The 72,089-nt window shown below is 40.7% G+C and overlaps 1 protein-coding gene and 3 long non-coding RNA genes across 6 annotated transcripts; 2 read left to right on the plus strand and 2 right to left on the minus strand.

Annotated features, from left to right (window-relative positions):
* Positions 1 to 16,177: 16,177 nt before the first annotated feature.
* On the plus strand, positions 16,178 to 25,949 carry LOC118493447. Its single transcript, XR_004895402.1, has 4 exons — positions 16,178 to 16,187; positions 20,483 to 20,499; positions 23,750 to 23,754; positions 25,877 to 25,949. It is a non-coding gene; the product is annotated as an uncharacterized LOC118493447 (long non-coding RNA).
* On the minus strand, positions 24,940 to 53,265 carry LOC116047767. 2 transcript variants are annotated; one of them, XR_004104469.2, is made up of 4 exons: positions 53,255 to 53,265; positions 46,493 to 46,503; positions 41,852 to 41,861; positions 24,940 to 25,032 (listed from the first exon to the last, which is right to left on the minus strand). It is a non-coding gene; the product is annotated as an uncharacterized LOC116047767 (long non-coding RNA). The 2 variants fall into 2 exon arrangements; XR_004104468.2 differs by lacking the exons at positions 46,493 to 46,503; positions 53,255 to 53,265 and adding an exon at positions 46,904 to 46,914.
* LOC116047766 lies at positions 25,065 to 26,672 on the minus strand. The gene is made up of 2 exons (XR_004104467.2): positions 26,553 to 26,672; positions 25,065 to 25,171 (listed from the first exon to the last, which is right to left on the minus strand). It is a non-coding gene; the product is annotated as an uncharacterized LOC116047766 (long non-coding RNA).
* Positions 26,933 to 33,380, plus strand: LOC116047765 (U6 snRNA-associated Sm-like protein LSm3). Of its 2 annotated transcripts, XM_035993227.1 has the most exons (5): positions 26,933 to 27,070; positions 29,711 to 29,821; positions 30,219 to 30,314; positions 31,090 to 31,202; positions 33,370 to 33,380. In XM_035993227.1, exons 1-4 carry the CDS (start codon positions 27,050 to 27,052, stop codon positions 31,168 to 31,170), a joined length of 309 nt encoding a protein of 102 aa, XP_035849120.1. In that variant the 5' UTR covers positions 26,933 to 27,049; the 3' UTR covers positions 31,171 to 31,202; positions 33,370 to 33,380. The 2 variants fall into 2 exon arrangements, with proteins under 2 accessions (XP_035849120.1, XP_031152603.1); XM_031296743.1 differs by lacking the exon at positions 33,370 to 33,380 and having other exon boundaries at positions 31,090 to 31,874.
* Positions 53,266 to 72,089: the final 18,824 nt, after the last annotated feature.

The raw sequence follows: 72,089 nt of genomic DNA on the forward strand, positions 1-72,089 counted from the left end.
TAAAAACCAAACTTGTCAGAATAATTAACACTTGAACCAACTTCAGCACATCCGCGTGATCAGAACTACCTAAGGTGACAGAAACTATCATTGGGAAAAATGTATTTGACGTGTACTCTGATTTTTTAGTTTGGTCCATGTCCCATCCGCTAACAGGGAGGGGACAGGATTTAGGACCTATAATGCAGCCAGCCACCAGGGGTCGATCCAGATGTTTTGGCGACACAATTACAGTCTATACATCAACCCCTGGCCAGCACACCTGCCCGACTTGTGCTACGCATGCGCAGAGCATGGTTATTGTAGTAAACTAAAATGAAAATAAGCAGTTCAAACATGTTTTAAGTAAACTGAAACTTAATAAAAACTAAAATCTAAAAAGAAAGACTAAAACTTAAGTGAAACTATATTGCCAGTTTGAGAAACTAATACAAATGAAACAAAAATGAACTTAAATCATTTCAGTTTTAGTTTTTTAGCTATAATATATATCACTGCTGAAAAAGGACAGCGTGAATTTCCGTCAACTCTCGTGACATTGAACCACTGAAACCGAACGGATTTGACATGAGCTGGCGTTGTGCTGTAATTGTGCGTCACATCAGACACTAAAGTAGCGCAAAGATAATTGCCCACACTTGGAGTCCTCTCCCACCATTCACCCTTTTATTGAGAATCTCATGCTCCCTCCAGATTCCGAGCAGCTGATATCAAATTTCTTTCCGACTCGGTTGTCCTCAGAACATATTAGGGCAGCATTAGTCTCGCATTGCCAGACCTTCCTCCGCAGCGCTGTGGAGGAGGGGTCCTGGATTTATTGTTTTTCTATTATACCATGGTCTCGATTAATACTTGATTCTGATTGGCTGCAGGGTGTCCATAATTAAGTTTTATAGGACACCTACTAAAGGAGTTCCAGTGGATACTGACTGTTTACTGTTCTAAATAAATGAGCTACATTAAATGGATGGCACTACCGCACAAGCTGCAAGAAGTAAGTTTTAGTGCCCCTCTGAACTGAACGTATAAATATCTTCACCACCGATGAGGATCATCACCAGGTGGGTGAAACAATGCACGTGGCTCTGGCTCCACGCCATAAATAGCTCACAGGCCGCCGTCATTTGTTGGTGTGACATTTTCATCGTAAAGGTTAGATGTTGTAGGATGCATTCCTCTCATAGCTGAGGCCTGTCACGCTCCGCTGTTCTGTGTCATCGCCTGCAGATACGCTTGTTATTTCAATGTGATTTGTGAGAACCTGATTCTTAAGATCAGACTTCTTGAAATCATGTCTCCCTATTTCGACTATTCTTGGCCTGGAAATAGAGCTCATGTCGCTGCTGTGACTATTTGTTGAAAATGGTGTCTGCATTACTTCATCCTGTTCTCGCTCTTCATCTTCATCTCTTTACATTGCTGGAAGTCCTCCAGACTATGCACAGTTTGGATTGGACCATTTTTGTTTTTACAGACCTAGGTAACGTCGGGGTGTGACTAGATGAGAAATATAGTCAGAAGAAAATGTGGGAATGCGTTTGGTTCTTATACTCAGTACCTAAACGTATAATTGTATTTGCCGCTGACTGTGTCTCTCAAAGCCTATATTCAAATGATCTCAAATAAAAGCTCACATATTAAAGTGACTATATATTAGTGTTTCTGAAGCTCTGTCATTTTCCATACAATGGTCTTAAATGACCTATAACAGCAAACAAAACTAACAGTGGAAAGAACGCTATTTTTGTATGGTTTTTTACAGAATGATTTGCGGCAGGTAGACGGCGCTACAGTAACACATTCTGATGGGTCACAGATTTCGTTGTAACACTGGAAAAGCCTGTGCTAGCGTATGCCAGCGGAGCCAGGTAAAAGGAAGCAGGAGATTTCTTTATATAGGCCTAATTGTCCATCCATCCATCCAAACTTCCCTTTCCCGAGCCACACTAACCAGCTCCGACTGGGGGATCCCGAGGCGTTCTCAGGCCAGGGTGGAGATATAATCCCTCCACCTAGTCCTGGGTCTTCCCCGAGGCCTCCTCTCAGCTGGACGTGCCTGGAACACCTCCCTAGGGAGGCGCCCAGGGGGCATCCTTACCAGATGCCCAAACCACCTCAACTGGCTCCTTTTCGATGCAAAGGAGCAGCGACTCTACTCTGGCTTCCAGCTTCTCACCCTATCTCTAAGGGAGACGCCAGCCACCCTCCTGAGGAAACCTATTTCGGCCGCTTGTACCCTGGATCTCGTTCTCTAATTGTATTTAATGTTATTTTAGAAGTTATCTGCTATAGTCATGGCTGATACTGGGGCAAGACCATCACAGAAAAGAAGGAAATTAAACGAAATACTACTAAAAGCTCAAAGGGAAAATGACAGACAGCGGGCAATAACGTGAGTCAACTTCGGTCGGGCTTTTAAGGGCGTTTTCACACATGAAAGTCCGAACCAAGGTCCGGACCAAGGTTCATGTTTTTGTATACTTTTGATCCAGTAAGTTTTGGTTTCACACTGCAGTTATGCAAGCGCACTAAAGAACTATACGTGACAAAACTACGTCCTGCCGTCATCACATACGTGAGCTGCGTCTCCAGATACTTATAACTGATTGGTTTGTAGACGGGCTTCCCCGTCCTCTCGTATCTTCTCTCTGTGTCGGAGTTTTTTCAGCTGACTGCTGCTCTCCCCTACTGCCGCGCCTCTTTTTGTTTTGTTGTGATGTTGAGAAGACACTGGAACTTTCTGGAGAATTTATTCAGAGACAAACGGAAACCTACACTGTACATTTACTACCACTTAACAAATAAACTGCTGATGTATTCTCTGCTCTGATAGCCGACAGCTGTCTGCTCTGAGCGCATTCACCGTCACTCTCACTCTCTCATGTAGCCTACACACTAAGCACCAAGCTATTCCTTAAAGGAGCTATTCCCCGGTCTTGTAACACAAGGAGAGCCTGCCAGAGCTTCTTCTATTTGGTCCGAAAGTCCGAACCATCCAAAAAATGCTTTCACACTATAAACGAACCGGACCATGGTTCAGTTTGGTCCTGACCGAGACCACCTCTTTTGGTGGGACCAAAATTTGGTCTTTTGATCTGGACCGTGGTCCGGGGGAGGTTTCACACCTCTAATTTTGGTTCGGATCAAACTGAAAAGTCCGAAAGTCCAGACCAAATGAGGTATGTGTGAAAACGCCCTAACAGATTGAGACAATTACAGGATGGTAAATGATTCAAAACCGACCCCGAATTGGCCCTCAGGTATGTAGTCATTCATAAAATAACTTTACAATGTGCGATGTGGTTGTACATCAGTAGCTGACATTAAATGACGTCCCCTTTCCATTTAGCGTGGAGGTTTTCATTTTACTCCGTGTTTGTGTTGCCTTACTATTTTCTGTTCCCTTGTCCCCCTGTACCTGTGTGAAGCGTCTGCGGGTTTCATGAAATGCGCTATATTAATCTAAGTTATTACTACGTTGGTTGCTACGACAATCTCTTAATGCTATGGCTCGTGACACAGTGACAGTGATAACGTTGCCCGGTTTAGCTCACGATACATCCAAAGTAGGCTAAGTTACCGTATGCAACACTTGAAATGCAACGATGCATCTGTAACGGATTCTCTTATTGTAAAATAATGATATATGACCTCCCAGTAACGCTAACTCAGTAACATACAGTGGGCAATACAGCACCGTAAAGAAAAGACATTTACGTCAGCAGGTCTGGTAAGTAAGTAAGTCCAAAGCGGCCTCTAGAATCAACACAAACTGAAAGTTACATATAGCCATTTTAAATTCAGCATATTTGTAGTTTTCCACAGCACTAATTCCAACAGTGCAACAACAAATGTTAACTCACCACTCTGTTACTCTGAGTTTCTCTTTGTTCAGATATAGTGTTCACATTAACTTATTGTTCAACTCTATTTGCTTCTACTTTGCCTTTGTTTTTTTATCGCTGTTAAGTTAATGCTGATTAAACTCTTTCTACAGATGACAAAAAAGCCTACCAGGAAAGGGAGAGATATGGAGATCACCAAACTCAGTATGATTCATCCTCTGGGGACTATGCATTTCTGTGCAAAATTAAATGTAAATCCATAAATATTTCAGTCTGGACCAAAGTGGTGCAGAAACAGATCAACCAACACACCAACAGAACCACGCCACTAGCACACAAAAATGTATTTTCTTTACAGGGGGATTGCATTACAATCCGTGTACACAGATTTCTGTCTTTCGGGCTTCAGTGTAAGTTGTCGTATTTGACTGGTAACATTCTCACTTTGCTGCCTCAAAAGCAACTTTTGCTTTTCTGCGAGGACTCATTTCACCTCCAACTTAACAAGTACGTGACTTGTGACTTGAGGTATGTGACTTCTCTGTGCGCCTGTTTGAATTACTGAAACGTACTACTTTCAACCTTGCACTAAAATCAAGAAAAGGCTGCCGTCTGGGGAAGTGCTGCTTTGATATTTTGATCATGAGGTATTTCTAATTTTGGACAAGCAGCTCTGTCCCATTAAAATCCTTTCAGCCTTAAGGCGGCTCCTCTCAGAGATGGACTACTAACTGTGGAAGCGCTGCAGTCTCTCAAAAATAAGGGAATCTCTGGGATTTGAGATTGAAGTTTTAACCTGGTTTTGCTTCTAATTATTATCTTAACTAGTTTGAGAAGTTAGAGAGGGCATGATGGTTTAAACAGGCACGGTATTACCTTGCTCATATCAATTGATTTATCTGCATGTAGACTACTAATAAAATCAATACTAAACATGTGAACAGGTTAGCTAATGGTTACATTTAGAGCCGTATATAACTTCAGGTTTGGTTAATTCAAGAAAATAAAGCTGTAGGTCATGCTGGGACCAGGCACGCACTAGACATAGCTATGATTGTGAAAGTTATAATTACAGACTATTGAATGCATCATGTCTTTGTGGGGCCTTTAGAAGTATAAAAGTAGTAAGTGTGTGTGTGTGTGTGTGTGTGTGTGTGTGTGTGTGTGTGTGTGTGTGTGCGTGCGTGCGTGCGTGCGTGCGTGTGTGCGTGTGTGTGCATGTGTCCCAGACTGCCAAACCTCAAGCACTTGGCTCCTCTGTCTGAAGTGCAGCAGCCAATTCCTTTAAGGACATTTCAGCCTAGTTTGGAGAGAAAGTGGAACGTGGCCTCAGACTGACAGTTTATATAGAAACTAGAGCTCAGACACACAATTATCACCTCTTCTCTCTCTGTCTCTTCATCCCATCTGGCCGATCAATTCTTCACCAACTCCTCCCTCTGTCCGCGTAGCTGTCTTGAGAAACAATTAGAACCATTTTTGACCTAGATTATATGTATTCTACATCAGTATCCTTCCTGTCGGCTGCAGCTTTTTAAACCAATTAACTGTACATGCTTAATAATGTTCACGATCAAATCCTGTACCCCTCAATGTGTAAGCAGAACTACTGTTTGCCTTAAATTGGAGCATAACTGCTACACCTAGCACCAATGCCTGGATTCAAAATACTGAACATTGTATGGGAAAGGAAAAAAAAATATTGAGAGCAACACTCAGTATTCAGGAGAAATCTGAAAACCACTTGGCTATTATATGATGAAATATTCTTAACTAGCTTTATCCATTCGTTGAAAAAGGCAGTGGGTTACAATTGAAACCTCTGGAAAAATCGATGTGAACCTAGACTTTAGAATATATGCATCACAGATGTGTCCCTACATGTTACTATTTCATCAATACATGGTGATATCAGGAACCTTTTCATGCATTCTTCTTAAAAAAAAAGTATGAGGACATTTGTCTTATCGGAGCTTCTTTGTTTCTTGTTTTAATACTTTCTAGAGACGTATTCTGTTTGCAACTGATGCATCAGTGTGTGTAGCATTTTACTGGTTGTAACTGGTTGAGAAAAAACTAATTTTAACTACCTGTTGGGTAGTTTGGTCTACTGGTTCCTAACGTATAAAGGTCTGCTACACAAATCTGCATTCATATTTTGAAAAATACATTATTTGACTTACCAAGACTGTTTTTTTTTTTTAACTTCACGGAGCAAACAGAGCTACGTTATGTTGTCATAATGTTTTTCCGCCACAAACGCAAACGTTGCCTCGTTGCATATATCGCCGCAGCTTGCTGGTCTGGTGTGCAGGATTTGGTTATCATTCGGGGCGTCCGGATCATGCCGTGGGCTGCCCACTGCATCACGGCTGTGCTCCTGTATCACGCAGTGTGGCACACAACTTTCATCTTACTTTGGATTCGTCACGGATCATGGAAAGTGAAACTTGAATCTTTCATGGGGCAGGTGGATTTATTCATGCGCTTTGAAAAGATTGATCAAAAGCTTCTTTCTTTGCACATTTTTATTTACAGCATTATATGTTGGTAAGTATATCATAACATGTTGCATATTAACTTATTGGGAGAAAACAGGTAGTTTTGTTATATTCTTCACTCTTTCATGTTACTAGCTATAACACAACAACCACGGAACATTAACCGTTTATTAGCCCAATAGCATGTCTTTACAACAGCATGGCTAACACCAACATCGGAAGCTAAAGTTACCCACAATCCATCAGGTGTATCTCAACTACGGATCTAATAGTAGCCCAAAATGCACAACAGGTAGGTATATGTAAAATCAGACATTGAGTCCCTCCATATAGCCAAAATGGCATGCTCCTCGTTTCATAACGAGGGATTGAGATTGCCCGTCGAATCGGGCTCCTTCGATCGAAGCATTGAGTATTCAACTATTCGGGGTCACCCCTACAATTAACGTCTGATTTTAACCCAAACCACAATCATTTCTAAACCAAGTAGTTTTGTGCCTAAACCTAACCAAACTGTGACCGTTTCAAAACGTGTTTAAAAATGTTACGTTCTCTGGTTTACATGAAAAGGATGAAAAATGCTCATGTGGGTCTTTGCTGCCAATGCTAGGGGCTGTCATTTCTGAAACGCTCCTGTGGGTCGTATTAGAGGGTAGGAATAAACAACCTATATCATCGTATGGTTTGGAGGACTTGTTGGTCCCACCTGTTATTCAGATTTGCATTCAGATTTAGAAGGGAATTCTGGTGTCCATTTTGGTGGAACTGCCAGCAACTCGTGTGAAACGACATGCAACAAGGGGCCAGAGACACCAAGTGTTAGTTAAAGGGTCACAAGCCAAGGGGGTTGGGAGCCACTGGTCTATCAAGTGTTGTATTTTATATCCTATATGTTTTTTTTTTTTTTAAGTAATTGAGTAACTATAGTTGTCATATAAATGCAGTGGAGTAAAAAGTAGAACATTTTCCTCTGAAATGGGATGGAGTAGAATTAAAACCCTGATTCATGGAGATGTTACCTGCATGTAGAAATGGGTCCTATTTAAAAACATTCAATCACTTACGTTGCAAAAATAAAGGTATCTGTTTTATTTATTTTTTGGCTTCTTTTTTTGCTTCCCCCCCCCCCACATTTAAATTTTCTACACTGTATTTAACAGGAGATACTAGTTAGAGAGACAATAAAAGAAATGGAAAGCTTATAACTGTGAAGATATGAGATGGAAAAAGTCATATATGTACGACAATAAAAAAAATACTCAATTTTTGATGTAATGTAATTTGTATCTATCGATCGCTCTGTTATTATTAATTAAGATATAGTATGCCTGTGACCAATCAACATCACCAAAGCACGCACACGCACACGCACACACACACACACACACACACACACACACACACACACACACTCGGTCTTTAGATGAATGTCCCACTCCACCATCTGCTCCTCCTCTCTAGGAGTTCATTGTGTTTTCTGCTGAGTCAACAGGACGTCAGCTCTGTATTCTGCCATCGCTCGTCCCTGCAGATTTCCCAGAAGGCCACTGACACCGTCCTGAGATTAAGAAGCTCTACCTAGGGAGATCCAGCTGTCTTGTGGGAGGCGTGCTGACACACACACACAGCCACAGTGATTATTGCTTTCTTTCTTCTTCACTCAGAGAAGCTGAGAGGAATTGTGCACTCTTAACAAGAATGATTTATCATGCTGGACCACAAATGAATCCTTTGAAATCGGGGGCTTTCTCGTTTCACTACTTTTATCTCATGTTATCTCTTCCAGTCTTTTGTGTCTCCACAGTATCATTTAATGAATGCAAAATGATTACTTTCATTCTTCTTAATCTATTGATTACTTTTTGCGTTGAGTTGTTTAGTCTATAAATTGTCAGGAAAAAAATGAAAATGTCCACCGTCATTCTCCCAAAGCCCAAGATCCTTTCTTGAAGCTTCTTTTTTTGTTTGACCAACAGTTCAAAACCAAAGGACGTTCAATTTACAATGGTTTCAAACAAAGACAGAGCAGCAAATCCATCTTTCCTCCAATACATTCATGTTCTGATGTCCACGAGGTGAAAGTTGACATATAAAAAGGTTTTTTTTTTCTTCTGCAATCCACAGTTACATGTGTGTGAGATCTTGGATACCCTGTCTGATAAAGATATGTGTCTGCAAGAACCCATCTGAGAAGATCTGTAAATCTTGTTGAGTGCCCCTTAAGTTAACACATCCTGTCTCATACTCAACATAACGTGATTCTTCTTCAACTGCTTTTTACAAAACAGGCTGTTCTCATAAACCATTCGTACATATACCTAGGAAAAGTAATGTATTCCACATATTTATTGCTGTTGCACCACATTGACTGCTGCTGTATAAGAGCGCTCTCGCACTCGTATTGAGGAGGTCGGGGTGGATGCTTATTCCCTGGAGTCCTTATGCTTTCTCGTCTCGCAGATTTACTTGGGTTGTGGTGGCACCTGAATCGTTTTTGGCAGCTGCTGCTGTGGTCCTGCTCTACGTCCTGCTATGCCCTGCACTGCTACTACTATTATGTCTAGTCATAGTTCTATTATCTTTATTGTTACTGTAACTACCACTGCGCATTAGGGGTGGGTATCACCAGAGGCCTCACGATACGATATCATTACGATACTTATGTCACAATACGATATTATTGCGATTTGAAACATATTGCAATATTCTGGGATATATTGCAATTGACTACCTTTTTTCCAACTTCAAATTTTTCCCAATTTCAAATTATGTCCCCAAAAGGAAACTTTGTCAACATCTGTTTGATCTAAAAAGATCTATTTCTCCGTTTGTTCATCTCACTGCAAAATAGGATTGTCAAGCAGACAAACTGACCAACACATATAATAATAGATCAGTACTTTGCATCTGTGTATTGATACAGCATTGCCACGGAAAATATCGCGATACTATGCTGTATATATTTTTTCCCCCACCCCTACTGTGCATCATGCCAACCGCTATAATTATTATGAATCATATTTCTGTATGTCTGTATCAGTGTCTCTGTGTCCCAACCAGCAGCGGCAGAAGGATGACCACTAAGAGCCTGGTTCTGTTTGAGGTTTCTGCCCGTTTAAAGGAAGTTTTTCCTCGCCACAGCCAAGTGGTTGCTCTTGGGGGAAATCGTTGGGTCTCTGTAAATTATAGATTGGTCTAGACCTACTCTATCTATCTAGTGTCCTGAGATAACTGTTATGATATGACACTATAAATAAAGTTGAATTGAACTGGATGAGTGTGTACTGAAACACAGGGCTTTCAAGCAGGGGAGCGGAGTTCGTGTCATGGAAGAGGTTAAGGGGGAAACAGGAACAGGTGTTCGTGTCCCGGGAGTAATACTTAAAGGTGCAGTAGGTAAGACTTATAAAACTAACTATATTACTAACATATTTGCTAAAACTGACGCTATGTTCCAGTAGAACTACATGAAGCAGGTCATTTAAAAAAAATCTGGCTCCTCTGGCACCACCTACAGCCTGTAGTGCGATTTGCAAAAAGCCACCGCTTCCTGTTCAGATGCACCAATCAGGGCCAGGGGGAGTGTCTAACTGAGTGTCAATCACTGCTCATGCACAGACATTCATTCTCCCTTGTGGGGGGAGGGGCTTAGGAGACCGTTCTGGGCTTTAGCAGAAAGGGGGGAGGGACTGAGAAGTTGTTGATGTTCAAATTTTTTGGAAGTCCTGGAACCTCTCAATCCTACCTACAGCACCTTTAAGGGGACTGGACTCACAGTAACATTTTCTCGGCTAAATTCAACTGTATATGCCGCTTAAAGTTAACTGTCATGTGAGGACCGGCCGGCGGTGGTTTTCCTAGAATGAGATACAAATTGTTGTGCATGCGTTTTCATACAATATCATACAAAGCCGTTCATGTACAAAAGCGTGTCTGAAACAAATTTAACATTTCCTACAAAGAACTGGAAGTGCTTTCCTATGAAGTAATATCTTTGTATTTGTATAGCCTGTTTAAAGATAAATGTTTGCGTGTCAATCACTGTGAATTTTGCCCACTAATATCAGTCTGTCTCATTACATCCATGTTATTTTGAGAAGAAACATGTTGCCAAGAGCACACACAAACACACATACTGCCACCACAACCACCCTCATGTGTAGTGTGTTCTTTATTATCCTGTCCTGTTTCTGTATCCAGCCAGTCCCAAAATAAACAGGAACCTGCTGCTTCTTTGACTCATCCACCAGGAAAAAAATGCAATGGTGACAGAATACTGTTCTTTATTTACATGTCACACGCATACATGTATTCAAGAAAACATACAACCTACCTACACATTCACACCACATGAATGCACTTAAACACAAACACACAGATTCCACTTACAGGAAGGTAAGCACAAACAGCAGGGTTGTGTGAGGACCAGTGTGAGAAGAAGTGAGGGTTTATCATGCACATAGATCTACAGTACAGTATGCGCACACTTCCACACCTTGAGTCATCAAAGAAGCATCCAAAACACAACAGGAAAAGCACTAATCCCCTGTTCTCTGTGCTCTATAAATAACTGTTCTGTTCTTCTTAATCTCAGGAAGCAAGCGGGAGCCATAAAAAGAAACCGTCTGCTCAAAGGACAGTTCCTGCCTCACTGGTCTCTCTGCTCATTTCCTGCATTCCTTAAATGTTTTACACCAGTGAGTGTGTTCACATGGTGTGTGCATCGGGAGCATGCTCAGGTTTTTGGAGCGTTAAGTTATGTTTGTTGCACATGTGAACATCATATCCTTGTTTGAAAAAATCTTTATCACAGTTTTGAGAAACCTCAACATGCTGGCTGGAGAACTCTGATAGAAATCAGAGTGCATGCGGTATATACAGTAAACACCTGATCAGGGTTTCTGACCACTGTTTACACTCAAGTTTTGTGCTATCCAATCCATTCCAATCCAACTTTGTTTATATAGCACATTTAAAGACAACAGAGTTGAGCCAAGGTGCTGCAAAGTCAAGAAGCAAAAAGGGTCACAATAACAGAGAGACAATATTATATAAGAATAATAAGTTAATAAAAACACAGGGAATGATAAATGCAAAGAGAAACACTAAAACCACGGATAAGGAAATCTCTCACGCTGGGATAAAAGTGTTGAGTCGATGCGCTCCCCGTGGCTTTGTCCGAGGGTAGACGGTGATGCTGTGTGGGTGCTGTCGCAGCGGGTTTTGGGTATGCACCTCTGGTAACCTCTACCAAAATCATATTCAAAACACATTATTTATGTGTGTCTGTGTCTGTGTTTTATAAAAATGTATTGACCCTCTGACCTTTGTCTGTACTGTGTACACCTCTGAGTGTTTGGCTTTGACATTACTGCAGCACATTACCATTACAGAGAGCCAGTTATTAACAGCGTGTCGTGCTGTTGCTGCTCCTCACAGATCAGCCGCTGACCCACTAACAAGTCCTTGATTCGCAAACACACTCACAGAATATTAACCTGCTGAACTTGTTGTAGGCCCCATTTTCAATATATGTAGAAGGGAAACAAAGTAACTTACCAACATTAATAAAAATGAAAACTACTAATCAAAATGTTTTATTCTTACTCACACAGTCCCTCTAAACATAACCTTACTGCCTGTTGCCATATTGGCATTAGGATTGTTACATGTCACTGTTCCAAAAATGATACACAAGCACAAAACCACTTTGTTAAACCTGCAATAACTAATTTTGTTTAGTCACGCAAGCAATCTTATTTCCACATCAGCAACAGAGCAACACATTCTCATGAACAGGTTCATATGATATGGTATGAAAATGTATGCACAACAATTCTTATTTCTGTCAGGCAGGAAACATCGGAATGGCCTACCTCCTCGATAAGAGGCAGGAAATGTCTATCAGAATGGCCTACCTCCATGATAAAAGTAGGAATGCACCAAATCCAGGATTCGGGTTCGGATCCGGCCAAATATTGGGCTTTTTGACGGGGTTCGGTTTCTGCCGAACCTTAGAATTTTTTTCCACCGAACTATACACTTGCACTGCGCGCGCTACGTTGGACGACGTAATGTAGGTGGACTGTTCAATGCAGTAGGATGTGAGAAAGTGAAAATGAGAAAAGAAACCCTTGGTTACACATTTAACTATTTTAGAGGCTGTGGACGTTGTTTACTTCATTAATGTGTTTACTGTGTTAATGGACTGAGGATGGGAGTAGGATTCGGTATTCTGTATTGGATTCGGCAGAATCTTAACCAGTGGATTCGTTATTCAGCCGAACCCCAAAAATCGGGATTCGGTGCATCCCTAGATAAAAGGCAGGAAATGTCTATCAGAATGGCCTACCTCCTTGATAACAGGCAGGAAATGTCTATCAGAATGGCCTACCTCCACGATAAGAGGCAGAAAATGTCTATCAGAATGGCCTACCTCCTCGATAACAGGCAGGAAACCTCTATCAAAAAGGCCTACCTCCTCAATTACAGGCAGGAAATGTCGATCAGAATGGCCTACCTCCTCAATTACAGGCAGGAAACGTCTATCAGAATGGCCTACCTCCATGATAACAGGCAGGAAACATCTATCAGACTGGCCTACCTCCTTCATAACAGGTAGGAAACGTCTATCAGAATGGCCTACCTCCATGATAACAGGCAGGAAACATCTATCAGAATGGCCTACCTCCTTCATAACAGGTAGGAAACGTCTATCAGAATGGCCTACCTCCATGATAACAGGCAGGAAACATCTATCAGACTGGCCTACCTCCTTCATAACAGGTAGGAAACGTCTATCAGAATGGCCTACCTCCATGATAACAGGCAGGAAACATCTATCAGAATGGCCTACCTCCATGATAACAGGCAGGAAACATCTATCAGACTGGCCTACCTCCTTCATAACAGGCAGGAAACGTCTATCAGAATGGCCTACCTCCATGGGGTTGAGATATCCACTTTTGAGCAAAACAGAAATTTTGAGCACATCAAACACTCCTTTTCCTGTATTCTGGTGAATTTTTCTGCAACAATTTGTGCCATTTCTGCATCAAGGCATGGTGCAAATGTCTTTATTTATGTAAAGGACACTATAATGGGGGCTTGCACTGACCAGTTTTGATTATTGGGGGGTTGTAACCCCCCCATCCCCCCTGTACATTATGCCTATGACAGAAATACTTAAATATAATATCTTAAATATCAGGGATCCCAAGGGATCTCTTGGAGAGCTTTTACTCGATAGAGTCAATTTCTTCCCAAAATGCAGGTAACAGCCCTCTGGCTCCAGGCCTTCAATATAAACTGCTCTCGTCTGCCCTGCTCAAATTTCTCCTCTCATCCTGCCTTTCCTTTTCCTGATATATGCTTCATTTTCATCAGCTGTCCTTTTCTGTTCCCCCTTCTTGTCATTTTTTATCTCTCTCTCTAACCTCTTCCCCCTCTTCCTTCATTTCCCTTTATTCCTCTCCTTTTCTCTCTCCGCAGTCGTATAGGAGATGTCTTACCTCATGACAGGTAGCTATCATTTCTCCCTGCTCTAATTCACATTGCTCTAAATAGCCAGCAGTGGGTCGCAGCCTAAATTGCTTTAGCTCCGTTCTCCATATTGGGTTTCTGTCACAGAAACCAAACAGACACAAGTTCAACCAAAGAAAACCAGAACTTATTCTGGTGCCGAAAACTTCAGTGGCACCACAATGCCTTAATTATTTATTATTATATATTTATATATTATATATATGTTTTAATCAATTGGGTAAAAACTGAACCAAGAGAAAAAACAAATATGTCCCTAATATTAATCATATACATAGTTTTGACTATATTTCCAACTGTTAATCCAGTGATCTCAATGAGATAGATATTTCATTTACACTTCATGCGTCTTGGTCAGATCAGATTCGATATCAAATGCAACCAAGGACCAAGTCTAACTATGGCAATGAGCGGCCTGTGGAAGTAGCTATATCTGTGAACCAGCTCAACGCATTCTCATCAACGGGGTTCGTATGATATGGTACAAAAATGCACGCACAACAATTTGTATGATATCCTACGAAATTAGGCGACCGCCAGCTGGTCACGTGACGTCAGTCGTATCAGTGTCACTAGATGGAACTGTTCCTGAAATGTATGTAAGCCTACCTAACCGATAAGACTGAGGGACATGCGTCGTTGTTTCCAAAGGTCTCCGTTTGTGCCCGTCCAGACTACAGCACAACCCCGGAGTTTTCAAACCAAAATGGAAGCAACAGCGTTTCCAAATGTCTCTTTGCTGCCAAAATGCACAAGTTGTTCTTCTTCGGCCATTTTTTGGAAGTTACCAAACGGGTTCAGTTGCATTGCCACCACCCTCTGGAGTGCAGTAGAGCTGACCCCAAATTGCGCATTGCCTGGAAAAACCAAGACGGATCAATCATTGATCTCGTCTTTACAGGGAAGCTGGGAAATAAATAAAATTACAAATTAATATTGATAAATACAATGAATTATAGAAATGTCAAACATGCCCAAGTACATTGGACTTTTCAATTCCCTGTTCACATGTTGTGTCTGTCTGCATGATTTGGTGCTGCTGATTGGATGCTCATCATCAAAGGGCAGATCTATTTATTGCTTTTTTCCATTTTGGAATGAATAATGAAGAGTAGATGTTAATGGATTTTCCCTGCGGTCCTCTGTAGGCCCTGTCGTCCTCGTCTCCTCCTCAGCATGGGTTTTAAATAGATCCTGTAGAAATAGCTACAGAGGAGACACGCTGCTCTGAACCAGCTGCAAGTGTCACTTTGTATTTTTGTGTTTTTTTGCAAGTGCATACATTAGTACATTTGTATGTGCATATGTGTAAATTCATCTGTATTTCAGTTTGCTCCATTGACTTTGGCTTCATCCATAATTAATTTGATATAAATCAGTCTGTCAGTCACTGCTGTAAAGTGAAGGGCAGAATGACTTTTTAACGACTGCAGGGCTATTCTAGGGTCACACAGGCCTAACAGGTACGCACTTTCATCACTCATGCTGAACAATTCATTATTTTTATATACCCCTCCCTCCATTTTTCAACTTTCGTGTCTTGGTTCTTCCTCCTCTTGTCAGAGTTTATTTTTAGATTGTCACACGGACTATGAGTCTCATCTTTTTAAAAAGGAGATGTGAAGTCAATGTACGGATAAACAGCAGTCAATAGTCATGTTTCCATCTAATTGTCAAGCGAATTTTAAGCAAACTTTTAAAGTAAAGAAAAAAATGGTTTAGAGCGAATAAACTAGACTACGCAAAGCGTAGTTTTTTCACAAGTTGACGTTACGCATGGTCGTAGATTGCAAACCGGCTTGCTAAATCAAAGAGTTTAGAAGCTAAGTTATTTGGCAAAATGAAGAGAGGCAGCATTGGCAGGGCCACTCGATTCAAGCTGTTGAACCAATTCATCAATTTACCCGACGTGGCTGAGGCACAGGCTATAGCACACCGCAACTCCACTATGCACCTTGTGCCACAAGTGTACGGAGCACCGGATGGGACCCATATCCCGATCCTTCCCCCATCCGTTGGATACCGGGACTATAGTCATGTGAGTTACATGTTCGCTGAGTCATAATTTATTAGGCAAGGCTGTTTCCATCTCCTATTTTGCGCATTAACTCATTTTTGAAACCGCCACCTCAAGCAAGCATGAAAACTTGTTTGCAAATTTGAGTTTTTTAGAATTTTGCCGTTTCCATCAACATTTTCTAATGTGATACTTCAAAATGTACATAAAAATACGTTGATGGAAACATGACTAGTCAAGGTGTAAAAAGTAGGGGTGGGGGAAAGAAATCGATACAGCATAGTATCGCAATATTTTCTGTGGCAACACTGTATAAATACACAAACACCAAGTATCGATCTATTATTATATATGTTGTGGTCAGTTTGTCTGCCTGACAATCCCATTTTGCAGCAATAAAATTGAAGTGAGATGAACAAACAGAGAAATTGATCTTTTTAGATAAAAACAGATGTTGACAAAGTTTCCTTTTGGGGACATTGTTTGAAAATGGGAAAAAATTGAAGTTGGAAAAAAGGTAATAAATTGCAATTTATCCCATAATATTGCAATATGTTTAAAATTGCAAGTATCATGATGATATTGTATCGTGAGGCTTCTGGTGATTCCCACCCCTAGTAAAAATGTCCTCAGCTGCTTTATTGTCTCATGTGTTTCGAATGTAAAACTCCCAAAAATCTAAAGATTGGGATGATCTGCGTGCTCATCCTCAAGGAGTGAATAAAACAAAAATACTGATTGGTACAAAGAGGCGAAGTCCCTCCCCTTTCCGGTGGACCACCATGGGACCTTACGGGGAGAGACTAATAATCTTTTAATCCCGTTTGAATTGAGCCATGAATTACACATATGATGTTCGTCAATTTAAAAGATAATTTTACAAGTGAAGAAAATCACAGTTGTCACTTTGGAGAGGAAGGCTTCTGCAATTACAATTTCTTTGTAAATGAAAACAGCGCAGTGGTTTTGGTGGCAGTTATCATATAAATTCAAAGACACATAGATAAGCATTTGAATTCAAAAGTAATACAAAGATAAAATAAAAAAATAACATTTTATTGTTCTGACTGAGCAGTTCTGGTGTCACAACACTCAGACTTCTGGCTCTTTTGTTTAAAATTTGGGATGGTGTGGTTGGAACGACATGTTGTTATGTCATTTGTCTGGAGTGAAATGTTCTGCCATCTGGCTCTGATACCTCGCACTGAATGAGTGTGAATACCAAAACTGTGAATGTAGTAAGTGTAGGTGAGATAAAACCATATCGGACTAAAATCGGATGGTACACTTAGTGTAGTGTTCATTTTTTCGGTACATTAAAAAAAAACGTAATAAGCCGTAGTTTGTATCAAATATATGAAATAATGTTGTTTTTCTTAAACAGAAAATGAACAGTTATTCCATAATTAAAGGCCTAACTAAATTATCCTGTCATTAGTGCGTTAATAAGATATAATAAGCCTTACTTTGTATCAAATTAGACCAAAACAAGAAATTATTTGGTCTTTACAGAAAACAAACCCAGTTAGACGCTAATAAGAAACCATACACCTAAATTATGCTGTAACTAGAAACGCACATATTGCCGTATTAAACTCAAAATATACTCTATCTAGACAGTATATTGTACCAAATTACACTCTTTATAGAGACCAAATACCCATGCTTATTAGAAGAAAAGTACTGGTAATGTCAAACCACGTCGTCACATCTGCCGCAACTTCAGTCACTCATGCCTGGAGGCGCTCCGGAGTCCCGTGGTGTTTGTAGGAGGTACATACTGTATATATGTATGCTATACTTACACATGCTTTATCGATGCTCTACTTCCACAGTTAAGACACATGAACATGTAATGTTACTATCCGACCGTAGGCTGTAGAAGCTGCAGGACATAAGCATCTTTATTTCCCAGTCACATCCTTATTAGTGGGTAATTAGTGACACATAAGAACAGAACTTTACCATAAAATAAAGTAGGATATCAGCCTTAGTTCCTCTTATTATGTCTCATTAGAAGGTAGTTTGTAAACATTGTCACTGTTAGATCATAATTAGAAGGTTATTTCTACACCTTCCAATGAAAATGGCGAAATGATGCACATATTGTTATATTAGTGTACAGGAACACACATGATATTTGAAAAATGCATTGATTGATTGATTTATTGATTGATTGTGTAGGCTTTGCAGTTCGCTTGTGTCTGATCTTTTAACGCTACAGCTGCTCGCTGCTTCGTCCCTCGTTTGCTCGTGAAGACAGAAGAGAGAATTGTTACTGGCAGATTGGACGTGTTACAAGCGGCACAGACGTGGCGAATATTGTTACGATTCTGAAATAAAACACAGAAACATGAATATCTGTGAGTTGTCACAGCACTCAGGACACAGATAAAAAAAAAACAGGACGGATTCTTCAGAAGAGGTGATTATCTTCACTCGAGACTGAAAATAGCCACACTGAGAAATACAAAAGAGAGTAGCTGATAAGCTTAATTAGCTTTGTATTAGTCTATATCCGCGACGGATTGGTCTGTTGCGGCCAGAAATTTGTCTAAAACAACTTTTGAACGTACACAAGTTCCTTCCCTAGGTTATTTTCCAGAGGCACCGCGGCTCCGTCTGGTGCTTAGCACCGCCCAAGACGATTGTGATTGGTTTAAAGAAATGCCAATAAACCATAGCACGTTTTTCTCCCATCCCAGAATGCTGTGTGGACTAGCCAGACCCTCCTCTGCATCGCTGTAGAGGAAGGTCTAGCAATGCGAGTCTAGCTTTTTATCAACTCATTTGGCAATGGCTTGATTGTAACGGACCTTCAATAACATAAATACCAAAAAGTTACGCACTAAAGAGCTAAATAAAAAAATTGAAAAGAATGTTCCATTGACTTTCATTTAGATGCTGTTAATTTGGCCAATCTTATTAAATTAAAATATGACTTTGGCAATGGAAATGCACTCACAGGAAGTGCTGAATCTCAACTGTCTCCCAAACAGCAGTAGTGAGCGCTTCATTCATTGGAAGCTGGACAACTTTTGTCTTTACAATGTTTTTCCCTCTTTAATCTCTTGTGTTCTTGGCACCAGACATCATGGACTAAATGCATTTCTAAACATGAGTGCGCTGTGTGCACTTTACTGACATCACATTAAATCATTCCCACCTTGGAGTTACCAGAATTAGAAGTTGCCTAGTGCAGCTGAAAGTGACCTGATGTCCTTTAAAAAGAAGTCATAATCTTTAATTATGTCCCATCAATCATTTTGTCAGACTAGGTGACGTTTTTTTTTTTAAAACGCATATCTCATTTCAGAAGAAAACCTTTCGTTCGACCTCTCAGCAGCACTATGAAAAGTGACACACTCACTTATATCAAATCGATTAACCAGGAACATCAAAATAAGCAAATATGTTGGCTGAGCAAGGGTAAATAATATTTTCGCTGTGTGTGTTGTCAACAGGAATAATATACAATATGCAGCATAGAGCCTATTCCATCTTTGACAAGGTAAGACGCTGTTTTCATGGCAGAGTTGTCTTAACTGGGTCAGTGTTAGAACATTACAGTCCATATAAATACAGCCACACAGAGAGATAAGTGGCAGATTTCTGTAGCTGCATCTGTTTTCTTCCAGATGGAGAAGATGTCATTCATGTAAATGCGTCAGTATGAGTAATCTCCAAAAAACAACGCAGATGAACAGGACTGGTGATGAGGTGTGAATCTACTGTATGTGTGTGTGTGTGTGTGTGTGTGTGTGTGTGTGTGTGTGTGTGTGTGTGTGACTCCTCTTTACATACACACACACATTATGGTCAAAAGTATGCCTGTCCACATCAGGGTTTTCCTGCCAGTAGAAGGTTTAGGTGCAGCACCCGAGTCATTTTGGGCAGCACCTAAGCCAAATGAATGTAACTAAAAGACTTTTCTCAGATCTAATGACTGTAGTTGGACTTCTTTAGCTTTAAGTTTTGTCTTTACGCTTTTTGAGAGTTATTTATTTATTATCTGCTCTAGCGTTTTCAATGTTTTTGACACAGATATGGTAATAATAATGCTACAAAATGAAGAGACACAAAAGTACCCCAAAGGGACACAAACCGAGTACAAAGAGACGCCAAATGACTACAGAGACCCAAATGACCCCAAAGAAAACACAAATGACGAGAGAGGCACAAAAACCCAGAAAGAGACGCAAAATGTACAGGGAAAATGTTTTTTTTTTTTTTTAAATTAACAAAATGTAAACACTTTCTTGAGGAAAGACGTCTAAACCCCCCGCCAAATACGCACACCTAAGTCTTCCACAAACGGAGGGAAAATACTGCACATACTTTTGTGTACTTTTGGTTTGGGGCTGTTTCATGGTTTGGCAACACGCTCACTAATGCTGTTGTGGCTGAATGGGAGCAAATCCCTGCAGCCGCAAGGTTCCGAAATGTTGTTGTGGAAAGTCTTCCCAAACGAGTTGAGGCTTGTGCAATGACTTGTTCAATAATTAAATATGGGTGTAATGCTCATGTCTCCACCCATACGAAAACAAATTGTCAACAAACAAACAAAATGTAACCAGTAGTGGGTCATTGAAATGTAATGCTGCTTTACCCTGGCTTGTTCATTCTTTGTGTAATTTAACAATCGGTTAAACATTTAAAGGTGCTGCATCTCACATTTCATCATCAACTAAATCATTAACAGGTTACTCATTGGTTGAATATGACCTATGACCAGGACCTGAAGTCAACTTTTTTGGCCACCAGCCACTGTGGCAGGTGGATTTCAAAATGCACTAGCCACACCCAGCGTGGTGGCCCCAATGGTTAGCGCTGTGGCCTCACAGCAAGAAGGTAGAGTTTGCATGTTCTCCCCGTGTCTGCGTGGGTTTTCTCCGGGTGCTCCGGATTCCCCCACCGCTGAAAACATGTTCCCCTCCCTCTCTGCCGAGCTGATGTGTGGTGAGCGTATGGCTTTTGTAAGGCTGCTGTGCATCACCCAGGTGGGTGCTACACATTGGTGGTGATAGAGAGTACTCCCCCTCCCCGAAGTGCTTGGAGTGTCTATGATAAAGCGATATATAAGTGTAATGGATTTTGCCATATTTGTTTTGTCTCATAAAGGTGAGATACAGGAAATGCGAGCATATATATATATATATATATATATATATATATATATATACATGTATAATATACGTTTTTAGTTTTAGATTACGAAAGGATTTAACCTTACACTTTCTCTGAGCCATAACTACGACAGTCACTGCAGTCCATTTGTTCTGTACTGTTGTCGTAAATCAGCCACTCACAAACCTTGCCGTTGTCTCCAACTGTCCACTTGGTATTGCTGTAAAACATCTTCTTTTACTTTTCTTTAAGAAATCCTCATCTTTTTGTTGGTGACTTGTTTCAGCCGGCCTCTACATCCCAGTAATGTGCCACCACATTTTTGAGCTCAAATCCAAGGAAAGGGCAGACTTGGTTGAAATCTGAAAGAGCAACAGTGACTAATGAATCATTCATTTCTCATTGGCTACCCGTCAGTGTGGCAGGTAGGTTGACAGTTTCACCCGCCGAAGACAAAATGAACCCACATTTGGCGCGTGGTCGGGTGTTAAATTCCAAGGCCTGCCTATGACCTTTGTCAGACGCTGTCTCGCTCTCTCCTAATCTCACCTGTCTCTCTGTGATCTGTTAAATTAATACGAAAATAATTCAATATTTAAAAAGAACTTTTGGATTATTTGATTTGAAAATTTACTTCAGTGGAATTATTTTTCATTTTAGGTTTAATTTTTAAGGGTACAGCAGTGTGCCACTTTAAAAACCGTGATGATGAATGACATGTTCTTGACAGATTATTATTCTTTTTTTTCTCCACTTAAACTTCCCAGCATAGTTCAAATCTGTTGGCAGCCGAAACGCTGAGTGGCCATGAAGAGAAAATCTGTTTGTGGTCCAACACTGACCTGCTGTGGACGCTGCTGTGATAGCATCTGCCTGCTTCGACAGTAAATAGGCCTCACAAATACAGTTTTCACATTTCAAAATATATGCTTGTTTTTTTTTTCAACTTTGTGATTTTAATGGTGCACTGTGTTTTAATATGTATAATCTTGTATGTTTTATTTAATTATATTAAGAATTTTTTTTTATCTGTGAAAAGCGCTCTATAAATGAATTGTACTCACTTACTCATGGTTCAGTTGTAAATTCTTAATGGTTAGATTGCTGGAAAATAAGTAGGCTACCTTTCTTAGATTTATTGGCAGCTACAAACAACATGAAGATGGCTTCAAGCCTTTTTATTTTTTTTTTCCTGGCTGCCTTTTGAAATACATTTGTCTGTGAGGTTTTATTTTTTTCCTTCATTTGGTTTTCTGGATCCAGCTTAAGATCCACTGTTGGAGAGTAACGACATTTTATGTCTTGAAATGACACCGCAACTATCAAGCCATAAAAGAAAGCACTGATGTTTTAAAGCATGTTTAGTTATATTTTACGGTGTTTGGTGTTTTAAGTCCCCAACGTCGTCTTCCAGGCAGCGGTGCCTGGAAGGCACTAGGATTAGGCAATGGTTAGGGTTAGGGGTTAGGTGCCTGGTTAGGCAATGGTTAGGGTTAGGTGCCTTGAAGTCGACGGTCGCAGCGCTGCCTTGAAGTCGACGTTGGGGGCTTAAAACACATCATCACATCATTTAGTAATTCTGTGGTGGTCACTACTTTGTTGAGTCCATATCAGTTCATAAAAGCCACCTGTTTCCACCCCATACTAACAAGCAAAAACACCTTCTGACCAGTGTTTCTATAGTAACAGTGACACCTGCTGACATGTGCCACGCCACCATATGCATGATGTTACCATTTCCAGGATTGGTCTGGTGCAGAGTTCCGCCGGATGTCACTCTTTATGGCCGGACGTCCGTCACCTTCCTCTTTCTTTGTGTTGGAATTTTAAACTCTGGTTGATTTATGAGGACTATGGTTAACTGCTCCTCAGATCTCTGCAGGGTAAATCCAGACAGCTAGCTAGACTATCTGTCCAATCTCAGTTTTCTGTTGCACGACTAAAACAACCTTTGAACGTACACATGTAAACCAGAGCACGTTTTTCTCTCATCCCGGAATGCTGTGTGGACTAGCCAGACCCTCCTCCGCAGCGCTGTGGAGGAAGGTCTAGCAATGCGAGACTAGGTGCCACCAAGTGACAACAAAAAGAAAATAAATGTGTTTTTCTAACGTTGTGGAGCGAGAACCACAAGGAGAAATAGTTAGAGGCTGCAATGACCTGTTGGAAAATATAGAGCAGCGAGAAGAGTTGTTTGACACGCCATGTTTATTTTGTTTTGAAAAAGATCTCAATTTACCCAGAATAAACTGCACTTCAGTGGCTGGGTTGGCTCAGTGGGTAGAGCAGGCGCACATATACTGAGAGGTTTATGTCTCGAAGCAGAGGTCAAGGGTTCGACTCCGACCTGTGATGATTTCCTACATGTCTTCCCTCTCTCATCTAGCTGTCTTATCAAAATAAAGGCAGAAAAGCCAAAAAAAAAGAATCTTTAAAAAAAACCCTGCAATTTAGTCCTAATTAAGACAGTCAAGAATCTTTATGCAACAGATGAATGCATCTTAAGTCTATTAGTTAGTTCTAAGCCATTGTCAAAGTCTAACATTGTAATACTGGCCTGATACACATGTACTTCTTGCCAATCTTAAGTAGTTCAAATGTGCAGTTAATAGTGTTATTGCGGGGGTTACTCATTGCACGCTCAATAATATTGTAAACCATATATTATGAAACACATTTTCTACTATTCAGCAGCTGTCACTGATTGTTACCATGAGAACAGGTCTTTAAGTTCTAAATAACTTTTTTATGCTTAAAATAAGTTGGGCTTATACTGTAGAATGGCAGCAACATGTGTGGCCTTGGCTACATCAAACCCTGTTTCCCGGAACTACATTTTTAATTTAGAAATTAAGCTTACGTAACAGGTCATTTCACAATGGTTAATCCTCAGTGGTTGTCAGTAGCCATATTTCCTTCCTTTCTAAAAGCTTTCCTTAGAAAAAATGCTGTTGCCCTCTGCACTTTGTTTTACATTCTAATTTCAGGTATTTTTACTCCTAAACACAAGTGACATCATCATCATTCACCGACAATGAAAGATTTAACAAACAACCTGTCAAAGTGACAAAATGTGACTTTATTATATTAATGTACACTACCGGTCAAAAGTTTGGGGTCACTTAGAAATTTCCTTTCCACTCCATTCCAGACAGAATACCAGCTGAGATCAGTTGCATTGTTTTTTTAATGAGGGCAGCAGTTTTCAGATGACATTATGTGCTTACATAACTGCAAAAGGGTTCTCGACTGTTGTAGAAAGAAGTGGCTGATCTTTAATGCAATATCTACATTGGCCATCATCAGCAACCATTCATCCAATGTTCCAAAGGCACATTCTGTTTACTAATCTGATATCATTTTAAAAGGCTAACTGAGAAAACATTGGAGAACCCTTTTGCAATATCTAAGCACATAATGTAATCTGAAAACTGCTGCCCTGGTTAAAAAAAACTATGTAACTGATCTCAGCTGGTATTCTGTCTATAATGGAGTGGAATAGAAATTTCTAAGTGACCCCAAACTTTTGACCGGTAGTGTATACAGTAGGCATCAAATTCAGACATTATTTAAGAGAAATGACAAATGAGGCGACATTCTGCCAGAAAAAAGACTTACATTTTTAAAATGTTCTTAACTGAGAACTCAAAGCTGCAGAGACAGTTTTGTCAAAAGTTTGTAAAATATTTAAAAAAAGAAGTGTTTTAGAGTAAATTGATACCCAGTGATCTGTCTTTAACAACACAATTATACAAAGTTCAAACACACAGTTCTCCTTTCTTGTTAATGTCAGTGTTGCTCAGTGTAACTTAATAAGAAAGACAACACAAACAATGCAATAAAAAGTAATCGTAAAATTGTATGTTATGCTGTATGACATCTAACAACTCCTGTAATATTACCAGACTTCCCAGGAGAACTACTTTTAATTTCCTCACTTTCTTTGCTAAGAACACACTTCTATCCTAACAACCACGCTCTACTGCTACACTAGCGATAGCTTTGGGTTTTTTGTTTTTACATATACGTAAACAATAACCAATAGATACAGTTTATTACAGCAGTTTAAAACAGACGGATTCTCTCAGTTGGACTGCTGTTGGGCGTCACCGTGCTGCTGGTCTGTCCCACGTTGGATTCTGCAGGATGTGATAAAATGGAGCAGAGCTAAAGAGAGAAGAGTGAACAGAGGACAACAATGTTATCACAGTCTGTTACAGTATAAGGATTATTGCACCATCTACCTTTCCTAGGACACCGCCCCCTTCTGTGTGAGTTAATGATTACTGATAAATCTATTTTTCCCTCTCCCTCTGTACACTCTGTATCTGTTTCTTAAAGCAGAACAAGCACGCACAGAGGTGCAAACACACACATATCTAGTGCTTTCAACATGTGAGTCATCTGTCAAACGCTAGCGTAGTTTAGTGTCACAAGTCATCTGTTGTGTTTAGTTTGTAGCAGGGATCTCTTCCACCACAGAGCTATGCTGCAGCCGAGGGTGGAATGGGTATCGCCACTGCTCTGCTCTGCCTCCTCAGCCTGCACCAACACCCAGTATGGAGCACTGGGCTGAACTGGGACAGGAGGCACACACACACACACACACACACACACACACACACACACACACACACACACACACACACTTTATATGAACAGAAAGGAACGTAAACACAACAAAGTGAAAGTAAATCCCAAGTAATGGTTCCAGCTCCATTCTAAATAATGATGTACAGTAGCCTACTCTTGGTACAGCCAAGGTATTATGAACACACATATACATATATATATGCCGCATATATATATATATATATATATATATATATATATATATATATAAGTAAAATGCAGTTCAAACAGATGTTGGTTTGAATAACTCATTACATTTCTGCATGAAGAAACAGACGACACGCAGATATGATATATTGTGTTAAATTATTTTTAGTTCATGTTTCTTGTAACTAAAAACGCATATTAATTAGCCTAGTTACACCCTTAGACATTTTATTCAACTTTCCAACCTAGTGAAGGAGACACGCATATAGCCTACGTGGCATAACGTTAAACACATTGGGAATACAGTCACATGATACAGCCTAGCTAAGCCTGGACATAGACAAGAGATAGCTTCATACATGGATGTTTCACTAAAATAAACGCCTAAATGATGTGTGCATATTTATTTACGTGGATAAATCTCGCAGTGTTCTTCTCACATTTACAAGCTGATTATAACGTGCAGTCAGTTGACGATATTATATTATTGTTTTTGGTTTTTTTACCCTCTTTTCTATCTTAATTCAAGTGGCTAACACTTAGTTTAACCTGAGCTCACAACACTGACATGCAACGCGATAGTCTGTAAACGTCGCTGCAAACTGGACAGTTGTTGTTTTACAGCATAGTCGCTCGAAATAAGACAATAGCCTGCATAAATACATAGGCGTCTACCTGGTGAATGAAAATTAGTCTAAAGTCGCAACAAATACTTAAGTTTGGGGGTGAAAAATCCCTTACCATTGCGCAGTTTGCTGTATGCTAGCTAGATATGGAGGATGGAAAGGTCTGGAAAAAGAAAGAGGAGGAGAGTGGTGGTACTGCTTATCTATATCTAGCGGTTGCCAGGTTTGCAGTTTATCCTCCAGCACGTATGAGTAGTGCGTACTGTGGTGGGGGGGGGGATGTTTTCAGATCATAGACTGTAAAAAAAAGAATGGACAGAGCAAATATACAGTCATTGGTTCAGATCTAAATGATTACTATTTTTTTTTTTCACCACTGCATCACGTTATTTTGTTTGCACATTGCTTTCAGTACATGCAAACAGGTGTTAACACTATACTTAACCGAACAAACACTGTTCATTGCTATAATTATCCGTCAGGTTAATACAGGAGAAATTACTTGCAAACAAAAGTGCAGGCCCGTCCCATGCCCTGTTATGAAAATCGCGTGTTTTTACGGACCTGGCACCCCCCGTACCGGTCAAGCCACACGACGCAGACTCAAACCCAATGGCGGACGAAGTTGAGCAGGTTGGTGCAGCAGCGGCAAATTGTACAGTTATTCCTTAACACAGCGTGTGTATATTTACCCTAAAAGCAGGCCAGTAGATAGTTTTACTTGTGTGCATGTTTTAGTGGGATTAACGTGTCACTTTGTTTGTTTAGCTCTGGTAATAGCGGGGAGCGGCCTGTCAAACAAGCTAGCTAAATTAGCCCGGTTAGCATGTAATGCTACCGTCAAAATGATAAAAACGTGTTTGATTGGCGGTGCTGTTTTGTTGACCAGTCAGAGCTAAAACGGCTTAATATAAGACTACACAGTGTTTCAGTTAAGTTTTCTTTTTTCTTTGTTGTGTTGTTGGGATAAAACCTGGTTAATGGAAGACACTGCAGGTAAATAGGGAAACTATTTTAACAGATACAACCAAGAAACGTCCCAAGTTGATTAACGTTAACAGTTAACGTTGCTTACATTTAGACAACAATTTATTGTTTTACATGTTTTTTTGAACTAACGTTACTACGTTTAAATTGGCAAATGACGCATTTTCTCATCTCATTTGCATACATTTCCACTACAGAAATCTAAAAAAGAGATATCCAAAATTCCCTCTGTAATAAACCTTTCACTCCATATATATCAGAAAATACGGTCAACAGCCATACAAAATCTATTTTCGCCACGTTTTAGGTATACAATCTTACATAAATCAAGCTATGAATGATCAATGAACAAGCCCATCTGTAAAAACCTTCAGAATAGGCTATAGACCTATGGTTTTATTTCAGTTAGCCTAATAGCTGGTTTGATCTGCTTTGAGAGATGATCTTATGGAAAGTACCCCATGCCAATCTCTAGGTATGGTGAAGGGAATGTGATGATGGGGGGCTATTTTAATTCCAAAGGCCAAGGGAACTTTATCAGGATGCACAGTATCCTGGATCCATGAAATAACTGGCCTTTAAAAATAAAAATCTGCCTGCCTCTATGGGAATTTAACATAGGGGTGTACTTACTTATGCCCCCTGTATTTTAAGGAAGAACATTTATTTATTTACGATGCATTAATCATTCACAAAGAAAATTGGTGTCCTTAAATGTTGTCTTTTTCCTCATTTTTTTTTAATTAAGGCATTAAGATCAATTTCCAAAAGATGATTTTTTTTATTCCTTTTTTTAAGTCAACTTTAGCATGGGTGTATTCACTTATGCCAAGCACTGTATCTATGTTTGAATATGTACTAAGGCCCAAAACCAAAAGTTAGCAATAGATATTATTGATTTGTATTGCCTTCATTGTCTCCTCTTAAACAAGTTTAACTTTTTTTTTTTTAAACAAATGTGGCTGGATTTGATTTTTAACCGGCGACAGATGTGTGTATAGAAATGTAGAAAACCCAGTGGGTTCTATAGTGAAGAACACAATATTATCTCATCGACTTTTCAAAGTAGAATTAGCTATGTTTTTAATGGTACTACAATTCACTGAAAACGAAAAGAGTTGCAGGACTGTCCTCCAACAGGCCACGCGTTGCTCCCCAAACCCTTTTTCTGCCATTTAACTCAAGATGACCCAAAAGTTTTGGTTTGGGTTTGTAAAATGTTGATGGACAAGTCCAAACTTGTCTGCACCGTGTTTTGGTGTGCATGCTCAGTTAGAAGCTGTAAGACAAACACACACACACTTCTTCCTCTCCTCAGGTCTCTGTTGTTGCTCCTCTCATTACAGATCTTCTGCAGCTTCTCCACTGTCAGTTAGTTTATTTTGTTCTCCCATGGACGCAGTGGATTTTTGCTGCTGGCTGAATTTCCTCTTTGAATAAGGGAAATTGTGTTGCAGCTCTAAATTTTGCACCGAGCGTTTCACCAGAGTCACAGAGCTAAGCAAATGTTCTTCTAAAAGAAAGAATGAAAATAAATTCCTTGTGATGTGTGGGGCGGTGCGATACATCAACCAATGTGTCCCTGAGCAAGACACTTAACCCCTAGTTGCTCCAGAGCCGTGTTACCTCTGACATATGTAGCAATTGTAAGTCGCGTTGGATAAAAGCGTCAGCTAAATGACATGTAATGTAATGATATCAGGGTTCATACGTTTTGAAAAAACCTGGAAAAGTTATGGAATTTGAAAAATGCAAATTCCAGGCCTGGAAAGGTTTTGAAAACATAAAGACCCAGAAAGTTTTGGAAAAGTCATGGATTTTTTTTTTAACACAGCGAAATAATATGTGATTTAATAAATGTATTTCACGTCGTCTTAACCTCAACGTTCTATTCGGGGCGCAATATTACGAATCCCACTATGAACCACATAAATTGTCATTCATTTTATTGTTAAACCTCTAAGGGGAAAACTTTAACACAGATTTTTAGTCTTATTGTATAATGTCCACTGACATTTTCAGGAAAACATAGTCCTGGAAATTTGCCGAAAAGTATTGGTGAAAATGCGTATGAACCCTGTGATATTAAAAATGTTTAAAAAAAAAAAATATCAGGGGCCTTGTTTAACAACACTTATCTCTGTTTAGGCCATTCCAAAATCCCAAATGGGTTTACCAACCTCATGGGGTTGTGGAAGCAGCAGCAGCGCATTTCTTGTTGTCTCTGAAGTTGTTGAAATCTGTATGTGTCACAGGTCTAACTAATGTCCTTTATGTGTGCTGCAGCAACCGAGTACCAACACGGTCGAGGAGCCGCTCGATCTGATCAGACTCAGTCTAGATGAGAGGATCTACGTCAAGATGAGGAACGACCGGGAGCTCCGTGGCCGACTGCACGTAAGATTCACACCCGGCATCCGCTTACACTGTAAAAAAAAAAAAAAAAAAAAAAAAAAAAAACACTGAAACGCGGCCGGTGACCTCAGTCGGTAGAGCACACGTGCAGAGGTTTATTCCTCGACGCAGAAGGTCCAGGGTTCGAGTCCGACCTGTCCCGGTTTTCCTGCATGTCCCCCCCTCCCCCTCTCTCTCTCTCTGCCCTTTCATATCTCAGCTGTCCTATCTAATAAAGGCAGAAATGCCCCAAAAAAACAAACACTGAAACACCTAGACAGTGTGTTCAGTTGTGGTTATAGTGGGTTTCTACATTTTAGAGGAGCAGGCCAGGCCTTCTTATGCTCTTGTAAGCTTGTGTTTGCACTTCTCCCAGTTAATAATTGTGGTTTGTCCCCAGGCCTACGATCAGCACCTGAACATGATCCTGGGTGACGTGGAGGAGACGGTGACGACGGTGGAGATTGATGAGGAGACTTATGAAGAACTGTACAAGGTACAACGTTTCTCATTTCTTCTCACTGAACAACTACAGCTGTGGTAATCTTGGCTCCTACACTAGTCTGGGCATCCTGAGCTTTCCATGAGACAACAGAATAATGCTGCTTTACTACAGTATTCTGCTCCAGCAACATCCTTCTACTTCCAAAGTAGCGTTTTAAATGCATACTGTATGAGAATATGCATTCGATATACAACATGCTATATGTTTGTGGTCCCCTTATTGAAATGATAGACCCTTGACATGTGTAGAACGAGGATTTGGTTTTTCCAAGATCTTGAAGGACAGAATTTGCACCGAAATGTCTGAAAAAATTAAATCTGTATGAACATTTGACATTTCATTTTTTATGGTGGCAGTGCTCCCTGGTAGACAAACTATTACTTATCAGTACAGATTTACACTGACACGGGTATATCTGCAATAAGCTAATATTGGCTGATATACAGTATAGGGTTGGCCTTTTTATCAGCCTAGCTCTAGTACAGAGGTCCATAGTACTATGAGAGAGGATTTTCTGAAAAGTGAATTATGTTAAGCCCGCCCACCGAGATCTATACACGATGTGATTGGCCTGACTAGAGTTTGGTTTTTCCAGCTCGCAAGCCAACGGAGAGTTGCTAGACTGACCCTGGCTGCAAATTACATTTGCTGCCGCTAGGGTGCGTCTAGATTTCTAGGCTAAATTTTGGAGGTACTTTTGTAGAATCCTTTGAGAACGTGGCTCACCATTGTATAGTAATAGCATGCTTTTGTGGTGTCTTTTTAGTCGACCAAGAGGAACATCCCCATGCTGTTTGTCCGAGGAGATGGCGTTGTCCTCGTAGCTCCGCCCCTCAGGGTGGGCTAACCCTGACCACTTCCTGGTGCCGAGGAGCGTTTGTGACAGCTGGGACTTCCTTTTGTCGGGCTGCAAGGATATAAACCATGTCGTGACTCGAGGCAAGAAGGAGGACTATGTTTTGGACAAAGAGGGCCTATTTTTTTAAGTTTTCATTGAGGCAAATTATTATTAAATAGATTTTGCCATTGTGGGTGATTTCAGGCCACCTGGATATTTCATTTGATTTCCGTCAGTAGAGCAATTAATCCATCCCCGCCGGTTTAGTAAACCAGTAAAAATGTAATATTATTTTTAATGACTGGAATTACTCTTATTCCCAGTCTTTACGAGTACAAGAGCCAGCTTCAAATGTCTCATCATGGTTTTAAGAAGCTGAACTGCTTCAGGTGTGTACGTCAACGTGTTTTGGCCTGATTTGTCGAGAGTATTTCAAAAGTATTACCAGACAACAGACTGAGCAGAGGGGTTTTATGTGATTTTTGATTTTTGTTTATGTTGGTTCTAAGCAAAGGTCTTGCAGTTACTCCAAACCCATGATCTGTGAGTATTTGGGAAGTTTGAGTTTCTTTGGGACGGTTTTAGTTCAAGTTTCTTTTTATACATATTATTTTTGTAGTGTTTGTGGGACTTGGGACTACATCATGCTCAGATGTGTAAAGATGTGTAAGGATTTGGTTTCGGTAACTTAAATAAAAAAGGTAATTCTTGGATGTTTTTGGATTCTTCAATTCTTCTGTAAAACTAACTAGACCTACAATGATTAATCGATTAGTTGTCAACTTTTAAATTAATCGCCAACTACTTTGATAATCGATTAGTCGGTTTGAGTAAATTTTTTTAGAACAAAAGTAAAAATTCTTTGATTCCAGCTTCTTAAATGTGTATTATGTTCTAATTTCTTCTCTCCTCTGTGACAGGAAACTGAATCAAATGTATTTGATAGGGATCTTTGTCTTCTCTGATAATAAACAAATATATATTTATGTTTTGCAGCCTGTGACGAACTTCAGAGAGCTGTGGTACACCTTATCCATCCGATGCGACCAGTTGTTTCCTGGCAAAATAGAAAAAAAGCACAATTTGTTTCTAAAGCAAATTTGATATCACTTTTCAAGTACAATATCCACTACTGTGGTTCCTGCTTTATTACCAAATCTCTGTGTGCTGTAGTGTAGGAGGGCCCTGTGTCAAAATGTAGTTCTAATGTACTTATATGGCGCTCACAAAGTGCACACTGTAAATAATGTGTTTAATCACACTCACACACAAAACCTGAGCCCAACCTGGGACCCCCAACAGCTTAATCCAGCCATGCTGTTAGGCATTTTAATCTATAACAATGCACGTTATTGTATACAATTCTATGTAAAATCGTCATCTGTAATGTAACAACTAACTGTAGCTAAAATGTGAATCACAATCTTAAAGCAGCAAGAAAGGGAAATTGTCAAGTACAAATACTTCAAAACTATACTTAAAGTGCTCATATTATGCTTTTTGGCTTTTCCCCTTTGCTTTATTGTGTTATATATCTTTTTGTGCACATTATAGGTTTACAAAGTAAAAAAAGCCCAAAGTCCACCCCAAAGGGACTTACCATCTCCAACAGAAAACACTGTTCACAAACTGCTCCAAACAGCTCTATTGTAGTCCAGCCTTTACTTCTGTGACAAACGTGCGTCACTTTGTAACACACGTTAGAATGCTCGCCTAGCTGCTAGCATGGCACGCCCTCGCACTCTGCTTCTGACTGGCTAGTAGTCCTTACCTAGCTGCTGCACATGTGCGACTCCCAACAAAGATGGAACAGAAGTGAGATGTCTCACTCTGTAGCTAAAACGGAGAGCTCAACACACAGGGGGAAAAGAGGAGCTGCAGCAATGTGCAGTACAACAAATATATGGTGTTTTCTGAAAATTAAACCATGTAAACCTATTCCGATATAACCTCTAAATACAATTATGAACCTGAAAATGAGCATAATATGAGCACTTTAAATAAAGTACATGAGTAAGTGTTTGCATTGTTGCGTTTTAACCACTAGATGTCAGTATAGATCTAGTAAAGCATTCATAGTGTGGTGCTGTTAAACAGGTGACGATGAGGGTGACCTATCAGGATTGTATCTGAACGAGCTGCAGGCTTCTCTTTCTCTAAAGCCCAAACTGAAATGTTACAGTCATAAGCACAATATTCTACAAATAGTTCCGTTTGTACTGTTATTAACAGATTAGTTGAACACGTGTGGCATGTTTGGAGACATTTTCAGAATATACGTATACTAATGAGACCAAACATACGCACTGTTATGTGCAAAACAGCACACATATATAGTCTGGAGTATGACTTGAGTAGCTTTTCCACGCCTCCTAGAATCCCTCTGTCCCTGTCTATGAAATATGTTCATTTTCAAAATGTTGTCCAAGTTAAAATCACTGCCAGCTTTGGACAGGTGGCACCTTTATGTACTGTACTTTATCTTTGACTAGGTACTCAATATCACAACTGTCATTGTAAAGCCTCTGTTCACGCAGACTAAATGAGAAACATCTCACTTCCACCCAGATATATAGGCGGTATACAGTCATTTCATTTCATTTATTATACAGGAAAATTTAAAAGCAACAATTAAGTTACAATAAACGGGCCTGACTCAGTTTAAAAACTGGTTTACAGCAGGTTCCTGTTCTGCAGCAACATAGAACAATGAACACAATTTTGGCACATTCATACAGGACATTATTATTGACTAGACAGATACAAACAAATAAAACATTAAATACGGAAAAAGTATCTACATACTATCAGTATGTCTCTGAGATTTCTGCCATCACTCAAATACAATGGAAGTTTTATTTGTGGTGCTCACTGCTTTGAAAAGTGACATTTTAAGAATTCAACAGTGACATCTATCTTTACAGTGAACTGGATACTCTGGATTTTCCGCAGATTGTGCCATTTCGACAGGGACTATTTCTTTTGCTATTTCTTAGCTGAATCATTTAAATGTTCATAGCCAAAATTGGACTGTTATTGCACATCTTCCTAAACAGGAATACAAACTAGGAATGTACCGATCAGCCTTCTTTACCCCGATCCAATTTTTAAAATATTGAATATCTGCCGATACCGACTCCCGATCCGATACTTGTATTTGCCTAGATTATAAAGCTGCACACCTTTTTTGTTTACAAAAAATAAACAAAGTAACTAAAAGATTCCTTCCTTCCTTAGTGCTTTTTTTTTTGTAAAACTCACCTATAACATCAACTTCTACTTAGAATGGTGTAGAATTTACTGGCGTAAATGATCGTAGGAAGGTGATCAGGGTGACTTCCGATCCCCGATCAGTTAAAACATGCCCATATCGGCTCCAATCCGATACTTCCCGATCCGATTAGGACATCCCCATTACGAGACAGGAAGTTTGAATGTAACTGAAAGCAGCATGACAGAGAGTCTCTTTCCAGCTGACAGGTGCTGACTCTTAATAAAAAACTGGGGATACATGGAAATCTTGACTCGTTCTTCCTGTTTTTTTTTTTTTATTCTTGTGTTTCCAGCAGCAGCGTTTGTATAAAGTAAGCACTAACCTCGAGGAGGTTCGTTACTGGATATATGAAATGTTTTGTTGATGCCAGCAGTACTCAGCTGCACTGCCTGTCTCACCCTCATAGCCCATTACCACTGTACAAAGGGCTGTTACTGTAATGTAACATCAACAGTACACGGCCTTAATGCACTTTAATGAGCAGCTCAACATCTTCTTGCTAAATGTGTGTAAATGAGGCGGCCTATTGTTGATGTTATTCAATCTGGGTAATAATAAAAAAACAACTTTATGCAACGCAACTACAACTATTTAGAGATGTAACCATAACGAACAATAATTCAACTTGTTTTTTTTCCAGAGCTTTCATTTATACCACTCATACCAGTAATAGAAATGACAAATAGAAGAGAAGTGATCAATCAAAGGCATGTTTTGTTTAGCAGCAGGGGTATCATAGTGTCAAACTGATAAACTGCATCATTTCTCCTAAATAGTTGAAATAATTAAGACATCATAACATAATATTGAGGATACAGTGGAGCCCATGCTAAAGAGAGGGGAAAAAAAAATAATCCTTTGGAAATTAAAATCCAACCTTTAAGGACACCAATTTTCTTTGTGAATGAATAATGTATCATAAATAAATAAATGTTCTTCCTTAAAATACAGGGGGCATACGTAAGTACACCCCTATGTTAAATTCCCATAGAGGCAGGCAGATTTTTATTTTTAAAGGCCAGTTATTTCATGGATCCAGGATACTATGCTTATCCTGATGAAGTTCCCTTTGCCTATGGAATTAAAATAGCCCCACATCATCACCATACCTAGAGACTGGCATGGTTTTATTTCAGTTAGCCTAACAGCTGGTTTGATTTGCATTCAGAGATGATTTCATAGAAAGTACCCCATGCCAATCTCTAGGTATGGTGAAGGGTATGTGATGATGTGGGGCTATTTTAATTCCAAAGGCCAAGGGAACTTTATCAGGATGCATAATATTCTGGATACTATGCATCCTGATAAAGAGATGATAGAGAGATGATTTTATGGAAAGTATCCCATGCCTGTATTTTCCACTGGGCACGTCTGCGCTGCGTTCTGGAAGCATGCGTGAACCGGCTCTCCGCTCCACTAAAGATACGGGCCAGCTCTATTTTCACGTGATTGTTCTGAAAAGTACAATATTATCTGCGAGTTGGGCAGCAAGACGCTCCGCTTCTGAGACCCTCCCAGTGTGGTATGGCGCATGGCGGAGGACGGAACAAAACCGGAACGCAGCAGAGACACACCCAGCGGAAAATCAGGGTCAGTCTTGTAAAACCGTGAAGATTTAATACTTCCAAAAATCATCGTTAAAGTCATCTCAGTGTAAATGTTATGTTATGATCAGGCAAATTTAGGGAAACACACTAGTGAGCATGTGTCGTCAACAGAGTTTAAAGTACAAAGTTATAGTAAATTCGTAGTAGGTCGTGTTTACTGTGCTGGGGGTCTTGAGCCTTCCTGTTCTTTTGGTCTATTGCATCCCATGTTGTTGAACTCAGAGTAAATGATTTGAGCGACTAGACTGCAAATGCAAATAAGGTTCATTCTCTTCGTCACCAGTTTGTGATGATGTCCAGCAGCAGTTTGAAGTGCTGACAGACAGGACAGTCCTCAAACATGATGTCATCCAATTCCTGAAAGCGCTCAACAAAGAAATACATAACGAGTTCGTGCTTCACGTGCCTCCACACTTGTGTCAGAGATATTTTTTGCGTTTTTAATCACTGGAGCTCTGATGTGATGAGGCCGCATCGCTCGGCATTCACACTCAGTCTAGCAGTGTCTCTGATGTGGCTGAAGTTATTTCAGTGTCGGTCTGCCCCTATCATTTTTCCTCCAACACTGACGCTCGTTTGTCTGGTTCTTTATCGGCTAGAGAGACCAGCTTGTGACTGGAAGGTTGTTGGTTGGACTCCCTGACAGGTTACACGTACACGCTGATATTTTCCCCTCAAAAGAATTGTTGTAACACCTTTAATGTCTTCAATTTGTTCAATTGTGTTTGTATCGTGTTTGTTTCATGTCTGATCTGAACTGAGCTGTGGCTAAATGCAGAGCTTCTGTTTGTTGCTTACACATTTAGCAGTTGAATTTAGACACATGTTTTGAAAGTGTGAGTCTTTGGAAAATATTGAGCATACAGATGTACAGTGGAGACATGGATTATGTTACAGAAGTGGTTTAAAACGTTTCTATGGACCTGCGGAATTGGTTTAGCTCTCAAAGTCACTATTGGGCCAACGGGCAGTGATTGTTTTCTAGGATTTTGGTGGAGGAGGTTATAATGGTCACAGAAAACTATATATTGAAATGTATCTTATTTAACGTTTTTATTTATTGGAAGTAATAAAGGTAGGGATCATTCAGAGGTTTGTGAGATGCGGTGAACATTTGTTGAGAAAGGTAATGGTTTTTCTTGTACCTGCTGCTTTGTCATGACACACTTTACAACATGCATTTTTTTCTGGCAATAGAAGCAATAGGGATTTGATATAGAAATCGGGAAACTCACTTTCACAGTTTTGTATTATTGCATGGAAGAATAAGCAAAGCATGTGATAACAATTGACGATTTCATGTTCTTCTTCCAGTTGGAGAAGTTCAGAAGTTCACCCCCCTTAGGGCCAACAGACTCATTCTATATTTATAGGTGGCAACCTTCCTCCACAGCGCTGTGGAGGAGGGTCTGGCTAGTCCACACAGCATTCCAGTATGGGAGAAAAACATGCTCTGGTTTATTGGCATTTCTTTAAACCAATCCCAATTGTCTTGGGCGGTGCTAAGCGCCAGACGGAGCAACGGCGCCTCTGCAAAATAGCCTCGGGACGGACCTTGTTTTGGTGGAACGTGTACGTTCAGAAGTTGTTTTAGTCGTGGAGAGAAAACTCAGATTGGACAGATTATCTAGCTAGCTGTCTGGATTTACCCTGCAGAGATCTGAGGAGCAGTTAACCATAGTCATCATAAATCCACCGGAGTTTAGAATGCCAACACAAAGAAAGAGGAAGGTGATAGACATTCGGCCGAAAGGAAAAACATCTGGCGGCACCTGAACAATCCCGGAAGTGGAACGTCGTGGATATAGACTACCTCTGCCCTAACTTTGTCTGCTGGGAAACGGGAAATGTGCCGTACATTGAGCAATGAGCTAAAATGAGGCTAAAACGTTCAGTAGGCCTGCACAGTGACCCCTTTCATCGATACTACAAAAATGACTGGAGCTTGAGAACAGCTGCTGCTGACGTTCTGCTTTCACTGTGCTGGAGACGAGGGTTAAACTTTCACAGCAAGGTTAAAGTTTTTTCTGTAACCCTGGCCGTGTTGTCAGTACATAGCTATGGTCGCAGAGTTGATAAGAAGAACTAAAAATAGACTCACAATTTAGATTTGTCAAATGGTGAAGCATTGTGGACAGGAATAACTGCAGACAAAAGGACACGTAGCACGCATAGGCACACACACTATACATAGAAATGGACACACACGTGCACACACGCGCACACACACGAGCACACACACACACACACACACACACACACACACACGCACACACACCAAATCTGCCATTGAGACAGGTATGTGACCCACAAAGAGAGAAAGATAACCAAATCAAAGCCCATGAAACCTTGGAGCAAGGCATCCTTGAATTAATAAAATAAACACACACACAGACACACACACTGCTCCTCCTCTCATGGAGGCGTCAGAAATACCACTAGCCCCCCACTTTCCGCTGCCTATTTCTGTATTTAACACCGAGCAGTGTATGAAAACTGTAACCGTACCTTCAAAAACCATGCTAAAAATTCCAAATAATTCCATCTTTTATTCTTCCCGTGGGCGTAACATCAACATGTAGATTATGTGAGACCAAAACTCTACTAGTAAACCCACACTGAACTAAATCCCTGTCTTTGAATGCAACTGCATCTCTAACTTCTTTGTTTAAATGTACTAGGAACTGAGCAACTGGGCAGGTTTATAAGCTAAAAAAACACAGGCAGTTTGACACTTTGACAGGAAAATGTTTTCATAGCTGCTGCTGGCACAGTATGCGTGTTTGTGCACTTTTGAGGTGTCATATTATACATTTTAAACCTGTATAATGTAAGAGTGTTGTTAGAGTTTTCAGTCTGCCTCTGTGTGTGAGGAGGAGCAGGGTCCTTATCAGATTGTATTTCCCACTCATTCCCCTGAGGCTGTCTACATGTTGGACAGTTTAACAGAGTTGAGTTGTGTGTGTGTGTGTGTGTGTGTGTGTGTGTGTGTGTGTGTGTGTGTGTGTGTGTGTTACATAACATGTCACGGCTGCCTAGCAGAACACACACGTGATATTATAGCTAAATCCCTGCTATCCTCTTTCTGCCTGACTGTATACTGTGCATTGCACATGTAGCCTACTTTGTGTGTGTGTGTGTGTGTGTGTGTGTGTGTGCGTGTGTGTGTGTGTGTGTGTGTGTGTGTGTGTGTGTGTGTGTGTGTTGTATTCGTTATGTGGGCATGCACAAACAACAAAAAGAGAAAGATTTTCTAGCTAGTTTGATATTCACTTTTGAAGTGACATGTCCTCGTGGTTGGTCACAAGTTTGATGCCCACAGTAGCTGAATATAATATAGTATTGCAGTTTGGTTTGACGTTGTTTGGCGAAATGTTAGATTTTTGCCTTTGCACCCATGCCAACTGTTCTCACAGGATCACCCTGTATAGGCTGAATGCATTAATGAAATGAAAATCCTACAAAGTGATGGGTAGATTTTTACTTTAGAACTGAAGTAATTTATTTCTGCTAAAATATTGTATATCATCTGCATGTCCGAGTGTTGCGAACTTCAACACTGCTGCTCTGCTGCTATTCAGCTGCCACTTCTTCGAGATATACTGCTAAGGTAAATATTTCAGCTTTTAACTTCTTAGTCTCAGTCTGTGCAGCTTTCTAGGATAACAACATAATTAGCATTAAAAGCCACAGTAACACTCAATCTTTGGCTTGAGGCCTTTGTTAAACTTCAGGATTCTGATATGCTGCCTTTATACTGCTCACAGAGGTGTTTCCTTGCTGCCTGGATGGTTTTAAGTCTAAGGTGGCATTTACATAATTACATTTAAGAGAAAAGAAAACATAGTTTCATATTGGTAATTGAGGTGGATTAAAGGGATGTCGTTAAAAGCAGTCACATTTGACAGATTACAGGAAAACAACTAACTACATCAACCAAGCAAATTTAGAAAGCCCATAACTAATTTCAATATATTGTAGATGTGACAAAAATAGTGTTTTTTTTTGTGTAGAGACAGACAACAAGATGTGTTGCCACACACTCTGCCTCTGATTGGTTTATACAGTCTATGGCTAGTACTTGTTGCCTTCTTCACGGAAGTGGACACGTAGGACACTGGTAGTAAACTCGGTAGGAGCGGGCTTGGTAGATGGTGTCAGGCTTAATGCTGATGGCACACTCATTAACAAGAACATTTTAGAATGGCACTTCATATTAAAACGGTTGTCGACTTCTGGGTTTTCCGCGTGATCTCGTGATATTGCGAGAATTCAGCTGCCGTGCAAGGTGAGAGTTCAGGAACAGGTTGCCTAAAAGGTTGGTAATAATGGTATGATCACCTGTTCCAGACCCAGGCGCAGACCAAGAAACCTGATTAGATGTGAGTTAAAAAGTCAATTTGTGCTTTCTTTAAAATAGTAACCTCTGCCGAGGAGGATACTCCTACCCTCGATACTACCCTCGGTTTTCGGTTTAGGTTGTGTGTTTCTCAGCAGAATTGTGGAAAAACTACTGGCCCCATTTTCATGCAACTTGGTGGAATGGCTTATGGGGATGGGCCATAACATTTTGAAACGGATCCTAATAACTAGGCGGATGTACAAATCATTTTTCACTTTCATTAACATTGCGTGAAAGGGCATGGGCTTGGAGGGGTTCTGCGCTCTCCGAGCGCCCTTCTAGGTTCTTCTGTCTTCTTCAGGATAAAAAAAACTCCTGGAATCCACAAGCAGGAATACACATCACCATACATGTTTCCCTGTGTGCGTCAAAATAGCCGCCAAACATGTCTACTGGCAACGCTTGTAAACAGCTAGAGTTCGATAATGAAAGAATTATGCATATGTACCGCGTTTTTATGGATCCCACTGCAGTTCTAGGCAAGACTCGCCCTACGAAGCAGCCTGATTGGTTGAGGTTAGGCATTGACCTCGAGTAGTTAAGGTTAGGATAGCTGATTGGTCAGGGGATAGGACCTTAACAAATCATCACAACCTTGTGCAAGCATGGATGCCTGGCCAATCGTAGCGTGTTAATGTGTTTTTCTGGGTCGCTAGAATGCAGTACGGGGGCTCCACAGGGGGCGGTTCTTGCTCCGTTTCCGTTCACTTTGATACATCTGACTTTAAGTACAACTCTGAGTCCTGCCACATTCAGAAGTACTTGGATGATATGGCTGTTTTGGCATGTGTGCGAAGTGGACGGGAGGAGGAGTACAGGGTCCTTGTGGAGGACTTCTGTGACTGGAGCAATAGGAACTTCCTCCTCCTGAGCACCACCAAGGCTAAGGAGATGGTGGTGGATTTTAGGAAGTCAAAGCCAACCTGCCAGTCGGTCTGCATAAAGGGGGAGGCCATTGACATTGTGCAGACCTACAAGTACTTGGGTGTGCTCCTGGACAGCAAGCTTGACTGGTCCGCTACTTGACAAGCTGGTCAAAAAGGCCAGCTCAGTGCTGGGCAGAAGACTGGGCTCAGACTTAAGAACTGTGGTGGAGGGGCGTGCATGTAACAAACTGCACGCCATAATGGGTAATGACAACCACCCCCTCTACAACGTCATGGCTGGACAGAGGAGCAGTTACAGCTCTCGCTGCACTGTAGGACAGAGAGGTTCAGGAGATCCTTTGTCCCCACAGCCGTCAGGCTTTTTAACAACTATACCAGCCCAGATAAGAACTGGGCTGTGTGCAGTAGTTGTAATTATGCTGCTAGTATCTTCTGTCTGTCTGTCTATCTATCTATCTATCTATCTATCTATCTATGAAGGGCGAGTCATGCCTGGAACTGCAGTGGGTTCCATAATAACACATATGTACCTAAATATGAGAACATGAGCTGGACCCCATGGTTTGTGTGTCAGAGGGCCGTCAGACAGGTTTGGACTCAAAAAACAAAGCCAGTGTGAGAACAGGTCAAACTTTATCAGTTGGGCCAGGAAGATACATGTGAGCAACACGTAAACAATTTTTTTCATTTGAAATCAGTAAGATAGAAAACCTCAAGAGTCTTGTAGCAACATCAACAAATGTGTTGGTTTTACAGAAGCTAACAAACATTTAACAAACTCAGGTTTTCCTCATCAACTGATAATAAATTGAAGAAAAAAAAAGGATATGCAAATATGGGCATAGTCATGTTTTGTCTTCAACGGACGTCACACCAACACTCCAAACACTTGTTATCTCTGCTTTTTAATGGCTGATGAGATTTGACTCAACCAAGATTTCTGTCTCCAAGGTCTTTTAAACACTGGGACGGTAAAGGAGACAGCAGCAGCACAGCGAACCACAGGAACCACTGGTCTGCAAATTATCAACAGCTCATTACTGACTTTACTGAAACATTAAGATGACACACATGGACTTATCATTTCATCTGTAACAATAAAGGATCTTACTGGCCTATGATAATAACACAAAATATCTACAAATAACATTACAGTATAGACAGGATTAGATCTGACTCTAAAGAGGCATTACTGCTACTACATTCCGGACATCTGTTCTGCCATGAAAATATATCAATGGAAAAAAAAACTAAAAATTCAATCTTAAGTAAACAAAGACCTGAGAGTAAGAAAAAAGTATCGCACACTCTGGCTCCACATGCATTTCTTTATTTTATTCAAACAAAAACACAGACCTGAGGCCATGTAGTTTCAGAATTTTGACATTTTTTTCAAAGGTTTAAGGAATATTTAAGTAGTAGACAGGACAGAATGTTAAATGATTAATGACATTAGAATAATATACTCAACATGTGCACTATATAAGATTTTGAAATAATGGTGCTATATGTGTGTGACAATTTGGAGCATTTAGGTCTCTTTCACATAAAAATCAAATAAGCCTGGAATTCAATTTGAAAGTCCCAGTCCCACCCATCCTGCATTTTGATCCCTATAACCTGGCTCTGTAACTTCATGTTGATGTGTTCTTTTCTGTGGGGGTTCCCTCAAATGCTTCATGTGTTGGACATCCATGTGATCCTGCAGTACCAGCGTTTATGCGGTGAATGCCTGCTGAGAGCCAGAACTATTCTGTTACTTACCATCTAGCTGACGATGAATGCCCAGCCAGGCCGTCCTCACCCAGAAAACGACCGTATACATAGATTGTCAAGCATCTCATAACGACCCATAATAACGCTGTTAGGTGGTGATCTCTCCTGGCTGTGGTAATTATCGCGGGAGCAAACGAGAACAGGGTATAGAGCACCAAATTCTGCATAAGTAGGCATGTTGGGAGGGATGGTGGGTCAAACAAATACAGGACTTCCAGCCTACATTTATTTATTCATGCTACGTTTTGTTTTTTTCAAGCAAAGTTTTGAGCCAAAAGCGATCCCCGTGCACAAGTGTTTTTAGGTCCAGTAGAAGAACATTCTCTTATACTGGGCATGCTCGTGCCAGGGTAAACAGGAGGCAGCATGTATACTCCACCCATTGCTGGTAGGTGCCATGGTAACGTTCGTAGCTTAGTCTCAGAGAACGAGACGTCATGACCCAATCAGGCGGCGAAACATTGGCGTCAGTGTTCGGTGTTGCCAAAGGTCTCCGTTTGCGGCACTGTTAACTATGTGTTTAATACTGTGCCCGTTACGTTAAAAAGAACGGTCACATTATTTAAAATTTCCTACGCTGTCCCTTTTTAAGGTCCTGTGTTTAAAATGGACACAGTGCGGCAGTAAATAGAAAGGTCATATATGTTGTCTTGGGAGTTATTGAAAATGGAACTATTCTGTCGCAGAGATGCTCACAAGTCTCTGAGCTCAAGATCAAGTCAACTCTGAAGTCTCTGGTGGTTATAATGAGTGTTGTATCTCCTGCTGCATTCCATCCAGGCTGCTTAGAACACTGCATAGCTATATACTGAATAAGGAATTCATTAGCATTGCAGCCAGCGGGATGTGAATGATTACGTAAATCGACTACCACAAGTTTGTTAAACAAACAAACAAATAAAACACTCATTCATCTTTTCATAACATCTAGCGAGCGACAGTGGGAGTTTACCTCCGTAGGTCGTGGCTAAAGCAAGAAGTAAGCTGACATTAGATGGCCAATGCTGAGCTACATAACAGAATATGTTTTCAGGAGCCTGATACAATTAGATGTGGTTGAGCCAGAATCCTTTCTGTTGATACCACATATTTAGCATTCAGCGCTTCCTTTGTTTTGGCCTTGTTGTCTGAAGTTTTTAAAGCCAAAGCTTACGATTGACGGCACACCAGCTGTGGTCGACACGTTTGTTGTCCTCTCTCACGTGTGGCAAACCTGAAGTCACTGTGTGTGCAATATAAGTGCGACTCTCAAACTCGAGTCCCCATCTCTGTTCTGTCGTTTAGGTATGAGGATGTGTTGGCCCGGCATCTGCAGCACAAACAGAAACATCTCCACGACCAACTTATTTGTGTAGGATTTGACTGAAATGCAAAGCCAAATATTTAAATTATCATTCAAAAAAACAAATTAATTCCCTGTGTCCCATTTTTCTCTAACAAGTGACCTTGTAAAGGTTAGAAATTACAGCCCAGAGGGATCTGTTATACAAGAGAGCAGGACAGATGGCCAGAAAATACCAAGATGCCACAATCGTTTTATGATGCCAACGCAGATCAGCCTGCTGAGCTGAAGAGCAGAGACCCAGGCACAGCACTGTGTGTGTGTGTGTGTGTGTGTGTGTGTGTGTGTGTGTGTGTGTGTGTGTGTGTGTGTGTGTGTGTGTGTGTGTGTATGTAAATTCGAGGTGCCACTATGTCTTAAAGCTTAGATGAAAATAAAGTGACGTTTGTTCTGAGTAAATTGGTCATTATGTAAATCCAGATTCTCTATTACGATACTCCTTCCATGCTTTTTTTGTTTTTGAAGTGTTTTCTACACTTTTCTCATTCCTGGTCGCACGCTACAAACACTGAAATAACTCGCTGACCAAAACCGCGTTCAAACGTAGCCAAAACAGTTTGCTTATTGCCAAAGCCAAACCGTTAGCTCACATCTTTATGTAACAAACATATGAAAACAGGGTGTGGAATTTGTGGTTTTGTCACATAATCTTTCCATGACAGAGGAATAAAGAATATTATATACAGCGTTGCATAATAATATTAATGAGAGGAATAAAATCCTCATCATCGACATATTCCCTGAGTTCTTGCTCATTTTGCAACCGTATACAAGACTTATTCAGAACCAAAGAGAGGCTTTTGCGGTGACTCCAGACATTCATACCTGAGAGCTGCCCAGTGTGACCGCAGTCTCGGAGTCTTCACTTCAACTGTAGCTGTTGATGGAAATAAAAGACATTTTCCCTTTTCCCAAACAGATTTCCCCTGTGGGTCTCAGGATTTAAACCAACAACCTTTGGGCCAGACGCCAGCTTCTTTAAGCTACTGCCACCGCTGTCTCTCCTCTCTGTTATTTTGCAGTAATGAAGGCTTCAGTGGCTAATGAGTCTGAATTCCTCTGAAATTGACTACTGGCACAGTCAGCAGGACGCAGAAGACACAGCAGCCTCATTTTTATATTGTTTACTCAGTTTCCCCAGTCAAATGGAGCTTCTAGCAGTTTATATTTGTTAAGCTTTCTACTATTACTCCCCTGCACTGTAATTATCAAATTCCACTCGTGTTTACAGAAAGTACATCCACATTCCTTTACATTTCAAACCTTTGAAAACAGGATTACTGCAAATGCCCTGCCATTTGGTGCAGGTTCCTAATAACAGCAAGACAATTTTTTTTTCATTAAATTGTTTGCAGGGTTTTAATGTGACTGAGAACATGAGTCAACCCTCCATTTTTAATTTTATTTTTTCTCTCCAAGTGCCTGTAAAACGTGACTTCATATGGCCGTGAGAGTTTATGTTGATATAATCAGTGAGATGTACTCTCATTCAGCTGAAGGCCAGCAGTGACTCATCGGAGACCAAATGTTCTAAAAAATGCCCTGAAATACGAATGTGTGTGTGCATGTACAGTATGTACTACCGTCTACCGAACTTATGATGCATGTGTATTCTAGGCTATATGATAGATCCTGTTTTCGTCAGTGTGAAGCCATAAGAAAACTTTAAAACAGAACTGATTTCTTGCTTCCCCTGTGTTGTTTTGTTCAGTAATATTTTACCCTGATAATTCAGACAGAATGGTCATTTACCTCTGCATTATTAAGTCTGACATTGCCTTCAGGTTGGTTGTTTTCTGTGAGAGGAAGATGTGATTGTGCTCTAACCAAATAGTGACTGATCTCTATGCTCCGTTTTAAATCAAAACTGAGGCCACTTTAGCCAACACATTATCATATATTAAGCAGGTTTACAAAGACCTAATTTTGAATATACACGTTACTCACATGACAGCAAGATGGTTTTGGGTTGGAACCTGAATGGATGTTGTTACAGAAAAGACTGTTAAAGTTGGAGTTTTCTTGTAAACCAAAATTGCTCACATTCAGTAATTCTCACCAAAATGCATTGTGTGTATCCTTGAAGTTTAACAAATGTGTCAAGTGCATTTTCTTTCTCATAAAATATTTTTGAAATACAGCTGAGTGATGAATGAAGACGGTGGACTCAGTCAGTCTCTAGTGTCAACCCTGCACCTATGCACTCACCATCCACAATGGTTAAAATACAAGACTGTAGGACTTCTTGACTAGGAACAACTTTCACACTAAACATAATCCAGACAGCAATTACATTTCCATAGAAACATAACTGGTATTATATAAATAGAAGGGTTGAACCATAGAGAAATGGCAAGGATTTGCAGTTAAGGACATAAAACACAAATAGTGGAATGGTCCTTTACAGCAGTGGTTTTTGGTCTGAAGTACCCACACAGCCCTGTCAGATCTCACATACTGTACTTGTTCATCATGTCCCAATGTATGTTCCAAATAAATAACAATTATATAAAAGTGGATATTTTTTCCAGACAACTGAACTGTCAATATTTAATTTGGTTAGGTCAGGTAGCAATCGTACTACTACTACTTGGGAGTGAAGATGAATGTTTTGACCGTTTATCTATTACTTTTAGCTAACTATTTAAACTGTTTAGTCGGTAGTTTTAGCCAACTATTTGAACAGTTTGGTCAGTAGTTTTAGCTAACTATTTCCACTGTTTATCCATTACTTTTAGCTGACTATTTTAACTGTTTAGTTAGTAGTTTTAGCTGCTATTTCAACTGTTGATCCATTACTTTTAGCTAACTATTGAACTGTTTAGCAAGTAGTTTTAGCTAACTATTTCCACTGTTTATCCATTACTTTTAGCTAACTATTTGAACTATTTAGTCAGTAGTTTTAGCTAACTATTTGAACTGTTTATTCTATACTTTTGGTGAACCATTTCAGCCCCTATGCATTAGGCTACTTTTAGCTATTTATTTATTTATACCATTCGTGTACTCACTACTTTTAGCTACTTGTTTAAAATGTCTGTGTTTAGGCGTTACAGCTCATTCTTTTAATCAAATTTTAATTTTCTAATTTTCAAATTAGTTGAGCTGCCACAATCTTAACCAAGTACCACCTGGCACTAGCAGTATTACCCCCCTGGGGTACAAGTACCCCGGTTGGGAATCACTGCTTTACAGAACTGTTAAACCTTCTGAAGAATTGCAGCTCACCTAATAAACCCCACTTTAATAGTTTGATTCAAAGGAGCTGCTGAGTACAGGCTCATTAGAGCAAATTATTACACCTGTCTCTAATCAGGACTTTGTCAGTGACTCTGTTAAAAGTGAAGAGCTGCAGAGCTGAGGTTAGCTGTTCCTGGGGAGCGGAGCTCGGTGTACATTGGTGGATTTGCAAACCTTTTCACGGCTGCTCTTGGTAAAGATAGTTTTAGAGTTGTAGCGCGAAGGTCCGCAGAGTGACCATGGCCTATTAGTTTAGAGTTCTTGGCTTCTGCTCCTTTGCGTGAAGAAGAGCCTTCATCTTTCTGTGCCCGGAAGCTTCACAATAGCCTACTGAAGGGACTCTGCGTGAGCCAAACACTCAGATGAGAGCTAGGTGGGAGGTATTCACTCCTGGGTAAGTTATGACTCCATTCCTATTTAATTGTTACTCAATGTCAGTTAGTTTTTAAATGTTGTTAATTCTAAGTTTTTATTACAGTAACTTGAATTGACTGGAGCCACAGGGTGAAGCTTATGCTGTCTACACGTCACAGGGCCTTTTCACACTTGAAAGTCTGAACCAAGGTTCATGTTTTTGTTACATTGTATACATTTGATCTGTCAGTTTTGGTTTCACACTGCAGTTATGCAAGCGCACTAAAGAACTATACGTGACATAACTACGTCCTGTCGTCATCACATACGTGAGCTGCGTCTCCCAATACTTGTAATTGATTGGTTTGAATTTTTTTGGTGTCTGAAGTTTCTTTTCAAGTGACTGCTAAACCCCGTGCTACCTCAGCACTTTTGGTTTTGAGTTTTTGAGAAGCAAGACACTGGAACTTTACTTCCACTGTACATTTACTACCACTTAACAAGTAAACTGCTAATTTATTTTCTGCTCCGATAGCCGACAGCTGTCTCCTCTGAGCGCATTCACCGTCACTCTCTCTCACATACACACTAAGCGCTGAGCTATTCCTTAAGAAGCTTCCCCGGTCTGATAACACGACGATAGCCTGCCAGAACTTCCTGTATTTGGTCCCGAAGGTCTGAACCATCCAAAAAATGCTTTCACACTAGAACCGAACCATGGTTCGGACCCAGACCACCTCTTTTCGTCGGACCAAATTCCGGCAGTTTGGTCCAGACCGTGGTCCGGAGGAGGTTTCACACCTGTAATTTTGGTTCGGATCAAACTGAAATGTTTAATGTACAATAAATGTGAGCCATCAGGTGGGGACACACAGTTCATGTCCGGAAATAAGAGGAATGTCTTTACAATATTATCCAGTTAGTGTCAACAAATGGGTGCCAAAATGGCTGCAAAGGGGCCAACCACGGGAAGTTCAGGCTAAATCAAATCAGAAACTAATGCAAATTGTATTGACAGTAGCTATAACCCCTGCAGTAAAGTATTGCAGCTGCAGAGTTACAGTTTATAGGAGCTGTAAGTTGAAATATGTATTATCTGTGTACTGTAATGATAGTAAAGCTGGTTTAAGCCCTCTCTTCTTTAGTTCCATCACATACACACCTGGTGTGTGTGTGTGTGTGTGTGTGTGTGTGTGTGTGTGTGTGTGTGTGTGTGTGTGTGTGTCCACAGACAGGATGTATGGTGAGGTTGTAGAGGCAGGCAGAGCATTAGGCCTCAGAGAAATGACAAGTCACATGGAAGGAAGGGCGACCACATGTGGCACACCATGAAAGCAAAAACACAGACAGACTCTGCTGGGCTGGAGAGGCTTTGCATTAATTTCTTAGCAACCTAGCCCGGCGCTATCATGGTGGATCATTAGAGAATGATCTAGAACTAAACATGTATCACCAAGCCAGAGGATGAGAGCCAGCTGAAAACATTGTGCTATGAACAGATAACATCCATAAAATAAAATTCATTGATCTTATCCGGACAATGTCTGGATAATCAGATACGGATCTCTTTCACACATGTAGCACACAACAGGAGATTGCCTGTGTCAGACTCTGTCACCTACTGGAAATGCTCAGTTTGGTTTAAGCAAGGGGTCAACACATTCTCATGAACTCATGATATCGTACGAAAAATGATGCACAACAATTTGCATGATATCCTCACGTGACGACCGGTCACATGATAGTAAATGTTTAGCTTTCTTCGCACAAAAGGCATACGTTCACATAATTGGTTCTTAATTTGTCACAAACAATAGTCTCTTGCCATTCTTTGAGTTTGTCTGACGATTTCGGCGTAGGTCCTTACGGACAAATGTTCCTGAAACCCTCCAGTTAGACATTTCCGTTGGCTTCTTGTGTAAATGACCCTTCTTCTTCAACCTCAGATATTTGTATTCACCCAGTTTTGGGTTAATTCGCTTGTTGTGAATTCTCTGGACAATGACCTGCTCTATTCACATATGGGGTAATGTCCATTTAAGGGGGCTTTCACACCTGCCTCATTTAGTTCAGTAGAATTGCACTAGAGTAGGTTTTTCCCCCTAGGTGTGGTTCGTTTAGGCAGGTGAGACTGCAGCAATCACACTCGGATGCGCACCAAAAGCAGACCGCCTATAAACAAACTCTGGAGCGGTTCGTTTGTGGCGAGAACGTGATCCAACCTTGAACTGCACCGACTACTGTGTGTATACTCTGCAAATCTAAGCTAAATGGGTTCAAGTGTGCATTGCAATCTGCGGTGCAGTAGAGCAGCAAACTGTAGCAGCTTGCAATGTTTCTCTCACAGAAACAGACTGCAGTCAAGCTTGTCGTCACTCGCATTTCCGTGGTCAAACCAGCCGCCGCTTAAGTTAGAGACAGACACCGGCACAGCCGAGCGAAGTCTCTGTGACAATGTCTGATGATTTAAAGTGCTCATATTATGCTCATTTTCAGGTTCATAATTGTATTTAGAGGTTGTACCAGAATAGGTTTATGTGGTTTAATTTTCAGAAAACACCATATATTTGTTGTACTGCACATTGCTGCAGCTCCTCGTTTCACCCTGTGTGTTGAGCTCTCTGTTTTAGCTACAGAGTGAGGCATCTCACTTCTCTACCATCTTTGTTCGGAGTCGCACATGCGCAGTAAGTACGGCTAGCTATTCAGTTGCAGAGCATTCGGGCGTGCCATGCTAGCAGCTAGGTGAGCATTATAACGTGTGTTACAAAGTGACACATGTTCGTCACAGAAGTAAAGGCTGGACTACAATAGAGCTGTTTGGAGCAGTTTGTGAACAGTGTTTTCTGTTGGAGATGGTAAGTCCCTTTGGGGTGGACTTTGGGCTTTTTCACATTGTAAACCTATAACGTGCACAAAAAGATATATAACACAATAAAGGAAAGGGGAAAAGCCAAAAAGCATAATATGAGCACTTTAAATGAAATGAGGTGGTTTACCATATGCACGAGTCCAGAACACAGGACCTTCTTCCTCTCTTTCTTCCTCCCACCCCAGACACATCTGACCAATCAGCTCTTCAGTGAATTTGTGAATGTGAGGTCCATGTTGTGTGAAGGGTTGTCTGTTAAAAATGTTGCCGATGTCAGTATTTCTGTCGGTAAAAATCTCGTAACAAAGCAAAAAGTACTGACCGAGAAATCTTAAACCTGTCTGGTCATGGGCAGTGGTGGAATGTAACTAAGTACATTTACTCAAGTACTGTACTTGAGTACAAATGTGAGGTACTTGTACTTTACATGAGGCTTTCCTTTTCATGCCACTTTCTACTTCTGCTCCGCTGCAGAGAAATATTGTAACAACACTGTGGATTCCCAGCACTTTGTTCAAATGCTAACACACCGCTGTCAAAACTGTTAACCACACATTCAAAACAGTATAGATTTCAGTCTGGTGCCAATCAAACACTGCTGATTGCAATTTTAGATGAAAGCCTATAAGCAGGTGTCTTGTTTTAGACTAGTTAGGGACCGTTCGGTATTTACGGAATGGACCACCGGAGGAAAATAGGGGAGGGTCATGTCTTTTTATGTTTTATTGAGGGGAGGGTCATCCAACATTTTTTAGTCTGGGCGGGGGGGGGGTCACCCAACTTTTTTATTCATGAAAAGAGCAAAATTTCAAAGTGGCTTGTTTGGTGCATATTTATCCATGTAGCTCTCAGTCTCGGCCCCCTAGCAGATGGTCTGACCGCATACGCAGAGTTTGCTGGGGGGGGCAGGAGGAGCACTGTCCCCCTGGTGGCTCAAACGGGTAATTGCATTGTTTAAAAAATTAGTGGAATAATTACATCTGGCATGACCAGATATTTTATAAATATCTTAAATAACACAAAACAACTAAATGGTGATAGGTAATACATCAGATTTCATATACTGCTTTAGTAAAAAAAATATTACCTGGCTGACGATGGGAGCAGCAGGATGCAAAAAACGAAAGTTACTGTTGCACTAGTCTGGACATCTTGCCGCGCCAACCTTGCAATAAAGGTTTCCTAAATGCCATGTATATAAATGTGATGTCTAATTGATTGCGGGTTTTGTGTAGATTTGGACTGTTATACGTTTATTCCACTTTGTTTAAACGGCAAAGTGGAGTTTGGAGCTGGCTGGTGAATGTAACGCTCGTATAGGCCTTGCTGGATACACCGTATCATTTACCTTTTTGTGGATCTACTGATCGCTGTGGATTACTTTTTTTCCATGTCATTGGATTACGGCAAAATACGGATCTTTTTTCTCAACGTGTCTTAACGTTTTATGGTGAGTTTGGAGAGGCACCTCAACAGAATGTACCTCCAACACTGATTGTTCACCGTTACATTTTAGTTGAATTTAAGCGTCTGTCTATTGCGTTCCAGCCGTGCTGCGATTGGATTTCATAAGGGCGAATTGTTAAATTGTTACAATGTAACTTAAAATCTGCTTTAAAAATAAACATATGTTTTGGAATATAATGTTCAGCTTCGGCAGCTTTACCTATGTGCTAAAATATACAATGACGAAGCCTAGTGACAAGTCCATAGCAACCAGTGTTGAATTGGTTATATCCCAGTGTCCTTTGCTGAATGGTCTCAATATTTTATTGTTTTATTTCATATAAATACTAGTTTACTAGAGGAGTAACTTAGTATTTGAAGTAATGCAGTAATGCATGAAGCGTGCATTTAGTTTCCATGCTTATTGTGTTTCCACAACAATGTTAGTGAGTAAATCTACTGAAATGGCCACCACACCATAACAGAGGAGTGTGATGTATAAGATGAGAATGCAGAGGTTAACTCCTGTACATCGTGGCTGTAAAAATCAAATGGTATCTGTACTTCTATGCTAAGTGCAAACTTGCACGCAAGGGGAGGGTCATTCCTGTTTTTCAAATCATTTTGGAGGGTTGTAGGAAAATTATTACTGACAAGGGGAGGGTCAAGTCTTTTTAGGTTAGAGGCCACAAAACTCCTCCGGTGGCCCCTTAATTAAATAACGAACAGTCCCTTAGTGAACATATACAGTATATAGAGAAAGCTCAGAAAGCCTTTTTTTGTATACAAACACCAAATAAGAATGAAACAATTATACACTGTACTGTTTTAGAGAAACAGGTAAAAGAGCAAAGATACCAATATGTCCAGGTAAGATGTCTGAGGTTACATACACAGCTATACAAAAAAGTGAAAAACATATCTTTACAATAGAAAAACTGCATTCTTACTGTTTTTCAGAAAGTAATGGAGGTGAAAGCAATGGAAAACCACACTCATTCGTATTTAGAGATGATGCAGACATCCAATGTGATGAAGAAAACTTGCTGCATGATGCTAGAGAGAGGCAGGATTAGTCACACTATTCTTTGTTAATGGTATGTACCTTTTTAGTTCTTTTTTTTTTCTCCAGTAATTCCATAAATTACTAGAGACAAAATACTATATTGAAACAAACTGCTGATTTTCATTCCTTCTTGTTTACCTAATGTAAAAATTGGTATATTATAAAATCTATATCTTTTGCTTCAAGAAACTATTGAGTAGTGTGAAGTCACTGAAATTATTCAAACTGTTTAAGATGAAAAGTTTGTAATTTCTGTATTGGTGTTTGATGCTAGTGTTTCTACTCTCAGTGTGTTCTGAGTGACGGTGTGTGTTATCTCAGTGAGGATTGTTCGGAGTGTTTGGCTGCACTGAGCCTGTTTTGAGACGTGATGTGAACTGTTTAGCTCAGTGACTGTTGGTAATGCAGACTGTAGTTAGAGTTTTGCACATGTGACTCCAGTTGTGCCCAGTGTCGTTTAGCAATTGAAAATAACTGTAATCTGACCGATTTAGTTACTTTACAAATTAAGATTTTTGCACACAAAACACATGTAGTTTATAAAATACCATGTTTCATTATACATTAAACTACCCAACAATATATCGGCTGACTATAGTCCAGCTGAAATGATTAGCTGATTAAACACAATTGTTTGGATGGTTCCCAGTTTCTAAAATGTGAGGAATTTTTTTAGCATTGAGTACTTTTAATTTTAATACTTTTAAGTACATTTTCGTTTCATTTGATGATAACTAGTATTTTTGCATTGTAGTATTAGTACTTTTACTAAGTAAAGGGTCTGAATTCAAGCATGCAGCAGCATATGGTGTGGTTAGCATGTCCAAGCTTGTTAATGTACAAGCTTGCCGTGCTTGTTATGAGCACGGCAACAATACTGTACATGTCTGGAGGAGTTAGTTTCATACTGCTGGCTTTCCACCGGACCCTTTGTCTCACTCCTAAAGGGTTATTATCACAGTCTGTTACACGACACTGCATGGCATAATGTCTTGCATGCTGTGATCATTAGGGACCGGTGGACAGGAGGTATTTCGACATGGAATAATAAAAACATGTTTTTAGGGACTGGTTACTTGTGGTTGGTGCTTGCAGACCCCACCCGCGTGAAGATGGATATTTCGAAATACCGTGTGTGTGTGTGTGTGTGTGTGTGTGTGTGTGTGTGTGTGTGTGTGTGTGTGTGTGTGTGTGTGTGTGTGTGTGTGTGGGGTCACTAGGGCTGCAACTAACAATGCTTTTTATTTGTCACTTACGATTTTTATTATTTGTCGGTTAATCTGTGGATTACTTTCTCAATTATCGCTTGTTTGGTCTATAAAATGGTCAGAAAATTGATAAAAATGTTGATCACTGTCGAGCCCAAGATGACGTCCTCCAATGTCTTGTTTTGTCCACAACTCAAAGATATTCAGTTTACTGTCACATAGGAGTGAAGAAACTAAATAACATTTATATTTAAGAAGCTGGAATCAGAAATTTTACTTTTTTCATAAACAATTACTCAAATCGATGATCAGGTGCAGATTAATTTAATAGTTGACAACTGATCGATTAATCTTTGCAGCTCTAGTCTTCACTACAGTATCATATTATAGATAATATGTTATTACTAGATATTATATACATACAGACATGTCACTTGTTTCCGGGAAAGATTGTGGTTTTGAGTTACATACTGAAAAAGTAATCACTGGCTGTGTCTCATTCCGCATACTTCCGTCAGTACACTGCTAATGTGCACTGACCACTTACTGCTGTAGTGCCCACTTTCAATGGTTAGTATTGTCCCAAAATGAACACTTATGTTAAAACACTTACCGGAAATGACGAGCAGGATGAACTTGACGAACGCAACACAATGTGAACGCAACACATGTGAACGTGATTTTCCAGCTCCCATTTCCTGTATGCAAATGAGGAGCAGCCGGCTCGGCTCGCCACCTCTCAAAATCTGACGAAAATCTTTCGAACTGACCTTTGTCGATCTGAAATGAAGACAGATTCAGCAACTGCATGGCCTATTTCTCGCTTAAAATGTTTTCAGAAACACGTTTCGGTGAACTATTTTCGTAAAATACAAGATCGCATTCCGTCCAAGCCGCATGACAGTCGGTTTGAAATTCTCGAGCAGCCAGACCCACGTGACGCGTTCGTCCAATCAGCTGCCGGTCAAGGGCTCCCTTCCGCTTTGTAGTCAAGATGGCGCCAGTTTAGTGCGAGTAGGGTCCATCGTTCCACACTGAACTTTTTGACCGTTTTTAGGGGGTCATCCGGGTACTTTCAGTGCACTGACTTTTTGCGTTTTCTACGCTATATACTTAAAACTAAGTGTTTGAAGTGTGCAAGTTGGCGGTTCGAGACACAGCCACTATCTTGAGGCATGAGACAGGATTTGAATCCCAGTCCACCTCTGTTGTGAAGTGCTTTGTGCACCATCTCAAACATCCAGCATGCACCTCACATGGTGGTGTGTGGCCTCTGTATTCACGCCTCAGGTTTTATCACACAGAACACTGTCGATGACATAGAGATTTCTGCTGACTTGATCCAAACCCATAGTCATTTGAGCAGGTGAACTTGTTTTATACGCCTCACCATCACCCGAGGTTGAGGACAGCAGGAATAAACACACACTGTTCTGTCCTTTCTAACTTTTAGACAAATCTGTTGCTGTAGTTAAAAGCTACAATATACAACTTTAGGTGTAAGATACAGAAGAATTCATCAGGCAGATAGTCTATATCAACGAAATTTCATTTCCGGGATTGTTCAGGTGCCGCCGGAAATTCAGCTGGATGTCCCCTTATTTTGGCCGGATGTCACCGATTGTGATTGGTTTGAAGAAATGCCAATGAACCAGAGCACGTTTTTCTCCCATCCCGAAATGCTGTGTGGACTAGCCAGACCCTCCTTCACAGCGTTGTGGAGGAGGGTCTGGCTATGCGAGACTATCAGGCAGATGATACAGAGTGATACAGACTGATGCAGACAAATCTGCTGTTGCCAGAGTGACGACTTTCAGGAAAAAAAACAACAGATGTTTCGATTGAAACCAAAGAACAAGGGATGAATGTTCCTCAACAAACACTCGGAATAAGTTCCTAATAAACATCTATGGTACATTTACAAAACTCTCCTAGAGCCTGGTGATATTTTTACCTATGGTGAGAAGTGACTGTCATCTCCAGGGGGGAAAACGGCATCGATCAAACAGCTTAAAATGAAACGTGTAGGCATGTGTAGGCAAAGCAGTAGGTGGTATGAAGTGCAGAGGGCTTGTTGAGTGAGAAACATTTATAGGCTTAAGATATGCTTATAAATCCCAAATGTTGGACAGTTACCAAAAATGTTTTTACCAAAAAATACATTTAGGGCCCTATCTTGCACCCAGCGTAGCGCAGCGCAAAGCCCGACACAAGTGTCTTTGCTAGTTTAAGACCAACGCAGTTGTCAATTCCCCGTCCAGCGCCTGCGTCGTTTAAATAGCAAATGCACCTGCGCCCATCTTTGCGCCCATGGGCGTGCTGGTCTTACAGGGAGGTGTGTTCAGGTGAATTCTTGGTGTATTGCTATCTTGAGGCAGCGGGAAGTGATCGTGCCACTGACCAACAAAAACCTGGTCTAAAGTCAACAGCGCAGCATTTCATTGTTATTTTAACAGCGCATTAGTAAAAGGCGCCTAGACTCGTGCACAGCACACGCACACTATGCTTGTTACACACACACACACACACACACACACACACACACACAGGGAAGCAGCACACAAACGTGCAAAAGATTACAAATAAAAATATTACGGTGCAAATCCGCCATCATAATAGCAATGCGCCAAGGTACAAACGCACATGGCTTTTAACGGGAATGGGAGATGACACTCTGATTGGTTTATAGCATGTTACGCCCAAAACACACCTATGAATTAATGAAGACACTAAGTACAACCATTTTGAACCATGCGGCCGGCGCACAGACCCTTTTTTCCGCCGTCAAACTAGCAAAAGTGAATTTGGACACTCCTTAAACGCACCTGCGCCAGGCGCTTCACACCTAGCGCTTAGATTGTTAAAATAGGGCCCTAAAACTCTACCTGAGATTAAGCTCAACTACAGTCAAAAAATCAGTAAGTGTACATGGTTTATCACTACATTCAATAAAACTGCATTAAGTTCCCTCCCTGAGGTTACTTTGCAAAATGATTATCAAAGTAAATGTAAGATGATAATGTTTTTCAAAAAAAAGGGGAAAAAAAACGACAATTTGCTGTGAGCTTGGAGAATAAATGACCATGTGTTAGAGTGGAGACAGAAAAACAATTTATCCATGTTACCAAGTTATGTGCTTTTCTCTAACTTTTTCCACATTTTCTAGTCTGCATCCCTTTTGGGGTTTGAGGTGAAAGTCTAATTTTCTGAAGTTTTTAAACTGAAATTAAAAATATTAAAAATCCAGATGTTTTTTTGTGTGTTTGTAGTTCCTGGCAGCAAAAGACCACAAAATGTGGGCACAAAGACTAACCAAGAAAACCCTTTATAGAAAGTGACGCAAAATCATATCATTTTACCAAATAAGAAATCCTCTTGCAACCAGACATCTGTTGAAGTGTTCGGTTTACCTTGTAAATCAAGCAGTTTATTTAACTTCTGCACACTACAGTACATGGACTGCAGTTGGCAGCAGTTCACAAATGCGCTGGTTGGCATTTATCAAAAAGGATTTGGGGCAAAATGTCTCTTACTCTTTTAAATTGGAAGTTGGTTAATAGTTCATACAGTGCTAACGTTACATTTGTGTACATCTACAGTTGGAGGGTTGAAGCAGTTCACATATTTGATTGAAATGGAAAAACTCATTTACCATTTTTGCTCTACCAGCCATCACCACAAAGACACAATTTAATGTCCCCTGCTCTTTTCTAAATTGACCATAATTGACTCATTTTTGGTCAATTAAGACAATGCACAGCAGGCAAAAACACGGATGTGTCACAAGATTTACAGTAGTTTGGTCCACCGTAGATGGCCAGCATGTCTGAAAATATGACTTACAGCCAGAAACATCGGCAGAATAAGTTAGGCAACTCTGTGATTTTATTTTCTTGATCATGGCCGCTGTGTCCGTGTCTCATCAACCTTCTCACATATGTCAACCAGCTTGCTTTAAATTTCCAAATAAGATAAATAAGTGCTTCCAGCACCCTTAAATGAATGGGGAATATTATACAGTAGGCTACTTATCTTCAAAATGGCAACTGGTCCAAAAAACTGCTTATAATTGCCATCAAGACTGAATATAAAAATAATATTAAAAATGTATCGTCCGGTATCCAGATCTTTGTGGTAACCAAGGAGCCAATCATGACAACGTGCGCAGGTCTTGAACTTGGTCCAGGTGGGCAGAGTTAAACAGATTCTTGATGAAATGGTTGTTTTTGTTTTTCACAGTTACATTTGTTTTTAATTCAAATATTTTCTACTTGTGGCATATATGGAGGAAAAACAATGCTTTGATGGAATTGAATCTTAAACAGGGTTATGTATTTGTTCCTCTGGGACCCGGCCACTCAGCTCTATATGGGCACGGGTATGTTTTCTTCTTAAATTGTCTGATTAACCCTAAACTAAAGTGGTTACATGAGTATTCAGCTGCTGGTTGATGAGGCTGTTTTGACTGTGGAGCTCTGTGGCAACTGGCCGCCCAGGGTGTCATTGTGCCGCCACAAGGTCTACGAGAAACAGCCGTTAAGGCTTGGACCGCAGTTAACCATGTGGTTCACCACATAGACCAGGAGGAGGAGAGTGAGAGGAAAGAGAGAGAGTCAGGGAGGGAGGGAAGAAAGAAAGACAGGAAAGAGTGAGTGGATGCAAACTAAGCTCTAAAAATGACTCAAAGTCTATCTTGGTGCCTCCCTTTCATTACTGGCATAACGTATAATAACACACGTGTATTTGCTTCAGATTAATGTGCACACATTTTTGACTTGCATATGCGGGCTTAGGAGGACAGAGGACAGAAAGGGAGGTAACGAAGAAACACAAAAAGAGGCACTGAGAGACGATAAAAGAAGGAATGATTAAGTGAAGGACAAAGGAATAAGTGGAGAGAGATGAGGAATAGAAAAAGAAAAGGTGCATGAATGCAGAAGTCAATCTGCCTGACAGAAGACGTCTGGGAACCAGTGAGGTAGATGGATACCAGAAACATATGTGACGGACAGACCGATTGACACTGCTCGGTGACCCATTTTGCAGAGTGACCTCCTCAACCCGTGCTGCTATTTACCTCTAAGCAAAATCAACTGGCCATCCTGAGCAAATGTCAGACAAAATTTGCAACTGCCTGATTTGGCTGAAGTGACCAGCGAAGCCCTGTCGTCCAGAGTTTAATGTCAGCATTACATCTAATTTGCGTTGCACTTTTAATATGAAACAAATATCTGGCAGTGGATTTGCAAGAAATTTGTACCGGGATTAGTCGAGAGTAAAAGGAATAACTTCACCTTGCACACAGAATGCAAGGAAGTCCTCAAGACTACACAAATCATCAAAAGTCTTTACTTTTATATTATATTTGAACTAGTTTCGCACACCACACATATTCCAGGATAGGAGAAAAAAAAAAGCTCAATAGTCTCGGGAAGGAACATGTTTTGGTGGAACATTTGCACCACACAAAAAAAACCCACCAGATACAATATTAAATGAAGTTACCTGTTCACACAATACAGTAACGTGAGCTGTTTAAATAAGCTGGAAACATGGTTAAACCTCATTTGCTCTTACTGGTGTATCGCCGTGTGTACTTCGCAGTTTGGTTATGTTACAAAACCTACTTGGATAAGGCTCCAACTGCTTAGTTAAGCTTAGAAAAAGATTGTGGTTTGGGTTAAAATCAGATGACGCTGAACAAGACGTGACTCCGTTTGTTCCGTAAAGTTAAAAAAAAAATAAAACTTGCCGTTTGCTTTTCTGTTTAAACGGGACACAAACCCCACTCTCCCAGGTGAAGGTCCTGTGTTTGTTTGATCCATCCATCACCCCGACCTACCTCCTCATGAAGAACTTGTCGCTCTTATAATTTGTCACATTACATTACATCATTTCATTTAGCTGACGCTTTTATCGAAAGCGACTTAAAATTGCTATATATCAGAGGTCGCACGCCTCTGGAGCAACTAGTGGTTAAGCATCTTGCTCAGGGACACATTGGTTGATGTATCGCAGTGGAAATCGAACCCAGATCTCCCACACCAAAGGCATGTGTCATATCCACTGCGCCATCACCACCACATCATCACATCACATTACTTTCTACATTGCTCCAAACGTAAGGATGAGTCGTTGCTGCTGCTTGAAAAAGCGACCTAGGGGAGCGTTTTTCGTAGCCTGACGTCGTCATACTCAGATTCTAGTCAGATTATGAGTCTGATACTGCTCCATTGGGCTGTGATTATAGGGCGTGTTTCAACCAAACCAGGAAAGAAAATGCCTCTGCACTCAATTGGATAGACCTACAATCAATCGGAGCAACAGAACTCAACTTAACTGTCAACAGAACTCAACACCAATGAGACGAGACGGTGTATTGTCTCCATAGCAACCACTCTTTGCATTTCCGTCCTAGCTTCCGACTTTTAGACTTTTTTGTAGCTGGATTATATATCATTTGTTTCGTGTACATATGAATGTGGATAACATTAGTGACCGTGAGATGCTTGCTACAGCTGCATTTCTAGTGTTGAATCAGCGAAATACCTTTTATTTCTCTGATTCTCTGCTTTGTTCTAACGCCGCTGGGCGCTCTCTCTCTCTTCAGTCACTCTCTATCTCGCTTGACCATATAACGTTACCGTGCTTTCGGACGGACTTGAACAGCTGAGTCTCAGCGACACCATCAGCTGGTTTGAGTCGAGCTGAGACGGGCCGGTTGAGGATTTTAAAATGAATGCGCTGTTGATTTCTTCTGTAACAGACACGATGGTGGAATCTACACAATTGAATTCAACCTAAGCGCTCTTTGGTGACATGGTTGATTCCGTTACTGTTGATCATCTGTCCATCATCGTATAAAGCCCGCCCTGACAATTTGATTGGTCCGAACAGTTCTGGTTGGAGCATAGTTGCTCCACAACGGATCAAGGCGAGACCAAACTTCCCGACCTCAAATGTTGAGGGCGGGGCTAAATTCGGCTGGCATCCAGGCTATGTTTTTCGGGGAGCACAATCTCAAAATAATCTTGCAAATCCCATTTAATCTTTTTAATTGTTTCTTTTCTTAATGTGTTTTGTCTAATGTAAAGCTCTTTGAATTGCCTTGAGGTTGAAAGGTGCTATACAAATAAACTCCTCTTGCTGTGCCCTGAACACCCTGACAGAGCAGAGGCCGCCAGTGGACAGTGTACTGTGAAGAGAGGGGTGTTTTTATGAAGGAGAGGATGAATGCATACAATGTAATCTTGTTTCAGCGTTGAGTTGCACAAATGACCTCAACTCCCACCTGACCAGCAACGCCTGTCTTTCATTAATAAAACTGATTCGACTTTCACAGACAGTTTTCAGTTAACACTCTGCCTTCAATATCCTCTTTAACCAACACTATGAAATTCACACTCGACATCATAAAGTCATTTACACAAGCGTGAGACACAGACAACGAACGGAAATATTGAAAGAAAATCCGGGAAACCTAATGAGCCGCAGAATATTTGTGACTTTGTGATCGAAGCCATGATGAGCTCTTGTGTCGCCTCAGGCATTTGTTTACTTGAAATTCTGGCAGGAGCCATATGTTCATAAAGAACTGATCCAGCCACAGTCCACACAAACAGCACAGGCCAATGGTTGTCTTGGGTCTAAAGTCCCAAATAAAGTCCACATTTTTTCCCATATCCCTATTTTTATGTATTTGAATTTAAATACATATAATATTAATACATTACACAATCCGATATATAGATGATATAGATGTATAGGCTATATTCATGTACACACGCAAGCCAAGCAAGCTTAATAGCAATAGAGTGACAGGCATGGCCATGCACAGGGTTTTAGAAATACTGCGGTCCAATAACTGAGGAGGTGCCACCCTGAATTGTTTTTGATATCCCTGATCTAAATAGGTACATTTTAAGATGTTTGGGGAGCAACAATTGGATAGCAATAACTTTAAAAGCATGTCAATGGGCAGTGAAATAAATGATCTGTCAAGTGGTAATGCATTACAATCAGGTTCAATGTTGCAATGAGTGATCCACGCTACAACCTGGACAGAAGAGAAGAGGGTAAAATGATTAACGCACGATAAACATCAGAAAATGAATGTTGACAATTTTTAATTTAAGTGTTCAAGTAGAGAGAAATTAAGAGAAAATCACAGTACAGACACCAGTGAAATCTAATCATGACCACCTTTTACCCTCTGTATTCACTGCCTGTCCCGTTCTCTGTGACTCCTCACTGTCTCTCCTGCCAAAGGGTGTTACAAAATAATTCAAATATACACCTTATTTATTTGTGTTTGTATTTTGCATCATTTCGGATTTAAATTAGGAATGTGCCTCAAACTGTAGGCCTATATACTGTAAAAATGAGCTAAATCCGTGTTAAACAATAGTATATTTATACAATAATACTATTACACTATAATTCTGTCACTGGCTGTTAAAGTCTTGTTTTCTTACAACAAATAGTCTCAGGAGGTTTCATCCTGAAAACACATACCCAGTTATTTGGAATGGCCTCAGTTATGTGTGAATGCATGTTCTGTATGTGTTTAGTGAGTGTGCACGCTCCTGGACATGTGTCTAGAGGTTGGGGGGGAATCATCACAGCAGTGGTGGAGTGGAGGGTATACTGGGTATACCCACCTCTTTTTACCCACTCATCTATCAGCCAAAAAGCCATTGGATTATATAGGACAGCATACCCACTTCCTCCTCAGTACCCATCTACCTAAATAGTACACTCACCTCATCACTGCATCACAGGTTACCCACAATCAATTAGACTTCACCACTGGCCTAAACGTCCTTTAGCTTGCTCCGAACATCTGTTGTATCGCAAGAGACAAATGACACATCTGCAATCGCTCAGTAAATGATTTGAAAATGCAACGTTTTTTTCAGCTTGGCAGATCAACGCTGTTTCCTAGAAATGTATTGTCCTGAAAAAAAAAAAAAAAAAATGACACACCTGCAATCACTCAGTAAATGATTTGAAGATGCAATGTTTTTCAGCTTGGCAGATCAACGCTGTTTCCTAGAAATTATGTTTATACAACTATTTTGTAACAGCAAAATATGTTTTGGAGGAAATGTAAAGCTGCGGAATACATGTTCAGTTGACTACATTGTGAAAGGCTGTTCCTAAAAAAGGCAATGCTCAAAATGTTAATGTGATACAAAACGCATCAGTAAAATGTTAGTCTATATCCTTGACATTCCACTTCCGGGATTGCTCCGTTGCCGCCAGAAAATCTGCCGGATTTCACTCATTTAGGCCTTGGGCTTCCTTTGTGTTGGCATTCTAAACTCCAGTGGATTGATGATGACTATGGTTAACTTCTCCTCAGATCTCTGCAGGGTAAATCCAGACAGCTAGCTAGACTATCTGTCCAATCTAAGTTTTCTGTTGCACAACTTAAACAACTTTTGAACGTACACACGTTCCACCAAAACAAGCTCCTTCCGAGCCTATTTTGCAGCAGCACCGCGGCTTTTCTCCGGTGCTTAGCACCGCCCAAGACGATTGTGATTGGTTTAAAGAAATGCCAATAAACCAGAGCACATTTTCCTCCCATCCCCGAATGCTGTGTGGAGTAGTCAGACTCTCCTCCATCGCGCTTTGGAGGAGGGCCTGGCAAAGCGGGACTAGTAAAATGTTAACCAACACTGAAGTTACTTTGTTTAACTAAAATTTGATCCGTATCAATTCATCAGAACTTGAATGAGAGGAAAAAGCAGGTGCTGTGTGTTGCATCTTCTAAGATTGCGTTACAAGATTGCATTTGAGCAACTCAACAACAAGTTATGGTTTTGTGCCAGGGCAGGATTCATCAAACCACGAACAAATCAGTTACCAAACGGCAGCTTCCATGTGAAAAAGGAATTTAAATGGGCGTGTGGACTGTGGTTAGGAACAGTCGTATTTTCCCCCTGCTGATACAAAAACCAATCAAATACAGGGTAAACAGGAAATCAATAGATCAGACATGTTTTTCTCTTTAGGCAGCAATAAAGCTCCACTGGGAGACCGAAACCAGATATGTGAGTGGTTGGGTTTGGAAGCTGCTGATGTTTATGTGCAACTAATATGACCACAGACACTAAGTAAATTATTGACCAAAGGATGATTTGAGTTTAGTATTGCGCTGGAACACATTCTGACAAGTTACATTTATTGTTCAGAAGTTGTCTTTATTAGGAGAAGTAGTGGAAGTAAAAGTGGTTCTTGTCAGTATTGTCAACTTGAGGTGATTTATTTCCTCAGCCCTGGTGTCAGAATACAGTACCTTGGGGTCTGATTTTCAGTGTTTAGTCTATCTTAAGCAGTCCAGACTCTTAAGCAGCTCTGCACGCTTGTGGTCGCTTTGGCTTCCCTCTGGCAGGATGTTTTATTTTCTGTCTTCGGTTCCAGTGTAATGGTGTTGACAAAGTGGGTCAGGGTCTGTAATTGGCTTTATGCACGAGACAGTTTTATACCACTCTAAGCACTGTTTACAAAGCTACATAACTACAGTCCTCACTCACTCAAAAACAAGTATAGGCCAGTTATATGTAGGGTTGGGCATCGTTTGGATTTTAACAATTCTGATTCCAGTTCCGATTTCTTCCTTTCGATTCCGGTTCTTATCGATTCTCGATTCCAATTCTTTGAGGGGTGGAGCTGAAACGGGTCACATTGAAACCAAATTTTCCAAACGATTCCAATTAAGAAACGTTTCCACGATTCCAGAGAGGACAGGCAGAGAGGTAACATTACCGCCAGCGGAGAGAAGCGAGGGATGAAGTGAGGGAGAAGGACAGAGAGGCAGAGCGACAGCAGCGTCACGTTTTGTTTTGTTTTTGCAAACAATTTCGCAACAGGTTTCTGTGCTTGACGAATTTTTAGGAAGACAGATACGAAAAAACGCATACGAAAATTTCGGACTCAGTGTGCAAGGACCTTAAGACTACGTTCACAAGGCAAGCCTTTGTGCTCAATTTGGATTTATTTAGTTTAGCTGTTCACCAGAGATGTTCACAAGTCATTTTTTGGAAGTCCAAGTCAAGTCTCCAGTCTTTGAGGGGCAAGTTCAAGTCAAGTCTCAAGTCTCTGGCCATCTGATCTGTCCCTAACACTGTATTGTTAAATCTTATGAATTCAAAGCATGTCCTGTAGCTACCATCCAGACAGTACAGTATTAAAATCAGTTGTAGGATAACTTTATGGGGTCTATTTAACACATCCCTCTAGCCCTCGGACCTGGTGAAATATTAACCTAAGTCTGTCACATCATATGGATACAACTATAAAGATACAATGTGCCTGTTCCCAGCATTAGCACAACACTTTGCGATGGTTAGCTTGTTACCTGTGGTGATATATGCTAAATGTAACATCTCTTTCACTCAAAAAAATCTAATGTCGAAGTGGAAATCAAGAGAAAAGTGAACAACATGCATCTCAGTGTCAGTCCAAAATACGCACAATAAGCAGTTTGAACTCACTGATCTAATGCAATTTATTTTAAGCGTTAGTATGCTCAGTGAAACTGACTCCAGCGCGAGGGAGACCCGACTCAGTTCACTTTGCGATGGTTAGCTTGTTACCTGTGACGATATATGCTAAATGTACCGTCTCTTTTTATATTAGCGTGTGAGTGACTGACCTATTTGGGTGCGTTTTGAGATGCCTGATGAAGTTTGACGTTGTTGATCCGGTGCCACACACCTTGCATGTAGCTGTTGGCTTACTGCCACTGTTTACCAAGTTATTGAAAGCAAAACTAATGACAAAAAGCACAACTCCGGGAGGACTTGGTGTCACCATCTGCAATGTATTTTTATGTGTGAGTGCGCGCACATAAGGCATAACGCATGCGTTACGTTGCACATTATGGCAAAGGGCAGGGGACATGAGGCTTGTCATACGATTTCCCAACGTATATGCGCCAATAAAAGTAAATAGAAATACATGAATGCATTTAGATTTAAAAAGCAATGATTGCATGAATACAGGTTGTTGACGAGTCTCGAAGCTCGAGTCTGAAGTCTTTTGGGTCGAGTCGCAAGTCAAGTCTGAAGTCAGCTGTTTGTGCGACTTAAGTGCGACTCGAGTCCGTGTCTCAGACTCAAGTCCCCATCTCTGCTGTTCACATACATTTTTTTGAATGTGGCCAATATTAGATTCCAGTGTGAACCGGTCACGGTCCTGAACTAACCCGTTTGCGCAAAATAACAATAAGAAAGACGTCACACGCAGAACGCTGTAGTACGGAAGTAAACATAGAGGCCACTGCTTATGAGATTAATTGATTTCAATTATAGTTACATATACATTGATTATGGGATTTTGCTCAAGTAAACATGGAGTGAACTCCCTCGCTTTTTGCAGTGTGCTGCATTTCTAGCCGTTTCTCCTGGACTTGGCCGGTGCACAGTATCAGCACCACCGTGGACATACACAACACACATGTTCTAGCTGCATGGGCAAACAATCTTTCTGTTCTTTCTTTCTTTTGTAACCCATAACCCCCTGCGGTGTGATGATTTGTTTCCCCTCAACGGGTTAGCGGGTCAGAACAATCAACTGTCTGAGTGTACTCCCTGTGAGTGTGGATGTGTATCCCCTCTGAACACGCACAGACTCATGTGTGCTCTGATTACAGGTGACCTACATCCCTCCTCTGTGAATCAGGGTGTTGATGTACAGCTCAGCATTATTCACTGTCAAACTGCTCTTGTTTTTCTGCCTTCCTCCATTTCCATTTCCACTTTCCCCTTTCTTCCTTTTCTTGTTTCATGAACAGAAAGTCAGATGCAAAGTTGTGTCTAAAACGGCTCTAGCTCCTGTTTCTGTTATCTTAAAAAGGTATTTGATTTAAAGCTTCTTTCATTTTTTTCCAAAAAACAATTTTTTACCAAAAATCTTTTAATGTGTTTTTTTTTTTTTTTTTTTTTTTAAGAGCTGAAACAATTGGTCGATTAATCTATTAACTTTTTTTTTATAGCAAAAATGACAAACATTCTTTGGTTCTGGCATCTCAGATTTGAAGATTTCCTTCTCTTTTATCTTCATGAGAACAAACTAAATATCGTTCTGACAGTTGGAAGGACAAAACAAGCAATTGGAAGAATTCAGTTTGGTGTCGAGATGTGAAAGAAAAGTCAGAGAACTCAGTTTTTCCACGATTGTTTGATGTTTTAGAAATTAAAGGCAGGTAATGTTGAAAAGCTAGCAAGATTGGAAAGCAGTGTTGGGCAAGTTACTGAAAATTAGTAATTAGCTACAGTTACTAGTTACTTCTTTTAAAAGTAATTTAATTACTTTACCAATTACTGTATATCAAAAGTAATTAGTTACTAGGGAAAGTAACTTTTAAGTTACTTTTATGTCTGCTTTTTAAATGTAAATATGAACAGTACTGAACAGTCAAACACAATAAACATAATTTTTAGACTTATTTATTGTAATCAACAGGGCAACAGGCCTTCAAATCAAGCAGTAGTACAAGTCCAACATACCTAGCAATCAATTTATTCAGCTCTGCCTGGCTTATCGGCTGCACTGCAGTCCGTGTAAAATCTAGCTTTGGTTGTTTGCATGGAGTGGCGCCTTCAGCATCCGTAGGGCTGGGGTCTTTCGCTACTAGCTTTGTCGAAGCGTGTTGCTTCAGCAGGTGCTTCATGAGATTTAAATTGTTACTCTTAGATGTGGATTAATATATAATTAATAATTGACAACTCACCACTACATTTTTGTCTTTAATTTCGACGAGCGAAAAGTAATGTCTGTCATATACGGTAGTAAGAACGCGCCTGCGCATATACTGTGACATATACGGTAGCACCCAAAACGTGTGTGTTACTGCTCACTTGTTACTTTCATCGGGAGTTCAGAGTAAAGAAGACTAAATGATAAACTGCCTCCTTCGTTATCATTTTACAATGTCCATACTTCCAGGAGAGAAAGCTCATTCTATCCGCACCATCGGCCATGCTGTGGTATAATGCTCAGCGCAGTAGGCCTATCTGTCTTCTTGTCTGCAAGCATTCATTTTTCACAAAAGAGAGTAACGCGAGTAACAAACTCATTTAAATTTCAGTAATTGTAATTGCGTTACTTGATGAAAAAAAATATTTAGTTACATGCTCGTTACCGCTAAAAGTAGTGGAATTACAGTAACGCGTTACTTTGTAGCGCGTTACTCCCAACACTTTTGTAAAGTATCATCTCCTCTGGGCTCCATCTAACCCCTCCCCCTGCCCTCGGGGCTCCGCCCACACGCAGACGTGCACCCTCAACCCGTTCTCACTCCCAAAGCGTAAAATACGGACGCTTGGGCAGTGGCTCTCAGCGTCAGATACGACGCAAGAAGCACCCTTCAGCATGTGAATGGAATGCACCGGGCATAGCAGCAGCTACGCGGCGCTTGAAGATGATGTAGTATTAAGAGTGACGGGAGCAAGAAACATGAAAGACTGAAATACGACTTAGAGAGGTTGGTTGGGATGGTGGATGGGTCAAACAACACAGGACTTTCACCTAGGAGACCGGGGTTCGTGCCCCGTTCTTGTCCCGCATGTCACTGAAACGTACATTCTGTAACCCCACCCAGTATATTTTCCTAAACCTAACTGTCCCGCGTGTAAGTTAAACGTAGGTCCCGACCCAGACGGTCCAAGTAACGCCAAGAGTCCCGACCAAGCGCGTTTAGATAAAGCGCATTTAGATATGATGCTAAATAAAGGAGACTTTTAGCATCAATAACAACACCAAAGGCACCTGACCAAGCGTCAGTATTTTAGGCGATGGGCGTGAGAATGGGTCGGCGCCGGCGCCGCTTCAGAGCAGAGCAAAGGAAGGACCGCAGTTTCACTTCATGTCTCATTGACCGGTAAGCAAACAGCTAATATTATCACACCCAGTGTTTAAAACAAACATGATTACTGTTAGCAATGCGCCGTTTCATTGGTTCTTTCCAAGCGGACCGCGAGGCAGTGATTGAAGGGAGTTTTTACAGGATTACAGCAGCTACAGATGACGGACCTTTTTCACTCCAAAAAGGAGCCCTACATTTCTCACTGTCTCCATGTTCATTTACATCTACACCGACATAAAATTGAATAACTTACAATAAGAAAACATGTACGCTACTAAAAAGATAATTAGATTTTAGGAACTGCTTTACAAAAGCTTTTCAGCAGTCAAACATGAGACACCACCTTACCTTGCACTCTGCCACTTTGGTTGGCTAAAATAAAATCTAACTTTATATTCATTATGAAAGATTAGATGTCAATGCAAATGTTTAAAGTGGCTGTATGTCAAATGGCACACACACACACACACACACACACACACACACACATACACACACACACACACACACACACACACACACACACACCATTAAACGTGACTTCCCTGCAGAGCTCTTTGTGGATCTAACCTCTTTATCCTGTCTCCTATAATATTTAAACAAATAATTGAATATCATCTAATATCTGGCTCACAGTAGGGAGAGGGCAGAGGAACACAGAGACACAGAAGTTCTGGGATAATGCTTTACTGGAGGGATTATGTATCCTGGGAGGAGGAAAAACATTGTTATCTTCCTGTTTAGGTTTTATACGTGATTCACTTTATATTTAGATGTACTAGTCTAGTACTAGTACTAGTCTTTGTACATTGTATAATTTAGCTTCTTGAGGTTGAGATCTTTTTAAAGAAAACATATCAATTGGCCTTTTTTTTTTTTTTTTTTAAAAGGGCTAGTTCACCCAAAACCGAAAAGTTTTGGGCCGTAAAAAAACAGACCAATGAACTGAAAGATGCTTGGGACTGCAAAGGTGGGTGATAATTCTCTTTCACATTACATATAGTCATTTGAAGCATTGTTATTATAACAATATGGATTTGTGCAGCTTTGCGATGGTGTCTAGAGTGCTTGGTTAATGCCAGTGTGGAGAAACAAATCCCTGTTTACACATGAAATGTCTCCCCTATTCTTTGTCACAGAGCCCTGTCCCCTTAAAATGATGTTTCCATAAAACTAAATTGCATTCTAAATTAAGTTTCGAGGGAAACCAAAACAAGCGTGATAGGGGCTCTTTAATAAATCTAACTGAAACTAAACTGTGGTTGTGTGTGTGTGTGTGTGTGTGTGCCTTAGGCTAAATTAAATTAAACCAGTACTTAAAGTGGCTATATGTAACTTTCAGTTTGTGTTGATTCTAGGGGCCACTTTGGACCACACCTGCTGTCGTAAAGGTCTTTTCTTTACGGTGCTGTATTGCCCACTGTATATTACTGAGTTAGCGTTATCAGGAGGTCATATAGTCGCGATAAGTGTTGGGTGTAATGCGTTACAAAGTAACGTAACTACTTTTTTGGGTAAAAAGTAAGTGTAATGCGCTACTACTGAAAATTTGGTAACGAAACATAGTTCCTTTTTCAATTTGGCGCAACGTTACTTTTCCCAGGGACAGATTTGCCAGCGACACTGCCTTCTCAGCTGCGCTCACAAGCTCCATACGGGACGTGACAGAGGCTGGTAGCAGAGTAATCATGGCAAGCGAGAAGCAGGCAAAGCTAACTTTTGAGAGTGTTTTAAGCTTTGTGGCTTTTTGCTGGACAGCGCTCTGAGCCAGGCAGACACAAAGCTGACAACCTCACAGATGGATGCGGTGGAGATGGCCTCATACATACACGCAACGGACCGTTGCACGGACACGCAAGGATTTCCAGAAAAGAGGCTGCATGTGTCTACGACAATGCACGGACCATCGTGGCTGCGCGACCGGTACAAGTCGATACAGACATTACATAGTATACACTAACACCGTGTAAAGGCCTTTTTATAGTTGTGCGTCGAATTGACGGCGGAGGGTCCGGCGTAGACGCAGAGGTGTCTACGTCTACGCCGGACCCTACGTGCACCTCTCGAAAAATGTAACTACACGTCGCAGCGGCGCACGTCGCAGCGCCGCACGTCGCAGCGCCGCACGTCGCTCGGCCGTGGCTTGGTAGCATTGCATTTCCCCCGACTCATTTCCTGATTCTCCTTCTCCATAAACAACATGAAATCAAGGAGAGAGTGAACTTTTCCTGCTCCACATTTCCCACCGTGATCAGAAAGCACAGGGGAGACACTTTGTTTCTCTCACTATGACTCTAGAGTCGGTACTCGCTCTAAAGCTAATCACCGTCATTCTCTCACTTCTCCCTCTACCACACACTCCCCACACATACACACACACACACACACACACACACACACACACACACACACACACACACACACCAGCGCACAAGTATAAACATCAGGCCACTTACGTAGGCTACGGCGAAAGCTCTGCGTGGAGCCTCCGCAGAACTGTAAAACAAGCTTAACGCCGATGACCTGCTGATGTGCATTCAACCCGTGCTGGACTCGTTCATAATGAATCAGCTGTCACT

Source organism: Sander lucioperca, chromosome 16 (assembly GCF_008315115.2).
Source record: "Sander lucioperca isolate FBNREF2018 chromosome 16, SLUC_FBN_1.2, whole genome shotgun sequence".
Classification (NCBI taxonomy): domain Eukaryota; kingdom Metazoa; phylum Chordata; class Actinopteri; order Perciformes; family Percidae; genus Sander; species Sander lucioperca.

What these genes read in the sequence shown, in the direction of transcription:
- LOC116047765 (XM_035993227.1), top strand. Translation starts at nt 27,050, where the DNA reads ATGGCGGACGAAGTTGAGCAG. An exon ending in AGCTCCGTGGCCGACTGCAC is followed by an intron (nt 29,822 to 30,218) that starts GTAAGATTCACA and finishes GTTTGTCCCCAG; the next exon opens with GCCTACGATCAGCACCTGAA. An exon ending in CTTATGAAGAACTGTACAAG is followed by an intron (nt 30,315 to 31,089) that starts GTACAACGTTTC and finishes GTGTCTTTTTAG; the next exon opens with TCGACCAAGAGGAACATCCC.